The sequence below is a fragment of the Xenopus tropicalis genome, chromosome 6 (genome assembly GCF_000004195.4).
Source record: "Xenopus tropicalis strain Nigerian chromosome 6, UCB_Xtro_10.0, whole genome shotgun sequence".
Lineage (NCBI taxonomy): Eukaryota > Metazoa > Chordata > Amphibia > Anura > Pipidae > Xenopus > Xenopus tropicalis.
In genome coordinates this window covers 48,041,016-48,104,288 of record NC_030682.2, presented here as the reverse complement: position 1 = coordinate 48,104,288, position 63,273 = coordinate 48,041,016, and the positions used below count along the sequence as shown (strand labels likewise).

At 37.7% G+C, this 63,273-nt stretch overlaps 1 protein-coding gene across 2 annotated transcripts; it reads left to right on the top strand.

Moving 5' to 3' along the window:
• The first annotated feature begins 3,388 nt into the window (after window positions 1-3,388).
• nek10 (NIMA-related kinase 10) lies at window positions 3,389-59,585 on the top strand. Of its 2 annotated transcripts, XM_031904121.1 has the most exons (36): window positions 3,389-3,486; window positions 8,556-8,652; window positions 9,665-9,725; window positions 11,043-11,164; window positions 11,504-11,602; window positions 13,679-13,763; window positions 17,445-17,486; window positions 18,353-18,431; window positions 19,165-19,232; window positions 20,294-20,373; window positions 21,025-21,111; window positions 22,217-22,441; window positions 24,513-24,652; window positions 24,823-24,884; window positions 25,719-25,802; window positions 26,922-26,986; window positions 27,136-27,238; window positions 27,323-27,451; window positions 28,407-28,544; window positions 29,284-29,329; window positions 31,247-31,368; window positions 33,537-33,639; window positions 35,350-35,425; window positions 36,442-36,571; window positions 39,606-39,676; window positions 40,583-40,796; window positions 43,282-43,402; window positions 45,655-45,741; window positions 48,217-48,268; window positions 49,843-49,880; window positions 51,614-51,714; window positions 53,204-53,314; window positions 55,582-55,669; window positions 55,802-55,854; window positions 55,937-55,992; window positions 59,068-59,585. In XM_031904121.1, the coding sequence occupies exons 2-36, from the start codon at window positions 8,591-8,593 to the stop codon at window positions 59,117-59,119; spliced, it is 3,252 nt and encodes a 1,083-aa protein (XP_031759981.1). In that variant the 5' UTR covers window positions 3,389-3,486; window positions 8,556-8,590; the 3' UTR covers window positions 59,120-59,585. The 2 variants fall into 2 exon arrangements, with proteins under 2 accessions (XP_031759981.1, XP_031759980.1); XM_031904120.1 differs by having other exon boundaries at window positions 55,802-55,992.
• Window positions 59,586-63,273: the final 3,688 nt, after the last annotated feature.

Here is a 63,273-nt window from a genome sequence, read left to right as displayed (position 1 = left end):
GGATTTCCACCAAGTCAATAGGTAAAATCTGATTTTTGGGCCCACCCACTTTTGGGCATCCATCAATCATCATATTTTCATTCAGGCTTACCCCATGACTATGTGATTCAAGTTTGGGGAGTGTAGCCTCAAAGCTGTAAGATTGGCAGCAGTTTCAATTTCCCCATTAAAGTCAATAGGTGAAATTTGATTGGCTGTTGTCGGCCCCTCCCACTTTGCATTTTTTTTTTTTAAAAAAGACTTGAATGTGTAGTCACCTAGTGACTGACTGTGCAAAGTTTGGGAACCCTGGCATCAAACCAATAAAAATCAATAAGTGAAATTTGATTTGCTGTTGGTGACTCCGCCCACTTTTCAAAATTAAAACTGCAGTCCCCTAGTGACCAAGTGTAAAAAGTTTGGGGACCCTGGTGAGAATGGCAGCAGGTTGAATTTCCGCCAAATCAATAGGTAAAATCTGATTGGCTGTTCACAGCTCTGCCCACTTTTGGGCATCCAACAATCATCATATTTTCATTCAGACTGACCCCATGACTATGTGATTCAAGTTTGGGGAGTGTAGCCTCTAAGCTGTAAGATTGGCAGCAGTTTCAATTTCCCAATTAAAGGCAATGGGTGAAATTTGATTGGCTGTTGTTGGCCCCTCCGACTTTGGGGTCATCCAACAAATATTGCTGTTTCATTCAGGGTGACCCCATGATTATGTTATTCAAGTTTGGGGGGTGTAGTTTCAAAGCTGTAAGAGTTGCAGCAGTTTGAAAATCTTCCCTGTCAAAGTCAATGGGAAAATTGGGGGGTTCAGAGCGGCACCACAAAAAGACGGGGGGCGGGATCGCTTAGAAAAGCACAAGCAACCTGCTCCGCTATAGGGCGAAGATGTGTGGTGAGTTTGGGTGTTGTACCCCTAAAACTGTAGGAGGAGTAGCGTTTAGAAAATGGGGGGCGCTAAGAATAATAAGAAGCAGAAAAATAAGCTGAAGTTGAAGAACAGTATGTCGGGGTTTTCAACCCAACACAATAAAATTTAGAATATATTTTGAAAGCTGTTTAAATGTGATCTGATGCACAAATCAGAGCCCAAGGCAAGACTACTTAGCCCAGTGCCCCCACTCACTACCTTTAACATTTCATCCCACTGCCCCCCCCAGTCCCTGCCAGTCACTCTTTCTCAGCCACCTTGCTGGTCACTGTTTTCCAGCACCAGACCCGCCCCCCACTGCAAGCTGCTTGTGAAAGCTCCCACTGTTGTGATGGGAAAGTTCCAAGTCTAAACTAATTCTACCACCTCCCCCCACATGCACAGATAAAATATGATGCTGTTTAGGTCCATGCCTATGATCCTAGTACTTCCTCAATGTTGCACCAGAGGCATATACCTCTTCTGCTTACCCCTAGTACCCTGGCACAAATTGTGAAAAAGAAGAGAATGATGTTGTCATTACTCAAGTATGCCATTTGTTCCAAGTTGAATTCCTGTTCCCTTGGTCAGTGACACTGCAGTCCTCTTCTATACCACTGAAGGGCAAGGGAATCGGCATCATGCAGATCACAAGGCATCTCAATCCTCCACCTCATGCTTAGTTTCTTGCTAGGTACCTAGAGGGGACACTGCCAGCCTCTCTATAATAACAGCTTTGGTGGAGCTCAAAGGCCATCAGCTATATGTTATCTCCAGACTTGCCCACTTTGGAGGTTAATGTTTAAGTGGTGAGAGATGACTTTAAAGGAAGGAATTTTAATGGTTGAGGGACCTTGTTTTATGTTAGTTCTAGAGAAGGCTTAGGCTAGAAAGTAGATGCTAATGCAGTTATGATTAAGGTGCAAAGGAAAGAAAGATGATTGTAAGGCCTCATCTCTCCTACCTTCTGATTGCAAATTGACCATCTGACCTGCTTACCCTGAAAAACATATCACATTTTTAATTGGTATTCATATGTTTAAAAGCCCGGATCAGCAATCTGTGGATTCTTTCAAATGCCACAGGGGCTGCTGAAAGATGCTATAGACCAGGAGTCAACACAAATGTGAAAAAACTTTCTTGGGGCTGGGTGACCCAATGTCGACTTGCAGACTACAGGAGGCTCTGTTTGGCAGTACATGGTTGTTATGCCTCCAAAACTTGCATCCTATTCAAAAATTAGCACCTGTTTTGAGACTACTGGGAGCAACTGGTTGAGGACCACTGCCATAGATAGTCACTATTTAGTAGACTGGTGCCAGCCTAGGCAACCTGGCCAGCCACCCCACCCACCCCTCTACCCACGTGCTCATGTGCCAATTAGAACCCCCGGCTGCACTGATCAAGTAATGCAGTGGAGATGAGGGAGACATGGGCAGCGCCGGATTTCAAATCCAGGCGCCCCTAGGCCATCCCCCATTCGCGCCCCGCACCCTGGCGTATGCGCGAACAAACCCACCTCCCCCCCCCCGCCAACACAAGCGCGCATGAGCGGGCATTTAAACTCCTATACGGAGCAGTGGGGAGAAGTCCCTATTGCTCCGTATGGGAGCAAAATGTCAAAATTTTGTTGTGGCGTGGCGGCATGCCGCCCCTACATTTCTGCTGCCCTAGGCCAGGGCCTTTGTGGCCTTGCCACAAATCTGGGTCTGGACATGGGTGCTGTTTGGGTGCAAGGGCCCAGAGTAGGGGTAGGCAAAAGAGGTACCTGCCAACCATAGGCATGCGCCTCTTCTGCCTACCCCTAGTTCCAGCTCTGGCTAGTGGGGGGATGTTTGGGATTTTACTAGCCTGGCTGATAAAAATGATGGAATTACACAAGTCTTTTTCGGCGATTTCGGGAAATCGCGCCGCCGCTTGTGCCATCCCGCCAGCGACTTACATGTTCACCGGTGGGATGGCGAGTCATGGCAACTCGGGGAGATTAGTCGCCCGTGAACATGGAGTTTTGTCGCGGGCGACTAATTTCCCCGTGTGCCAGAGCCCTTAGCTCAATGTTATCAATAAAGAAAAAAGATAAATATATAGGAAGACCAGTATTTTTTTCCATAGAATGTGGTAACCCCATGTGTTATTAAAATGCCAAAGCCCATTTTTAATCCTACTCCGGCCTGTTTACATGTAGAACTATCACATTTTGACCCACTCTGCCTGAACTGCTGCCTGGATGCGCTCCATAGCGCTCCATCTCCTCTTGTTTGGGGGGTGGTCTGAGTTACAGTGCAGAACTGTCCAGAAACAGCCAAACCCCAGGAAACTGACTATATTCAGAGTTCTACATTAAATAACTGGCTGTTTATGACTAACTGGAAGGTTTCTATAAATATATATATATAAATATTGCACAGGGAACCATTCCTACACATCAATGTTTCATGAGCCCAGCAACATCAGCCCAAGCCCTTGTACGTAAGCGCGTCCTCACGGCCCGCCCCTTCTGTCGCCTAGCAACTACCTGCTCTTGCGACGCTTTAGTGTTTACACCGTTACCAGAGCGACTGTCGGACCCCCTGAGCGCAGCCAGACATGTGAGTCCCCACAGCGTGTGTGCGCATAGAGCCAGCTCATGTACTGAGGGTCTGCTTAAACTTTGTTTTCTTAGAGAAATTCTACCCAATAAATAGTGTGTTAGTGTGTAGGTATGCGCCTGTACATACATTCAATTGCTAATGTACTTATCAACTACAGTCTGAAGTGTCTATAGTTTATAGTTCTGTCAGTCATTTTGGTGACATGTGAGAGAGATTCCTTGTTGATCGCCAGAGGCGTGAGAGATAGGGCATTTGCCCCAAGCCTCCACCGTATTTTGTATCATCCCTTATATATATATATTCAAACATAAATATACATCGGAGCTTGTTAGTGAATTGTGTTAGTTGTAGTGATACAACAGCTGGAGCTTCTGTTTTATAGAACCTCTTTACTCCACAGAATGGGGTCCCAGCATTCCTTCATTGCCTGCCCTGTTGATCACAGTAATACCCTTGGTGGCAATGGCATAATGCTGGCTGGGGGGGGGGGGGGGGGGCAGGGGAGGAGGAGGATTTTATACATACAGGAATATATTGAATGTATAAAGGGGAAGTTCACCTTTACATTAAATTTAAGTATGTTATAGCGGGACCTGTTTTCAATTTTTACATTTAGCACAGTTTTAAATGACACATTAAAAAAAATCCATTTTGCCACTTTAAAACTATGCTGGATTTTTCTCTGTACTGTGGAATAAATGTTTATAGTGTTTGGCAGATTTCAGCAGCATTATGACATAGCTTTATACAGGTGACTAATACTGCAGTTGCACTTGGTTGATTATTATAGGAGCAGCAATACTGACATTTTGACAAAATACACTGCATTGTGGGGAAAAATGTGGCCACTTGTGCCATTTTTGTGACACTTTGCACACATCAGTAAGTGAGGCCCATCAGATGTGTAGAAATACTAATACTAATATTAATACTAATAGAAAATACTAATACTAATTACAGGTAGAATGCCCACACCTTAGAATTAAGTTGTACTATAAATTCCAACAGTATGTATGTATGTATATCTTTATTTATAAAGCGCTACTTATGTACGCAGCGCTGTACAGTAGAATTCATTAATACAAACAGGGGGTTAAAGATAATGGATAAATACAAAAGATAATGGATAAATACAAAGTACAACAATAAATACAATAAATACAAGGTGCAGTTGGAATAAGAGTCAGAAACACAAGATGAAGGAGGTCCCTGCCCCGTAGAGCTTACAATCTGTATGGGAGGGGTAACTAACAGACACAAATGGGCAAATGTAAGTGCTATAGGTCACAGTGGGTGACATTACAGTATAAGTGCCAGTTTCCAGATCAGGTGCTGGGTGAGTGCTCCACAACAGTTACATTTATGTAGGCTATAGCAGCCCTTCAAGCACCAGCCAAAATGTTCAAAATGTCTTCTTAATGTATGTTCTGCTCACCCATTAGAGTCATAGGGGAGGCTTTTAGTTCATATAGGAAAACTTTATATTTTTTTTCTTAGAACAGTCTAAGCTATCTTACTCTTTTGTGTAATTCCATAAATTCTAGACTTCTACTGAAAAAAAGACATAATATAGAAACAAATATCTGAAACACATTTTATATATATGAGTGAAAATAGAAGCCTTGTCTTCCAAACATTCAGTCTCAAATAAGTATAGTTTTCTGGAGCTTTCAAAAGCACCACTGATAATAAGCATACTTTCGATAACATGGGGAATATGCCACTAACAGTAAATTTACCCTGGAAAACCACATATTTTTGGAAAGTACATTTAGTGACACGTTCAATGTCTTTCTATTCCAAATAAGCAAATTGCTATGGTTTGCTAATTAGCGGTTTTTTTATGAAATTTGGACTCAAAAGGAAGATCCTAAAATCTTCCTTTTTTTAGCATATTGTCTCCCACGTATCCTTTGATAAAATATTTTAAATCTAAATGTCTGGGTTCTTCTAGCAGTTTCTTGCCCAATATGTTTGGACTTACCAAAGTATGTGGCATGAAGAATAGAAAATGCATACATTTTTTATGGCAGTTACTTCACCTACTGCAAAATTACCAGGTTTTTATATGTTTTAAGAAATACAAAAAGTAAGTTGCCAACAGGAAAAAAATATATATATATATTCAACATCTTAGTCCCAAACTAGGACCTACATCATATATATGAATGCCAGAATGCCAGGGGTCTCATATACAGTTTCATGCCCAACATGCATAGGACCACCAAAGTATGTGGCATGTAGAGACCAAAAATGAAAATAGTACTCTACATACAAATTGTCATGACTGACACTTTGAAAGCAGCAAAATAAGGACAGTGATAATAATGGGGGATTTTAATTACCCTGATATTGACTGGGGCAATAGTACTGCCAGGACAGTAAATGGGAACAAGTTTATAAACTTGCTGCACGACAACTTTATGTCACAGGTTGTTGAGGAGCCAACCAGGAACAATGCTATACTAGATCTAGTGATCTCTAATGACCCAGAACGTATAGCAAATGTGCAAGTGGTTGAACCCCTGGGTAATAGTGACCATAATGTTATTTCATTTGATGTTTGGTGCAGGAAACAAATTTACACGGGGGCAACAAAGACACTGAATTTTAGGAAGGCAAATTTTAGCTCCTTAAGGGCAGCGCTTCAGGGCATAGATTGGGGCATTATGTTTTCTGATAAAAATACAGAGCAGAAATGGTTGTCATTTAAAATGATATTAAATCATTACTGTTCTCAATTCATTCCATTAATAAGAAAAAGTAGAAGTGTTAAGAATCACCCTATGTGGCTTAACTCTGAGGTAAAGAAGTTAATAGGGAAAAAAAGGAAAGCTTTTAAGAAATATAAGTCAGAGGGGACAGTAGCTGCGTTTAATGAATATAAACACTATAACAAGTGTTGTAAAACAGCAATCTGGAAGGCAAAGATAGAAAATGAGGAGCGCATCGCGGCCGAGGCCAAGACTAACCCCAAAAAGTTTTTTAAGTATATTAATAGTAAAAAGATGCAGGTTGAGGGTGTGGCCCCATTGAGTTATAATAACAATATGGTTACAGCGGATACAGAAAAGGCAGATGTGCTTAACCAGTTCTTTTCTTCTGTGTATACAGTAGAGGAGCCAGTGGGCCAAGTCCCACCCAATAGCTTCCCTGTTGCCTCAGCTCCAACTACACAGTGGTTGGCACAGGATATGGTGCTTAAAGGGTTACACACGATAAATGTAAACAAGGCACCTGGGCCAGATGGAATACACCCTCGGGTACTGAGAGAGCTAGGGGCAGAATTGCAGTGGCCCTTGTTTCTGATATTCTCAGACTCGCTCTCATCAGGTATGGTACCTAGTGATTGGAAGAAGGCGAATGTCACTCCCATATTTAAAAAGGGAATAAGATCTCAGCCTGGCAATTATAGGCCTGTAAGTTTGACATCCGTGGTGGGCAAGTTATTTGAAGGCTTGTTAAGGGATCACATTCAAAATTATGTAGTGGAGAATGGCATTATGAGCAGTAATCAGCATGGCTTTATGAAGGACAGGTCATGTCAGACCAATTTAATTGCTTTTTATGATGAGGTAAGTAAGAAGCTGGACAGTGGGGATGCAGTAGATATAATCTATTTGGATTTTGCCAAAGCATTTGATACCGTTCCCCACAAACGACTGCTTTCTAAGCTAAGGTCTATTGGTCTTAGTGAAGTCGTTTGCACATGGATAGAAAACTGGCTACAGGATCGGGTACAGAGGGTGGTTGTTAATGGCACATTCTCTACTTGGAGTAAGGTTCTCAGTGGGGTCCCTCAGGGTTCTGTACTGGGTCCACTTTTGTTTAATTTGTTCATAAATGACTTAGGGGAGGGTATTATGAGTAATGTATCAGTGTTTGCAGATGACACAAAACTCTGCAGACCAGTCAATTCTATCCAGGATGTGACATCCCTGCAGCAGGATCTTGACCAACTGGCAATCTGGGCAGCTAAGTGGCAGATGAGATTTAATGTGGATAAATGTAAGGTCATGCACCTGGGATGTAAAAATATGCAAGCCCCGTATAACCTTAATGGGACTGCACTAGGCAAATCCATAATGGAGAAGGATCTTGGAGTCCTTGTAGATAATAAACTTGGCTGTAGCAAGCAATGCCAGGCAGCAGCTGCAAGGGCAAACAAGGTTCTGAGCTGTATTAAAAGGGGTATAGATTCACGGGAGGAGGGGGTTATTCTTCCCCTTTACAGAGCACTGGTAAGGCCCCATCTAGAATATGCTGTTCAGTTTTGGTCTCCAGTGCTCAAACGGGACATTATTGAGCTAGAGAGGGTCCAGAGAAGGGCAACTAAGCTGGTAAAGGGTATGGAAAGTCTCAGTTATGAAGAAAGACTGGCCAAGTTGGGTCTGTTTACACTGGAGAAGAGGCGCTTAAGAGGTGACATGATAACTATGTATAAATATATAAGGGGATCATATAATAACCTCTCTAATGTTTTATTTACCAGTAGGTCCTTCCAACGGACACGAGGGCACCCACTCCGGTTAGAAGAAGGGAGGTTCCATTTAAATATTCGGAAAGGATTTTTTACAGTGAGAGCTGTGAAGTTGTGGAATTCCCTCCCCGAATCAGTCGTACTGGCTGATACATTATATAGCTTTAAGAAGGGGCTGGATGGATTCTTAGCAAGTGAGGGAATACACGGTTATGGGAGATAGCTCTTAGTACAAGTTGATACAGGGACTGGTCCGATTGCCATCTTGGAGTCAGGAAGGAATTTTTTCCCCTCTGAGGCAAATTAGAGAGGCTTCAGATGGGGTTTTTTGCCTTCCTCTGGATCAACTTGTAGTTAGGCAGGTTAGGTATAGGCATTATGGTTGAACTTGATGGACGTATGTCTTTTTTCAACCCAACTTACTATGTTACTATGTTACTATGTTATGTATTTTATGTGTCCCTTTAAGTAAGCTGACTCCACCAAAAAATATATTTTTTGGAAATAGTTAAACCTCATTTTACTTCAAACTACAGTCTTAGTAAACCGAGGAGGCTTATTTTTAATACGTTTACCTCCCCTATAGGAATGAATAATTTAGTGAATGTCTAAGGTATTATAATGCCTAATCAAGATGAAAAAGGGAAGAAATCTGAAAAGAAGAACCAGGGAAACAGTGCAAGGTTTGTTCTCTCTGTATTAATGGGTAAAATCCACAGGTTCATATCAATATTTTCCATTATTTCTTAATAATTTGTTGGCTGTAAGGTTCCTGTTCCTGATCAAGTAATTTTATTAAAGTATGTACAGGTATAAGATCCCTTATATAAAAACGTATTATTTAGAAAGCTCTAAATTACGAGAAGGTAATCTCCCATAAAGTTAATTTTAGCAGATTATTCTAATTTTTTAAAAATGATGATATAGTTTTTCTCTGTAATAATAAATCAGTACCTTATACTTGATCCTAACTAAGATGTAATCAATCCTTATTGGAAGTAAAACAGTCCTATTTCAGTTTTAAATGATTTATTAGTCGACTGAAGTATGGAGATCCAAATTACAGAAAAGCCTTCTTGATCTCAGTAGTTTGTACCAGTGGTGTAACTATAATGGATGCATAGGAAGGGGGGTGGGGGCAGGCTGACCCAGACCACTGGGTCTGCTTCCTCTATAGTTAAGAAAATCCCCCTTCCCAGCCCCCTCTCTTACATCGACACAAGCGGCGGGGAGCTGGGTCGTGAGCAGGTGAGGACAAGGGAAACAGAGAAAGCTTCTAGGGACCTTTACTCAGTTATGATAAAGCTTTATGCAGAATAAATAGAATATTCTAGGTGGCACTAATGTGGCTAATCTATTGGCACTAAAATGCCTTCTCCTTTAAATCACTTTTAGCAGACTTATGGAATGGAGATCCAAATTTTGGAAAGATCCATTATCTAGAAAACCTGTGTTCCCAGGCATTCTGGATAATAGATCCTATACTTGTATCATATACCTGTATTTATAGTTTTTATTTTCTACTGTCCCGGCTAGTTATTTTAAAGCATCTAGATAAAACTGATTAGCATAAGGGGAATAATTTAGGTAACTATTTTGTGGGTTGGAACAATTTACTTTGAACTAAAGTCAATGCATATTTTATTTGTGTATGCTAATGACCTTATTTTTGGGTTTTTCCGACTTTTCTTTTAGGCAATGCTCAGATATTAAACGGCTTTGGTCTCTGTTAAATGTTCAGGCAAGCAAACAACAGGTAAAGTACAAAGTTTGCATATTTTAAATCACTAAGCAGATCTTGTGAAAATCTCAAAAGCTTTTTGATTTATACTCTCTATAATTTAGGGCTCAATGACTTAACACTAGGGGGCTGATTTACTTACCCACGAACGGGTCGAATGGAGTCCGATTGCGTTTTTTTCGTAATGATCGGTACTTTGCGATTTTTTCGTATGTTTTGCGATTTTTTTGGATTCTTTACGAATTTTTCGGATCCAATACGATTTTTGCGTAAAAACGCGAGTTTTCCTATCCATTACGAAAGTTGCGTAAAAAGTTGCGCATTTTGCGTAGCGTTAAAACTTACGCGAAAAATGCGCAACTTTTCGCGTAAGTTTTAACGCTACGAAAAATGCGCAACTTTTTACGCAACTTTCGTAATGGATACGAAAAACTCGCGTTTTTACGCAAAAATCGTATTGGTAACGAAAAATTCGTACAGAATCCGAAAAAATCGCAAAACATACGAAAAAGTCGCAAAATGTTCGTTTTCAAGTCGGAACTTTTCCAATTCGGGTCGGATTCGTGGGTTAGTAAATCAGCCCCTAGGCATATTTGTTGGTTGCAAAATTGTACCCATTAAAATGTTATTCATTTTGTGCTTGTGCCTACCTTCCTGCCTTGCCCTGTTCACTTAAATTAACTACTATTCATATAATATATATGCCTATGGGCTTTGGACAACCCGTCACTTTGTCTTTTAAGGAAAACTAAAGTTATAATACTGGGGGTGATTGGGAACACGGTCTGGGGTATTCAGAAATACAAAAATTGAAAGCAATGGCACTCAGAGCAGTTACAAGCGTGGCAAGCCCTTGCAAATTTTATTGCGGAGGTGCAAAATTTCAGGGCAAAACAACCCCTTTATCAAGCATGGGTGTGCAAGGAAGGTCTCCAAGTTGATCAGAAATACCCCAGGCCAGTGCAGATTTAAGTGAACAGAAGCACCGGCCCAGGGTATTAGGTAAGCATTGCTGGGCTAGGATGTGCTGGGCCAACTGGGTGCCACCATCTCAGGGCCCCACTACCCCAGTAGATGGGTCCCCTATCACCAAAACAGACCCCTTCTGCCCCTGACACACCTGTTGCCCCACCACGCCTGCCAAAAATGTATCCCCACACCCCAGTCCTGGGCATGATGCGGTCCTGGGCTTAGCCTGATGCTGCAGGTAAGCAAATATAATCAATGGGGGGATGCCTAAGATTTGCCAATCCCCCATTATACTTTCCTTCTGATTAAACCCTAAAAAAATTGTATATGTATACAACTACCTTTAAATATATTTTTGTTTAGCTTCCAGCTTTAAAAGTTGCCAGTCTTCCCAGACCTCAGCAAAAGTCTAGCAAGGCAAATGGATGCAAAAGTCAAAATCTAAGTCAAGAATCATCTGAAGCAGTTGAGCTTGAAACATTCAGGTAATCAAAAGTTTTTCTCGCTTTTATATTTACAGTAATTATTATGTTTCTTAAAATTGCAAAAAACAGGCACAAAGCATTGTGTTTTTGCAGTTTGTATGTTACCCACTTCTTGTGCACAGAAGTGCAGCCTTTTTGTTCCTTTAATGGAACAAAAGAGTTGCATCTCACCGTGCACGTTATTTAGACGTAAAGCTAGAGCACGTCGGGACTGTGGCGTTGGGGGCCATGAACTGCAATATTACCATAATAACAGCATTAACAGTGAATTAACATATTTTATCAGATTATTTATTTTATGTTTTCTGTTTACTTCTAATCTTATGTCTTTGCTTCTAGTGTCAATTACAAGAATGAAAGGAATTTCAGCCAATACCCTGAGCATCCTCTGTTTCTTGACATATTTACAGCACTCATAAAGAACAGGCTAGCTTGCAGGTAAAAAATAAAGTCATCAGTCGCAGAGATTTACTGTGCGACAAAGTGCCAAAATATCCAAATCCTATAATTTCCCACCTAAAACTTGTTGAGATCTTGTAGAAGTCAATGGCAGATGTGCCTTCCCTGGAGGATCCTTTGCTTCAAAATGTCAGAGTTTTTCAGATTTTGGACTCTGATGGATACAGAATTACCTGCATTCTGTAGCACTGTATTCATGATGGGTGTAACTTGCACATCTTTCAGTTCATCAGATAGGGAGTGGGAGGGAGTGCAGGGCACAATGGAGCCCTGTATTTACTGCCTGCCCTTTTGCTAGTGGGTCCAATGGCTGGGAATAGATAATCACTAGTTCTACAACTAGAAAACAGATAATAACCTTGTACACAGGTGCACTGAATGCTAATTGAAACAGGGAGGCTTTTGGCAGAGTGGCCAGATTACACAACACAGTCTTTTAATACAAATGTATCTAATAAAATAAGCAACAATTCAGTGGAAGGTACCTGTTCTCAGGCAAGGAGTGATGGGGCAGGGACTATAAGGAGCCTCCTTCCAAAGCTCATTGGAAAAGGCCATCAGGCAGTTAACCCCCTGTCCTACCTACAATATTACCTAATACTTTTGTCCTGGTTCTTTGTAAATTACCCCCTAATGTGTAACTCATAACCAACCGTTTTCTTTACTTTTCAAAACTGTAATTAAGGTGAGCCACCCCTTTAAATGCAGGTTACATTCAGCCTGTTAAAATTTATCTCCACAAAGTCATACTAAGAGCTAATGTATGAGGCCCCAATAAGCATCACATGCTGAAAAATAACAATTGTGGAGAGTTAAAATTGGAATCATTGCTTTTACATACTTGAGTAAGTAAAAGTATTTGATTTTAGCTTTAATCTTAGTAGGTTTTATTATCCTTGTTGGCTGTTTTCCCAGAATATCATTAATAACTGCTGTCTGTAAACAGTTTCACATCCCACGTAGCTATCGCACATGTTTAATTGCAGTTGAGAAGCTGGAAGTTCTTGTATCGCAAAGCTGAACAATCAAATGCCAGAAAAGAATTAATGTGGTTTATGTAAGCTACCATAACTGGAAGGTGCTTTTTATATATTTTGCATACATTTTTCAGAACTAAGAATAATTAGTAATGCTAAATGCACATAATGTGTGGCATATATAACTCATTTTAAACATTTGCATTGCTCATTTACTCTGTGATTCTGTAAAAAACCATAAACAAAGATACATTTTAAAGGGGAATGGCACACTCTTTCTTTTGATCATGACTAAAATGTGATCCAAACATCTGGAACTACCAGATACCGCTTCCTGTTGTGGCATGACACATGGAAGTGAATATCTAAAGGGAACATGGAAATCAGTGGTTTCCTGGTAATGCTTGCCCCATACACCATAGCCAGCTAAACGACTGTACATTAATATATTATGGAATGTAGAGAATTGCTACAGTACTTGAACCAACATATGCATGAAGTGGGGGAAAAGGAAGAGAATAGAGGAAATATAAAAAAATAAAACAAAGGTAGTAAAGTTTACAAAAAACACTTTGTGGTAATTGAAGCAAATAACATTGATGCTTTTCTGTTTGTTATGTATGTCTCAAAATGCTTCAGTTTTATCCTGTGCAGTTAGTGTTGGAATTCTATACCTTTCTCATGCCAGATCAGTCCTTCTCAATATGAGAAATTATTGTCTTCCTATAAAATACACAATTCAGCCATACCAAACAATACAAAAATAGTTTGCTATTCTTCAGTCTAAATATTGAGGTGGAAGCCAATATTAGTGCTTTCTATGAAATACTTAGATGACCCCAACATGTTTACCATGCCCTTTCTGAATTATAACATATTTTGGATAAAGTTTCCAGCTTTCAGTATTAACTGGTTCAAGGCACAACAAAATAATTAAAAATTGTTATTCTGTAAAAAAGAAGCACCCCCCCCCCAAATATATGCCACCCTAGACCCAGGGTTCTGTGTCCTTTCTACAGATGCAAACTTGTCCATTTGTGCAGAGACACCACATTTAATGCACAATCTTTTTCTACAGAGAGTGGGTTGAAAGGGCACAAGCTATTCACCTCCTGAGAGTGTTAATCTGCCTGAGGTTACTTATGCGTGATCCATTTTATCAGGTACATTTCAATTGTATTATCTCTTAGCCTTATTTTGCATCTCTTTAACTTCATCTCAATTTTAATCTTTTCTTGTACAAGGATTAATAATTATATATAAACTTATTGGAATGCAACTAATTCATAACTTTAGTATTGACCCAACTCTATATCCACTGTACAAGGTTTAGGGGAATCCTGAACTGAATCAAAACCCTAATTTGCATATGCACATGGACAGAAAGAGATGCTCAACTATGATTTCTTTTACATTTCTCTAACAGTATTCAATGGCATACCTACAGAGGAAGCAGAACCTGAGACTGTGGGGGGACCCAGAACTGCTTCCTCTGATGGGGGACCCATTGGTGATCTATGGTGCACGTGAATTCGCCTGTCATCAACAATTTTTTTTCCGGGTAGCTAGTGATGCACAATTTCGCTCGCACTGAGGGTCACCCATAATTTTGCCCAGGGAGGCGGTGGGGGCCCGGGGAAAAAACTTTGCTGGGGGCCCAGGCCATCATTTACACCATTGACAATGGTCACACTCTACAAGTATCCATTATCTGGCAACCAGTTATCCAGAAACTTTGAATTACGCAAAGGCCATCTCCTTTAGACTCCATTTTGATCAAAAGATTCACATTTTTAAAAATGTATTCCCTCTATAATAAAACAGTACCTTGTACTTGATCCCAACTGAGATATAATTTAATGATTTTAAAATAACCCGAAAGTGTGTTTATCCAAATTATGGGTATCTGTAAAACTCTAGGTACATTCTGGATAACAGGTTCCATACCTTTAATATGATACAAGTTCCAGTGTTAGGTAAATTAAAAACAAGGTTTCCTTTAGGTGGTCTATAAATCTTGTTTTCTCGTTGTGTCTTAGATCAAGAGAGTGGGTTATAGGAAAGTTTACTTTTATTGGTCAGTATATAAAAAATGGATTATTATATCAATTACTTTAATATTCTATATGCCTTACTATACCAAAACAACTATTTAGCTAAAACTTCTCTACAAAACCAATTCTAAAGAGAGGCAATTAAAAATACATTTGAGTAAAATATAAGAACCAGAGAAAATATGGTGAGGAATAAACTGTTTTATGTATTTTGAGGAGTCATATAATATATATATACAGGTCCTTTTCAAAAAATTAGCATATTGTGATAAAGTTCATTATTTTCTGTAATGTACTGATAAACATTAGACTTTCATATATTTTAGATTCATTACACACAACTGAAGTAGTTCAAGCCTTTTCTTGTTTTAATATTGATGATTGTGGCATACAGCTCATGAAAACCCAAAATTCCTATCTCAAAAAATTAGCATATCATGAAAAGGTTCTCTAAACGAGCTATTAACCTAATCATCTGAATCAACAAATTAACTTTAAAAACCTGCAAAAGATTCCTGAGGCTTTTAAAAACTCCCAGCCTGGTTCATTACTCAAAACCGCAATCATGGGTAAGACTGCCGACCTGACTGCTGTCCAGAAGGCCATCATTGACACCCTCAAGCAAGAGGGTAAGACACAAAAAGAAATTTCTGAACAAATAGGCTGTTCCCAGAGTGCTGTATCAAGGCACCTCAGTGGGAAGTCTGTGGGAAGGAAAAAGTGTGGCAGAAAACGCTGCACAACGAGAAGAGGTGACTGGGCCCTGAGGAAGATTGTGGAGAAGGACCGATTCCTGACCTTGGGGGACCTGCGGAAGCAGTGGACTGAGTCTGGAGTAGAAACATCCAGAGCCACCGTGTACAGGCGCGTGCAGGAAATGGGCTACAGGTGCTGCATTCCCCAGGTCAAGCCACTTTTGAACCAGAAACAGCGGCAGAAGCGCCTGACCTGGGCTACAGAGAAGCAGCACTGGACTGTTGCTCAGTGGTCCAAAGTATGTCATTCGGAAATCAAGGTGCCAGAGTCTGGAGGAAGACTGGGGAGAGGGAAATGCCAAAATGCCTGAAGTCCAGTGTCAAGTACCCACAGTCAGTGATGGTCTGGGGTGCCATGTCAGCTGCTGGTGTTGGTCCACTGTGTTTTATCAAGGGCAGGGTCAATGCAGCTAGCTATCAGGAGATTTTGGAGCACTTCATGCTTCCATCTGCTGAAAAGCTTTATGGAGATGAAGATTTCATTTTTCAGCATGACCTGGCACCTGCTCACAGTGCCAAAACCACTGGTAAATGGTTTACTGCCCATGGTATTACTGTGCTCAATTGGCCTGCCAACTCTCCTGACCTGAACCCCATAGAGAATCTGTGGGATATTGTGAAGAGAAAGTTGAGAGACACAAGACCCAACACTCTGGATGAGCTTAAGGCCGCTATTGAAGCATCCTGGGCCTCCATAACACCTGAGCAGTGCCACAGGCTGATTGCCTCCATGCCACGCCACATTGAAGCAGTCATTTCTGCAAAAGGATTCCCGACCAAGTATTGAGTGCATAACTGAACATAATTATTTGAAGGTTGACTTTTTTTGTATTAAAAACACTTTTCTTTTATTGGGCGGATGAAATATGCTAATTTTTTGAGATAGGAATTTTGGGTTTTCATGAGCTGTATGCCACAATCATCAATATTAAAACAAGAAAAGGCTTGAACTACTTCAGTTGTGTGTAATGAATCTAAAATATATGAAAGTCTAATGTTTATCAGTACATTACAGAAAATAATGAACTTTATCACAATATGCTAATTTTTTGAAAAGGACCTGTATATACTGTATATTTAAATTATTATTAGCACCCAGGCATTGATTTTTTAAGTGTAATTTAGACTCTAAATAAAATATTTTTGTCACATTATTAAAGGACATGTAAAGCATACATTTTCTTACAATGTATATAAGTTGGGCACCTCTCCTCAACCCAAACGGCATAATTTATACTGCATATATCCCCTACATTTTCCAGCACCTTCACATTTTCAATAGCAGCTTTCACCCAGCAACTATTTTCCTACTGAGACATCATCAGTTACATTTAAATCTGCAAACAGCACATGAGTACAAAGTACCTTATTCAGTGTAAATTCATCAAGAGTGCAGGCTCACACAGGCAGAACTTCCTTTAATAAAAAGTTCTACTGATCGAGAAAAAATAGGAGCAGACGGCTACAGCAGATTTTGTATTGGAACCAGCAATGCCATCTCTTCATTAGCTGCTAGACTGGGGGGCATGTTTAGTATTCTGAGCTGAGAAGAACTGAGCATGCCCAGGAGCCAACAGCCAAAGCAAATTCCCAAGGGAGGAGACCAAGTGAGTTACAGGAGGAGAAGGAAATCTAAGTGATTAAGGGGATGCTGCAGTCTTACTATTGGCCTTTGAACATCCAGAGAGGCAGGTATTGAAAGATTTCAAAGAGGCTTTTCACTGAATATTTTTTGTGTGTGGGATTTACATGTCCTTTAAGACCTGTTAAGTGCTATTACTTAACACCAGGGACCTAGTATACTGTATATATATATATATATATATATATATATATATATATATATATATATATATATATATATATATATGCACATATATTTCCAGCACTATTGCAGAACAATCCAGTAGCATTGCAATGTGACTAAACAACATTCTGCAGATGCCTAAACAGTGCTCAAGGTTAATGTCAGATTATGAAATATGAATGCGTACAAATTAAAATGTATGTGTTTTTTCTTTTTTATGTAACATAGGAGGTGCTGCATCAGATCAATGGTGTTGAAGTCCTTGCACAGGTGAAATATTTAATTGTGTGTCTGCACAGTTAGAATTGATTTTGTGTTTATCGTTGTACTTTGCTTCAAGAACTAGAGTCAAAGTAATTTCAAAATAAGGATGAAAATAGTTATTGCAAACTGAATGTGTTCAAAAAGACCCATTTATCAAGGCTACAATTATTAGGCCACTGAGCGTGATGGATGTATACATTTAATTTTATTCCATAAACAAATATTTTTTTTTGTTTCAATTGCAATGGCAGTTTGCTGGTTAGCTTGTGGATTGTAAATATGCAAATGATTTGATTTTGTTTCAGGCTGGTTTAACTATCAGTATCTCCATCAGATATAGTGGGAACAACCAACTAACTAACTAACTAACTAACTAACTAACTAACTACATCTGCACAAGTAAAGGAGCACCAGCAAATGCATGCTGCAAAAGAGTTTTGTACATGCCAGCTGCACTATAGCAGCTCATGCACCTATGGCAGGCAGTAAGGACAGGGCTGCCCTTTGCCCATTGGCTGTGCACCCTGCACCTTGCAGTGGATTTTTTTTAACCAGGGTGGGGTGCAGAGTGCTGAACTCCTACTGCCACTATTGAATGAACTGATTAAACACTGAATAAACATTTTTGTAGGAGGGGCAATAATAAGTGACTCCTAATGTGAGCTAGTTAATCTAATATTTGGATATTGTGATTATAGCTCAGAAAACACTACTATTATTTCTGTTGTTTTGTATCTGTTATTAAAAAAAATGAATATAAAATTGAATTGAATATTACCACTATTGACACTTCAGTTTTAAAGCTAGGTCACCATCTTGTGGATTTATTGAGGAACAACTAATTTTATTGTCTTTCTTTTTGTTTCTTGCAGTATATGGAAACAACATCTGATACATACCTTTTGTATGGAGAAGAACATTTAAATGTCGACAAATTGGTTAATATGACTTGTAAGAACTGTTTAGAATGTCTTAGCTGTTAATTGTTTGCTCCCACTTGAATTTATGTTTAGAAAAATAAGGTTTATTTTTAATTTGAATTTGAATTTTTAATTTGAATTTTATTTTCCTTTCCTTCAATTACCTACATTATCCAAGATTATTTTTCTAACTATGAACCAAACAAGTGTTAGCAAACCCTAACTGGTCATTTTACTTCCACTTTTTTTCAGCTATGTTTCTTGTATTATCCAGGATGTAGCCATGATGGAACAAAGGGTTTTTAAACTTTTTTTGAATTTATATGGTGCTGTTTACTATGTATATAGTAAGTGCTTAGATGTTTCAATACACAGTTGGGATGCGGTCCCTGCCCCAAAGAGCTTACAATCTGTATCAGAAAATGGCTTATAAATATTTTTGCTTGTACTGTGCTCATAGCTTTTTCAGGTCTGGAACTCATTTCAAGATGGAAAAGAATATTTAATTATTATTCTGCAACATTTTAGCCTTTATTGAATCCATTACCAAGGATTATAAGCATCGTTAGCTTCCAAATGTTTGTTTGCCAGCCAATGTTGTTTGGGTTAGTGAATTTGCACTTTGCTTTGCACTGCCCGCATACATGCAAATGTTTGTCTAATATTTGTTCTGCTTGATATCGTTATATATTTCATTGTTTTTGTGCGGAAGAGTATATCCATGGTGAAGGTAATACTTCATATAACCACAATTTGTTTTACAGATATTTTTCAAAAACTGGCAGCTGTTAAAGGTCAAAGAGATTGGGTGATATCCAGTGGTGCTCATAAGGTAACAATGAGGTTCTAAGTGATTCAAAGGTCAAACATTGAATTGTGTAAATGTACAAAAATGTCTTCCTCTGCATTTATGTGATTCAAGTGTTTTACCTTTGCCAATTTATGCTGAAGGCATTAAGTGCAGGTGACAAAACATCCCACGTGTTCTTAGCCTAATGCAATAGTTGTGTGATATTTATATTAGCTATTAAAAAGGTTATAAAACATTCGATAAAAACAAATGTATTGCATTGCTTAAATAGATTAATAATACTGGTACTGTTTTAATGCACAAAACAGCACAATAAACTAAACAGGAACTGTTTCACTGTCTCAAAAATAACAACTGTTGCATATAATACATAATGGTTAGCTAGCTCTGCCAAAATCTTCCAATACCAAGCCTGTCCTACGTTCTCATTTGCCAGACTGAGCTGTTAACATCAAATCTTATTATTCTTCAGTTCCGGATTCGTTTTGGGATTTGGTGAATCTTTAAGGCGATCTTAACATTATTGCTTAACCATACCTTCCTCAAATATTGCTGGATTACAAATTCCAGAATACATTAACATTTTATTAAGGGTTAGTGGATACTGGGATCTCTAGTCTAGCAACATCATTTTTGAATTGCATTATTAAAGTAATATTTCTCATTAAAAGTTTTCCCCAGCTTTTGCATTAAAAATAGTCTTCCAGTGAGAATCACTCCTAAGGGGTCATTTGTAAAGCACAATTGACACATGTAGATGTTCCCCTTCAGTCCCTTCTCATCAACTAACTTGTTCATTATTCAGACAAGCAAGTTAGGGAGCGGCAGAAGAAGGTGCAACAGGGCCCATGGTGTTACAGGTCCTTTAAATCATGTGACTCAAATGTTTCAAAACGTTTCAACTTTTTAACTGTATTTTCTCATGCCATTCTTTCCTTTTCTTCACCTTTGTTCCTATTCTCCTTCTCTTTTGACTTTGTGAAAATAGCATTAGATCCCTACTAGATTAAAGGTCATAATATTTGGGGAATTAAGTTGACAATGAAGACATCATTGTTTATTAAATTATGTTTCTCTTTCAGACTCTTGTAAAGCTGTTGGCTGCCAGTGACAGCAATGTGTTGTTGGGAGCTCTGCTTGCTCTTACAAGTTTAGCTGAAAGGTGAGTTCAGATAAAATGCATACAGTTTAATTTTATTGGGGAACTTTTTTTTATTGCACGAGTAAAAATAAAATAAAATGTATCAGTCAAAATTACTAGTAAATAATAGAAATGTTTCTTTATCAGAAATCAGTAAACAAGGCATTGTTGACAACAACTTGATTACCGTATGATAAAGGTTGGCATTTCCAGAACTATTTTATTCACCCTAGCAGTACCTTATCCATTATCATTAATAACCTCAAATCAATAGAACAAATTAAAGTAAAATTAATATATTTGTCAATAAAAAAAGCTTTTTGAGTTTTTATATATGAAGACAGGGATATAAATGATTATCTTAAAATGCAAAGGAAATCACTTCTTCCTAGTCTTTATTTATGGCTTAATTAGTTGTTTGAATGTTATAAGTGATTCTAATTCTATTCTAAAGTTTGCAACTGGCCACAATTATGCTGCAATCGTGGGGGAAAACACTATAAGGCTAATGCCACACGAAGTATATGGGGCGCATGCTTGGCAAGCATTTTTTAGCTTGCCAACAATACGCTCCGTGTGGCATTAGCTTATAGGTTAAACTTCAAATCACTAAGTTAATTACGTACACTACAGTGTAATTTGCTACTTGTGCCCAAATATTTATCATTACAGTCCAGAATGCAGGCAGAAGATTAGTGAGCTTAGCATTGTCGAAAGTCTTATGATGATACTGCGTGAATTTGATCTTCTCTCCAAAAGGTGGGTGAGTTTTAGTCTTTAAAGCTCTCTGCTGAAAAATTGGCTGGGCAGATCTTTTACTTTTCTAAGTGAACTTGTCAAAAAGGTAACATTTTGTTGTTATTGCTTATTGCCAAGAAACCACCTCAGTATCAACTTTGAAACTTTTTTTCTTTATTAATAAATGTGTTTTTGCATAACATGTTTGCAAGAAAAACATTTGTACTGAAAAAAATAACGTACAAAACAAGCAAAGTATCAGAGCTAGGCATGCTTTGACTTGTACAAAACTTGACCTATTCCCAGTTACAGTACAGCCACAAGTTTTTTGGCAGGTTAATGCAGCAGATTTATTGTGTGCTTTATTTTGCATTAACCTTTCAAAACCATTTAAGGTGCACTCTTTTTTATTTTTTTACTAATACCATCATTATCCTAATAGCATTTTGTAATATGTGACATTGTATCTGCTGTTCTTTGAAGCTAACTACTGTCTTTTTCAACAACGGCTATTCCAACATAACTGAACGCATTTTACTCTGCCCCTCTTTGCATACTCCATGTAGTGTTAAATATTGCATAGCTTGGTATTATTCTACAACAGTGGTTCTCAAAGACTGGGGCTGACCCCTAGGAGATGAGCTTAAAGCCGTGGTGGGGTGAAGGTACTGATCTTAATTACACCAATATTTTGTTATATTGGTCTACATGTTATGAACTAAGAGGGCAACTGACCAAAGGCTGGACATGGTTGGCCCTGGCTAAAGATGGATATCCAAGAATGGGCTTGAAAAATGTTTGCGCCCATGCATGTAGCATCTAATTATTATTATTATTAGTATTATTATTATTAATCTAAGCATCTTATTAGACTCATATTGTGTCTAATAAAGTTGATATGGCCCATTCTATAAGAGAAAGAAAATGCGGTAATGTATTTGAATCCTAACCTCTTATTTACCGTCAGAATTGTTTGTAATTCTATGATACTTTTTGTCCGTGTTCTTATAATTTTTTTTGTGCAGCCAGGCATATGTTTTTATTTTTTTATTATTTTGTGCATGCCAGTGTTTCAATAGAATATATATGTATATAAATAACATCTGCTTTTCTTTTTCTTTGATAGGCTTGCAGCAGATCTCTTACGCCTTCTTTGTTCAGAGACAGAAGTAAAAGAACAAGTGAAAATTTTTGATGGTGTCCCTACCTTACTTAGTCTGCTTCACTCTGACCATCTTAAGTTGCTTTGGAGTGTGGTCTGGATACTTGTCCAGATTTGTGAGGATCCTGAAATAAGTGTTGAAATCAGAACATGGGGTGGAATCAAGCAGCTTTTGCATATTTTAAAGGGGTATGTTCTGCAGCACAGAAATAGCGAAATCCTTAAAATAGCTGAATAAAGGGTATGTGGAACTGGTGTTCACCCGCTGAAAGCATGTATGTTGTAATACTTTTTCTCTTTTTTGCATATTCTAAGAATAACCTTTATCCAAATACCAAAGAAATATAAAAAATATAAAATATATGTTACATTTTGTTTGCCATCATTACTGGTATCAACTGGTTTTGCGTTTGGATGTATAGTGTATGTCTCTAGCTCCAGCCTAAAGACATACACTATAATACAAGCCAAGGATTATCATCCTGGCCCATTATGAATATTTATTGTAAAAATTATCTGTCACCAAATATCATATATATTTTTTTAGTAGAAAATAAGATCAGTTAAACAGTACAAGTAAACAGAAATGCTAGGACAACAGCAAAGTAGACTTGATTTTTTAGAAATGAAAATAGATTAGTTAGTAAATGTCAGTATCTCAAGCTGATTAACTCATCAATATAATGGCATGGGAACAGGACATTCACAATAAATTCTTGTAAAGGCAAAAGTGATATTCCAGGCCTGTCACAGTTTCCGAGGTTGCTGAGATTTTGTTAAACTAATCTTAATTTGTTCAGCAGAATAACACTACATAGTGTTATGTTGATGTAGTGTATGAAGGGTTCAGGCTTTGATATATTAGTAATACCAAATGCACCAAACATGTTCTCAAATTCTAACTAGGGAAGCCATAATAGCTCATGTAGCACTGCGAGTAAGCCCTTTCGGCTTCCATTGATCTGATCCATTTAGTTTTTGGGATGGGAACCTGTTAGATCGACAGGGAATCACTATTCCAGTTGGGTTTGGCTGTAGTTTGTACTTGCTTTAGGTGTACTCTTTATTATTTAGACCCCCAGAATCCTCTGTACAACTAAAGTCCTTATAAAAATTTAAGCAAAAACAATTTCATAAAAACATGCATGCAAAATCTGGCATTCCAGAATTTTTTGCAGCCATAATTGCTCCAATGTTCCATTGATTTTGTTGTTAAAATATAAAGGTAATTAAGGATTAATCTTTTTAAAAATCTTTTGAACAGTACTGTTGAGTTCAACAAATGATGTATAGTATAGTATAGTATAGTATAGTATAGTATTGGTAGGTTACCTTGTTATTGAGCACACATTTTAGTGAAAAAATACAAAATAAATTATTGCATACAACCCTTTTATATGACACATGATCTATCACAGAATCAATTAAATGAAGATCACCTTTGTGTAGTCAAGGTGTTTCAAGTAAGTGTAGTATAATTACATGTGTATCCAGTGGTCCAGTTTTTGGAGAGTCAGTATTGTGGAATAATCAATACCATGATGACAAAAGAACAATCTAAGTTACTGAGGGTTTAGCACAGTTGTAAATCTGCCAAAAACATGGCATCAACCAACATTGAGTCACTGTGCAAGAGGCAGTGAGGGAGGCCTGTGAAAACTTTATGAAAGACATCTGAAAAATGGTCCTGTGGCCTGATGACACCAAAACTGAGCTTTTTAGCCCTGTTTGGCATAAACCAGACTCATTATCATTAACATGCCATCCCCACAGTAAAGCGTGGTGGTTGTGGTGGCATCATGCTGTTGGCATTCTTCTCTGCAGCAGGCTTGTGAGGGAAGGTGGTGGAATTAATGCAGCAAATTAAAGTGAAATCCTGGGGAGAACCTTGATGCAGTCTGCAAGTATCTTGAGCCTTAGGAAAAGATTTGTACACAGAAAAATGGCCATGCCAGAGTCCATATCTCAATCCAATAGTGAATTTGTGGCTGAATTTGATGGCTGCTCACTCCCAGTAATCATGCAACCTGAAAGAGCTTGAGCAGTTTTGCAAAGAGGAACAGGGAAAATTTGCAGTGGCCACATGTGCTAAGCTAAGGCAGAGCTACACATAGAACATATTTACCTCCAAACGTGCATCTTCGTGTATATATATATTAGGTTGCTTGAAAGATTGGTTATACTAATTATACATTTTTATGGAATGTGGCCACTTTATTAAAAACATGCCAACATATGTTTTATTTCTGCTCTTCCAAAGAGAACAGTATCTAATCTCTGATCGTTCCTCTGTTGGGAGTCTATCAAGTGCAAATGCATCTGGACGTATTCGACATCTATATTTACATGAAGATTTGAGTCCAAGTGAAATACAGGAAAATAAACTTTCACTCCAGGCAGGTAATATGTTGTTAAAGTTTCTGCATTTCAGAAGTGTACAATCAGAATATTAGACAATGATCATTACTGCAGTCATATCACACCATTGCTTTGAAGTTGTATTGAGGCATAGTAGATTTGCCATCAACAATCCTGTTAAAAGCAGACTAAAATCTGTTCTTTTTTTCTAGCCTGCTGTGCAGCGCTCACAGAACTTGTGCTTAATGACACTAATGCTCATCAAATAGTACAGGTACGGTACACTTTTCCCCAAAAAGACATTTCTACACAGAGGCAGTGCTAGTCTTGCAAAGGGTAAATAATTCCTATAAACTAACTAAACCATAATAGTGCTATAATTATGCAGGTGCCATATCACAACTGTAGGCTAGCTATAAAGAAACCCACATGCCATCTGTTTGTTTTACTGTACAAAAGTGTGTTTTAGAATTGGATTGGATTGGTGTTGATTGTATATGGCATTTTTATTTTTAACTCTATATAGCTCTTGCTGGTCCCGCCGTGGAAGATTCCAATTCTATTCAGCCTGCAGTCAAACATCTAGCTCAGCTACAACTCACATGATCCGTCTACAACTTTGGCTTTCAGGGAGTGCAGTTTATCTATATCTTGAATGCTGCAGGCGAAAAATCTGTTTTATAAGACAACAGGACTTAATTACAGGCTCAGGCTTCAAGTGCAATTTCATATAGCCACAATACACCTTGAAACCCCTTGTTACTGCCTGTTGCTTAGAGAATTTTGGCTCTCTGTATGCTCAGCAATGAGTGGGCCTGACTGTGCTGGACACAAGAAGGACTGCACATGATCAGGACCTAGGCATCCCCAGCCATATGCCTTCCTTGCATGTGATTCTTGAACCAGTTCCTCTACCAGAACCCAAACCAGAATCACCTGACTGTATATTCCTTATAATAATTAAGTGTATATTCTTACCTTTTACAAATGTATCTTTTTTGATGCCAGAGAGAAGTCATATTAACATTTAGACTTAATATTAACCAACCCAATCATTATAATGAACTGTATTTATTGCAGTATTCTATTATGTGTATTTTCTGTGCAGGAAAACGGTGTTTACATAATTGGAAGGTTGATTTTACCGAATAAACAACATGAATCAATTCGAAATAAGGCTTCTATATTGCAGGTATCTAACAAAGGATAAAAACTGCTTGGTTTCAGACCTAATTATATATTGCAGAATCTAAAAAGCTTTACTGAGATACACTGCTCTGTGTGATTGCATATGTTTACATTTTTATGAACTGTCTTGCTGAGATTCTAGTAATTACTTTAAAGGGGTTCCAACACTAAAATAAAATTTTGCCTAATGAAGGAAAATGTATTTATTTAATATACATTTAAATTTTAAATGCTGTGGGGGTGGTAATATGCAATCCGTAGGGAATTAGAAGTTTTTACTTGGAATGGTTCCTTTTTTAGAAAACATGCTTCAGCCCAGGGAACTGGCAGCACTGTGCCCCTTTCGTACCTGTATTTCCCAGTGGACTTTCTTATACAGAGTTGCGCCATCTGTATTTTCCTGTATTTTGCATTTTTAACATTTTGGCACCACCCTGTAAATTTGGCTTTCCTTGTCCTTTCGTTTTGGTTATATTTACAAATACCTTTAAATTACAAATTGGAAGGTTGCTTAGAATTACTATTTTTTTCATTAGGCAAAATTTTATTTTTGGGTTTGCATCACCTTATCCTTCTTTTCTTGAACCTAAGTTGCTACATGGTGTCTCCAGTAGTATAGACAACAGACTAATATACACAATTGTTAAACATTTGGAAATAGACACCACTTCTAGCAACCAAGATGGGGGTTCACTTAAGATACGCCTTGCTATTACTTAGGCCCAGAGAAGAAAACCTAGTATTCTTCAGTATGTTAAGTTGGCTTCAAAAATTATACTTCTTCTGAGCCCCAATATATCTCATAGTATAAAACTTTTGGTGTTCATTAAAACTTTTTTTTTTCTCATTCACACTTCTTGTTCTGAGATGGAACTTTTGACATGTTGCATGTTAAATCACAAAGATTAGGATAGGCGTATAGTAGCTAATTTAGATTAGTGAACCTATCCTTGCATGGAACTGTTGCTAGATATAGAGATGCTCAGAAGCCTCTAGTTAGCATATGTTGCCAAATAGCAGTAAATCTGCCAACTGCACTGACACTTGCAGATATTAACAATGTATGAACTTGGGAAATGATGGCATAAATGGTGGCACTGATTTTTCTTTTTGTGTTTAACAGTGTTACGCTTTCCGAGCTTTAAGGTTTTTGTTTAGCATGGAAAGAAACAGGGATCTTTTTAAAAGGTAATTCATCTACCAAACATCACATATTTAAAGATGCTTGCACAAATTAGTGTTTGCTATAGTAAATCATTTAAACATTGCAGCCTGTGCATAATTCATCAAAGCAGGCTGAACCACTTAATTGAATTTTTTGAACATTTTTTGTTTAGATTTTTTCCACCAAATCTCTTTGAGGTGTTTATTGACATTGGGCATTATATTCGGGATATTAAGGCATATGAGGATCTTGTACTTAAATTAAACTCTGTAATGGTAAGTGTCCTATTTTGACATGATTTGAAAATAAAATGCTGCATGCATTGTAAAACTAAGTTTTATGTTTTATGCAATTTTCAGGAAGCAGAACTTAAGCAAATTGCTGATAGTATTGAAAGCATCAATCAGAACAAAACGCCTACAAAATTTATAGGAAACTATGCAATTTTAGACCATCTGGGAAGTGGAGCTTTTGGAAGTGTTTGTAAGGTATGTATTCACTATTAATATAATGGGGCTTATTAATTATTAATATAATAGGGTTTACTATACATTAAATAGACTTGTGTGTACTACACTAATTTGCTTAAGATATTACAATAGTTTGTATTCATAAATCATTAAAAGCCTCTGGGCACAGTGTGCTGGAACTTCTGCAACACAACTTGGCATTTTTCTGTTAGGCTCACTGCTCTGTGCCATACTGGGACAAATTGGATGTATGTAAGAGAAATGTTGCAGGGATACAATATTGTCTTCTAGAGGACTTTCACCCCCATTAGGGGGTCATATTTTGTCTGCTGCTAGTTATACGAGCCAAAGCAGGGAAACCTCAGCTTCTTTTTGATAATTTTTCAAATGAATCAATCATTGACTTAATGTAAAAAACAAAAGTTAAAAAGTGGCCAATTACTAACATTTGTATTTTCTCCCGCAATTCATGTTTTTTGCACTTAAAAAAACACAGTTTTTCACCATTTATTATGCGTCAAAACCACAAAAAAAACAAGTGTAAAAATGCAACATTTAAGTTCTCAAGGTCACGTAGAACTCAATGGGAGTTGTTCTTGGCAGATTTTAACAATCTTTACTTAATTTGTGGTTTTAGACATTTTCAGGGTTTTTTCGTTTGTCCGCAAACATTCTTAGGAAAACGTAAAAAATGTGAGATTTTTGTATTCTTTTCGTTTATGTTTCATATTTTAATTTGTTGGTTATTTTTCAATTCATATGTATTAATAAATGACTAGATATTTGTGGTTTTAGTAGAAATGAGTATACTTATGGTTTTATAAACCTCTAAAACCACAAAAATCAGAATGTTGACAAATCTGCCTTCACAACAAAGAATCCAGGCATGCATATAAAAACTATTGCTTAGTCTTGTATTCATGTCTACAGTATCTTCTTTTACTTTTATTTTCACCGTGAAATGATTGCATAGGTCAAAAAACGTAGCGGACAAAATCTATTTGCAATGAAAGAGATCAATTTGCACAATCCTGCCTTTGGAAAAGACAAGAAGGATCGTGATAACAGTGCAGAGAGCATTGTGTCTGAGCTCACCATAATCAGGGAACAGGTACATCTATTGCATTCTAATATTTACTTTCATATGTCAAATGAAAGTATCATATATGGGGTCATATGTTTTATAAAGGTGGCATGCAGACTAGATTCAATAGTTGAATAGATTTTACTGATCATCAAATGTGGCTCATTATTCAATAGTTGCAAAAAATAAAATTAACCATGAGAGTATGGATTCTTGTAGCAGGATTTTGTTGCATTCATTGAGCTACTGGTCCTAGAGAGTTAGCAAAAGTTTTACTGGACAGCACTGGTTCAAAATTTTATCCCTGATGTTGCTAGACTTCGGCTACTAGTATGATTTTACTCTTGATGTTAGAGCATTTTTGTGATTTCTTGTACATTCAACTCACTGAGGGAAAAAAAGCACAAGTTGCCCGCTTTGTCTGTGGATCTAAACAAGTTCTATAACCAGGGTGTTGTCAGTGAAGGCAATATATTCAATGTATTTGTTTGTGAAACACTCTATTTATGGTATGAATTTTAAACTAAGTAGATTACACTTTATTTCACTCTTTCTTTTTCTTGCAATAATATCCTGAGGATGCTTTTTTAATCAGCACGGCTTTTTTTTCCGCAAAACTGCAAAAGAGCCACTTTATTTTTTTTGCAAAAATCTTCTAATCTGCTTGGCATTATACACTTCCTCATAACTGAGAACAAGAGCAGGGATGAGTAGATCTTTGTTGATAGTTCAGTAGTGTGTACTAATTTTATATTTTGTCTTACAGCTTTGTCATCCAAATATTGTTCGGTATTATAAGACATTTTTAGAAAGTAAGTTTGGAATTATTGTGAATTCAAGCAGTAATGCTTTTTTGGGTATGCAGTTTCCTTTTGACTTTTAGTAATTATTTTTTAGGCTGTAAAACAGAGGACAATACACAATATATTTTATGTGCAATTAGGCCCAGCCTGCTGTATGTGCTGCTTAGGATTCCATAGCATGTCATGCATTGATCCTTCAGACTGATATCTATGTAGCTGTTACAAATATATGTGTATATTAATTTTATCTTGTTCAAGGATCTTGTTTTTTTTTGTTTGTGTGTTTTTAATCTTGCAGGTGTCTATATATATAGAGATCTATATATATGTTATTGAAAAGTATATTTTATGTAAATACTGCTTTCAACAATATTGAAAATTGCAGAAGAGAATCCTACCTATTACAATTTAGTGCTGCTTTTATACTGTGAATAATGCACACAGAGCAATAAGGTAATCTTGGGAGTGCTATAAACAACAGAGATGAGCTATGATATAAAATCATCTGTGTTGTACATAAAAAAGTTGTCTAAATTGAAATGGAATGTCATTTCCTTGTAGTTAACATCATTTTTATATTCTGGCAATGTGGATCCATCCATTACCTAAAGAGACAGGAGAAGCACCTATAAAGAGAAAGAAGAGCAAGAAAAAATTAGCCATGTGAAAGAAGAGTACAGTGCAGGAGGGACAGGGGGAAGTAGAATTAAGAAATAGAATAAATTTATGAGTTTTTAAAAATGTAAGAGTAGAGCCTTATGGGGCAAGGCAGATCAGAGAGAAAAAGGCAGAGCATAAGGAGAAAAGGAAAGCAGAATCAGAAGGTGGGACAGAAGGGTTTAGAGTGGGAGCAGAAAATGGAAGGGACTTAAATTCAGCAATATATAGTCCTCAACATACAAAAATGTGGACACCGTTACTGTGTACTGTTAGATTTGGTTACAGTCTAGGCCAGTGTCGGACTGGCCCACAGGTATACCAGGAAGACTCCCGGTGGGTCCAGGTGTCAGCGGGCGCTCCTACTTCTAACCATTTGGCCTAATTCATGGTCATTCCCTATTTCTCTATGGTAACAAATCTAATAAATATAAAGAAGAATAGATTATAGTACGTACAGATTAAAAACTAGGAAAATATAGAGGCTGAATGAGAAGTGGATGAAAAATAGTTTGGAGAGTGGGCCCATGGTCTAAGGTTTTCTGGTGGGCCCCTGGCATCCCAGTCCGACACTGGTCTAGGCTCTCTAGATTCTGTCATTTAAGCAAACTATATAGTCAAGCTTAATTGTGTTAATTATCTCATATGCAATATGGAATTGGTCATATAATTGGTGCTAAAACAGCCTTTACTCTCCTAGGAAGGTTTTTTTTTTCAAGATTTTTAGTATAGATAAAGATGTAGTGTGAAAATATGCCTGGCAAATTGAAGCAAACTTTGTTGAAGTTAGACTCATGGTCCACGGGTTTATCTTGGCTACCACGGGCAACTAATCTCCCCAAAATGCCTTTTCACCAGCAATAAGGAAGCAACACATATGTCCTCCAACTGGCAATTCACTTTGTTGTCAGTGGAAAGGCATTTCAGGGAGATTAGTTGCCTGCGGTAGCAGAGCTTTAACCGGGGTGACTAATCTCCCTGTGGGACATTACCCTAAAGCTGCACTCCACCCTTTTTTGATGTGGCCGCGGCTATTTTACCATGACCGTGCCTATTTTGCAGTGACCGTGCCCATTTTGCCGTGACCGCAACTTTTTTTTGACGTGCGACAAATTTTTCTCTGAAGTTTCGCAAAACAATTCACCAATGGCGAAATGCAGAAATTCGCTGCAAATCTATGCCTGGTGAAAAAATTCGGTATGCCTTTAAATTATAGCTGAGGCTGAAATAGGTATGCTTTTTGGTAAATTTTTTGCTTTGTTTCTGTAGGTGACAAATTATATATTTTGATGGAGCTCATTGAAGGAGCTCCTCTTGGAGAGCACTTTAAGTCACTTAAAGAGAAGAAGCAAATATTTTCTGAAGAGCGGATCTGGAATATATTTATACAGGTAAAAAAAAAAATTGAGGGTTTACTCTTTAACTTTGCTTCAGTACCCTAAACATATCTCATACCTTCTAGCTATCAAGTGCTCAAAGAAACATATCGTTGTGGATTTAAACCATCTGGTTTATAGCACTTCTCACCTGGATATAGTTCCCAGTAACTGTCTCCTAGCCTGAGAACCACAAACATCCAGACAGTGGTACTCTCTTCAGGCTTGTGGGTATACTGTATTCTGTGTCATTTATATGTTAAACTAAGCCTTTAAGCCTGCTTGGAGCTTTGTGTGGCATTTAGGTACTTAAAAAAACATAATAATAATAATAATGTGATTATGTAAAAAACATGCTCAGCTGCAATGTTCATCTGGTGATGACACCTGGTTTTGGTGCATTGTGCTCGAGTCTGAGCTTTCAGAAGGAGCCAGCGCCACACATTAGAACTGCTTTCAGGTAACCTATTGTTTCTCCTGCTCCAATATAACTGGAGGAGTCCCAAGCCTGACTTGGATCTCTTACTACTGAGTGCTGTTCTGATATCTACCACTGGTATCAGGTAGATGTTATCTTGCTACCTTCCCATTGCTCTGATTGGCTGCTGGGGGGGAAAGGGAGGGGGGGGGTGATACCACTTGCAGTGAAGTCACATGGCTGTAACACCCTTGGAAGAACATGGCTAGCCCCATGTGAAATTTAAAAATTAAATATAAAAAAATCAGTTTGCACTTTTAAAAAATAGATTTTTCCATGACAGTATTAATTTAAAATGAAAATTTCTTTTTTTACTTTATTTTTTTTCAATTAGTCATATTTTAGTTTCAGGATTGGAATTTAAGAATCTGGTTGCTAGGGCTTGATAGGGCTCGAAAAAGACAAGCAATACAAAAATAAGGATCTAGTGAATAATGTACACCCTGTTGTACAATATAAGGATATTATAAGTCACAGAGATGTTCCATGACCATATAAAGGCACAAGGCTGCAGGCTGAGTTATACAGTTTATAAAACTCCAAGTTAATTAAAGGTGAGTTTCTCCTTCATATAATAATCCATTCAGGTTGGACCTCTGTCAGGCCACCACCCCTTGCCCATCACATATAGTGCCATAAATCAGTGCAGGGGAACGCATACATTTGAAAGTTTCCCCTTAAGGGGTCATACTCACAAGCACAGGGTCGGACTGGGGGGTGAAGGGCCCACCGGGGGTCCCGCCCAGGGGGCCCTACAGGTGCCCCCGCGCCCCCATCCCCGCAGGGGCCCTCCTAACCCACACCCGACGTCCTCCCCCAAGCGCGTAAATTTTACGCGTCAGGGCAGGAGCGGTCGGGCAGGGGGAGCGTCGGAAAGGGTCGGGTCTGGGCCGCCGGGGCCCACCGGTGTCCCGGCAGCCCAGTCCAACCCTGCACAAGCATTTCTTCTTCTCCACTTCCCTGCAGTAGTATTCTCCTGTGTTCCAGCTGTGTTCAGCGTTTACATGCGCCTGTGTTAGTACAGTCCCATTAGTTTCTTCCTGTACTCCCCTGCATTAAAATTTAAAAAAATTAATACATTTTAATAAACTCATGTGCTTAAAGGCACTCAAACTTGTACAAAAAGAAAAGGCTAATGCCACACATGGAACTTGGAAAGAGTCAGGTGTCAAATAGGAGTCACAGTAGTAACTGGTCAGCAATTCTGTAACCATGTCACCTCAGGTAGAGTTCTGGGTGTCCTGCAGCAACTTATTCCAAAATGTGTGTGGCTTTAATGGTAATGTAAAATAGAAAATATCAAATCCAAAACCTTTATATTAGTATAAAATGAGTCACTGTAATGGTTACCAATGTTGCACAGTCGGTCATGGGTCTTGCACTGAGCTTACAATTCGGAATTCCAAGATGGTGGCCACAAATGTTAGAGTGTCCCTAACATAGAGTAACATTATAGCTGAGCAAGATAGCATGCTCGAAACTAGTGGTTCTGGCTGCATGGGGTACTTTGTGTGACCAAATAATAATAAATATTATGCTGGTGTATGCTGGGTGAGTGCTCCATGCTCTTGCATCCAACCTTTACACAAACATAGAATTAAACCTTGTGTAAAAGGCAGCTAAGTATAAGGCACAGGAATTACACTGGGGCTAGGTTTTTTCCATTGAAGGCACTCACTAATGAGACTCTTCTGTCTTGTTTCAGTTGTGTTTAGCACTCCGGTATTTACACAAGGAGAAAAGAATTGTCCACAGAGACTTGACACCAAACAATATAATGCTGGGAGAAAGAGATAAAGTTACAGTCAGTAAGTATTTTCTGTAGAAACTTTATGTAATGCTTGCCATTCAATTTGAAATAGACAGTCCTTAATGATTTAAAAAAAAAAAAAATTTGTAGTACAGATATGTGCATTACTGATATTCCACCATTACATGGCACTGTTGGCCTTCTAATAGCATGATCTTTTAACAATAACCTAGTTTTATATGAGTTTTTGGAAATGATGATAATTGCTATGCTCTTGCCTTAATCAAAATTTTATTTCTTCTGCCAAAATATCATTTATATATTGTTAGTTTTAATCAATACAATGAATCTAATAATGTAGGTACAGACATTAGTTTAATCCTTATGATTAAGTCAGTTTAATTTAGTCAGAGCTCTTCAGCTTAATTTACCTGTGGTAGACATACCGACTGTACATCCTGTGTAACAGTACTGGGGCATACTGCTGCAGTGCCATAACAATAGGGGAGCAGAGGGACCAAGAAGCCTTTTAAGAATGGAGAACATTAAGACCACTATTCTGCTGCTCCTGTGGCCACTCCAATGGACTTATAACTGCCTGGGGGGGGGGGCAACTGCTACAAAACCACAATTCAAACATTTATACATGTGTCCTATAGTACTGGGGTTCTCAGCATAGTATTCTCTTATGTCTGTTTAATTTAGTTTCAGTTACCTATTTTTCAGAGGTCAAGGGTGTCAGGGGTGTTGCTTGTCTCTTCAAAAGGTCTGAGACACAGCCCGCAAATGGTAAAAATGGTTTGGCTCTAAGTATAGTGATAATTTCCAGAAAAGTGTAAATAGAAAGTATAAATATTTATTTCAAGTAGCTAATGAGACCAGGGCACTACTTCACATTCTTAAGTGAGTGTTTGTAGTTGAGGGGGGCAAAGAACAAGCTCAAAATAGCTGTATATGCATGATTGTGGGTCACAGCTATACAGCAGAAAGTCAGTTTCTGTTTCAATTAAGTGGTGTTCATCGATCTTGGGGTGTCATGCTCTAGACCTCCCTCCATTTGCTTTGGGTTCATGCTCTTCATAACTCTTTCCCAAGACCCCAATCAGTATTGTGGCCTAAAGCACCATATTGGACCATGTCTTAAAGCTGATTGTTAGGTCATTAAATCTAAAAGTGCTTAAAGTACCAGTGCCAACATGGAACTGTTACCACAATACTTTGTGGTTCTTTGTCATTCTAATTGCCCCATACCATTCCTTTATATATCATTTGGCAGCAAAGGCCATGATCCTTTAAATATATTGCTCAGATTTACATCAGTGAACATTCTGGCGCCTATGGTCCTACCAATGATATTGAACTACAACGTTCATCATCCACCAACCATAATGAGCATTCCCAGCAGTGTTTTTAAATACTGGAAACTGGAGTTCAGCAACAGCTGCGAAGTCATGGGTTGCGCATATCCAAGCTAATAAAATCCAGAACTACTCCATGCAGGGTAATTATAGAAAACTAACAGCTTGTGTTAATGTACACAATGCTGCAAATAACTGCAGGTATCAATAGTATTTTAGTCATCCTAGTGTAGAAAATGTTAATTAAAACTCATAATTTAAGCAGTTGTAGGTCTAGAAGCTGATTGTATGTGAGCAGAGGTTCAAATTGAATAAAAACAGTGTCAAAGTATGAACTTACCCAAATAAGATGCATAAAATCAGGTTTTTTATGCTCATGATTTTAATATTCAATGCATCTGCATTTCTAGCTGACTTTGGTCTTGCTAAACAGAAGCAAGAAAATAGCAAACTTACATCGGTTGTGGGAACCATTTTATATTCTTGGTAAGTTTTCTATATCCCTTGTCATGCTTTTTGGGTGTAATTCTGATCCTCAGTGTTCACAAGAACCATGCAAGTTTTCTTATAACTTAACTAACATAATCGATTTAGCAAAATTAATTTGCTGAAAGAAAAATAATATAGATTCTTGCCTGTTAATTAAACATGAAAAGGGAAACGGGATCCCTCATTTTTAAAATAAAGGGCAGGATGCAATGTGCAAAAAACAGGCACAAACCACCATGTCATTTGTACTTTGCACCTTTCCGGCACTTAGTGCTGACTGGCACTCCACAAAGGAATCTAAAGACCTGAGCTTCACCCATTGGTACAGTGCTGCCTGTGCTTGGCAGCTCTTTCAACCCTGAGTATGCCCCTTAGCTTGCACATCTATCACCTACCTGGTTTAGAACACTTGGGCTGTCCAGTTCAAAGCTGGACACAAGCTGCGTGTAATAGCTAAAAACACACAACCTAACCCATATGTCATCATCCTGCCCCCAATGTCACCAGCACCTTTCCCCCCTCGTCTTGACTTTTAATGACACAAAGGTGGCAATCCTAGAAACTGAGCTCTAAGAGTACAGGTATGGGACCTGTTATCTACAATGTTTGGGACCTAGGAGCTCCATAGTCTATTAAAAAATAATTTAAACATTATTAATTAAACCCAATAGGATTGTTTTGTCACCAATAAGGATCAATTATATCTTCATGGGGACCAAATACAAGGTACTATTTTATTATTAAAGAGAAAAGAAAAATCATTTTTTTTAAATGAAATTATTTTATTAAAATTAAGCCTATGGGAGATGACCTTCCCGGAGCATTCTGGGTAACAGGTTTCCAGATAACATATCCAATACCTTGCATAAGAAACTCACAACTTTCCCCTGATTTTCCTTATAGTTTTTCTTTCAAACCCTCTATGACTAGTTCCAGTACTTCTCTTATACAATAATATGTAAATCTGAAAAACATAAATTTTATTCATTTTTTCCCTTTTCGTCTGTTTACAGCCCTGAAGTTGTTAAAAGTGAACCATATGGGGAAAAAGCTGACGTATGGGCTGCTGGATGTATTCTTTATGAGATGGCAGCACTCATTCCACCCTTTCACAGTACAAACATGCTGTCTTTAGCTAGCAAAGTACGCAGGTTTGCACTTTTTCTAACATTTCCCTGGTGACTTCTATGGATTTGACTTTAATAACATCTGGGATAGCAGTTTGAATGAATCATTTTCCACTCTTATTCAAACCATTGCTTGGTCGCCAGGGTAAATTGGACCCTAGTACCCAGACAGCTACTGAAATTCCAAACTGGCGAGCTGCTGAACAAAAAGCTAAATTATTTTAAAAATAGAAAAAATGAAGACTAATTGCAAATTGCCTCAGATCATCACTGTCTGCATCATACTAAGTTCATTTGAAGGTGAACTACTCCTTTGATTGGAGGGCTGGTACAACTGCATGCTGACTGAGCATTCAACACACAGAGGTTCATTAAAGGTTGGGTAGTTACGTTATTAATGCTGAAGTTGCAATTCCTTCTACATATACATTTAAAGTCCTATACAACGGAACATTTAATGATGTTACACTGTAGATAGAGGGATTGATATATGAAAATAGGTACTAAACCTCACAAGTGCCATTTTCCGTAGGAACCATTCAGGTGTTTGTTTTTATTTTCTAACCTGTAGTAGACTGTTCAAAACAAATGTCTAGCTTCTAGCTTTCACAATCTTTTCCCATAATACATTATTTACTATTTACTTACTGTATCGCAGGCCTTTAGGTAGATAACCACAATGACAACAATTTTCTTTAAAAAATGTGAGTTATGCCATCTTGCTAATCTCTGAATGGTCTTTGAAGCACAGCAGGGCATGTGCTGATTGATATATTTACAGAACAGCCTGGTTCAGTTTGATCTTATTTTTTTAAGCAAAGCAGCATCCCTGGGAAGAAGTGGCACATTTTGTGTTAGATCCTTCAACAGAATCTATAGTCTAAAGAGAAGCCAACCGGCCAGGGCATATGCATTGACAGCCAGTTTTTTTATTTGCTTAAGAAAGTAATTTTTATTGCAAAATGAAAAGCCAGAGAAGGGATGGTGGATTTACTGTAGTTTTAAGATAAAGTAGGCACAAACTCTGAACAAATATCAATAGGTTTTTATATGCATACCAATCTTGCTATGAAAACGTGTCACAGTTTGCATCTAATTTCTCCAATTTCATGGCATTCATTTGACTTGCTGATCCATAACAAGTTTGCACAGCAAATGCAACCAGATAATAAATATTAATTAACTAGTCTCACTCTTGCTAGACCTATATAAAATAGCATTAAATCCTGCTATTAAACAGCCAATTAAGTATTCTCACAATTCAACATAGGGAGCGCACAAAATGAGACAAAGCATTGGCACTGCTGTATGGAAAGATATTTTTGGTGAGATTTCATTCAGTGAGAAAAGTTTAGTTCATGGTTTATTATGTGAAAACTCTATTACAAATCTATGTCAAAATCTGCAGTTGAATTAGCAGATATGTTACCTAGTAAATATGATCAAAGTCCATCAAGTACACCCCCTCCAAATTCATAAATTCATTCCAGTGCACTAGTGATGCGCGGGTCAAGAAAAACCCACACCTGACCCTAACCCGAACCCTACCTGACCCAGCTTCTACCCTCTACTTATAGATTCCGAATTTATAGATGTGTACCCCGCCCCATTTGTGATATCATCGGGGAGCAGACATGCATCTCTAAAACCGGAGGCCAGCAGTGAAAGGTTCCACAAAGTAACCCGCAAATGGTGTCCCAAGGTCGGCCTGCCCCCGGGTCACATGGGTATTGGGCCAACCTGCATATCACTTCAATGCATTTATGTACACACATTCTTATCTACCTATCTATATACTCACATATATAAACTACATATTCCAATATCTTTACTAATTGTAGAGTTTAGTATCACAATATCCTTGGATATTATACTTTTCAAAAAAAATCCTCCAAGCACCTCTTAAAGACATTAACAGAATCTGCCATTACCACATCACTAGAAAGGGCATTCCACAACCTCACTGCCCTCACTGTGAAAAACCACTTACACTGCTTCAAATGAAAGTTTTGTTCTTCTAATCTAAATGGGTGGCCTCTGGTGTGTTTATCATTTTTATGGGGAAAAAGATCCCCCGCTATATGTCTATAATCCACTCTAATGTATAGAGTAACCATGCCCCCTCGCAAGCACATTTTTCCAGAGAAACAACCCCAACCTTGACAGTCTACCCTCATAGTTACTTTAATTGATTTGAATTAGTTTCAATTCATTACTGAACTTATTATAAATATCTATTTACGTGCATCTTAGGGCATACGCTGATAAATAAACATTCAAACATCTAATCAGTAAACACAGCTTCATAATTTGTATGTTACAATACAATAGAGCAATTTTCCATAAATAAATAATTCTTCTACCTTTAAAGAAGAAGGAAAGTCAACACTCAATGGGGATGGGGGTGTGCTCGCTACAAAGAACTCTGGGCCTGTGCAGTTTTTTGCCAACAGGAGCACCAGCCCTGGGTATCAGGTAAGTGAATACAATCACTGAGGGTGCCTAACATTTGGCACCTCCAAGTGATTGTGACTTTCCTTCATCTTTAACATGTTCTGAATATCTCTCTGCCTCCCTGGACTAATAATAAATGAAACTGATGGTATTTAGAAGCTGCTATATTAAAATTAAAATTGGTAGGCATCTTCTGCAATAACAAAAAAATATGCTTTAATGTTCACAATGTGGTATATAGACAGTAGCTTTTGGTGTAGAGTTTATTTTGCTAGCTATATCTAGCTGTTGTGTCATAGCACTGGGGAGACAACCCCCTGTTCAGCACTCTTGGACTGAATGACAGACTGTTGTATCTACCTTTATAATAACAGATCCCCTAGATAATGAATTGTTTTTATTAGAATGAAACCAAATCTATGAATGAAAAACTGCCTGCTGCTGAGGTGTACTCATCTCAGCGGTCTGCAAACTAACTTCAGCCTGATATAGTAAACGGAGGTCACAAACCGCTAGTAAAGAGGCAAACTCAAAGATAAAAAAAACATTTTTGCAAAAAAAATACAAAAAATGTTTTTGGACTTTTTGTCTTTTAGATAGTAGAAGCTGTATATGAACCAGTCCCTGAAGGAATCTACTCAGAGAAAGTTAAACATGTCATTACAAGGTAATGCTGCTATTTCAGTCATTATATTAACTGAAGCTATTTCATCAGCTTAAGGGCACTGTCATAAAAGGTTGATTCTTGGCCTGTGGATAAAAGCGAGGATCTGCCCTACGCTCTAAAAATCTTACTGATGTGCCTGCACCTGGAGCCAATGTGTCAGCCCGAGTGCACACGCACATAGTGAACTTCAGCATGAAACTGCTTGAGCATGCCGTTTCACTCTGAAATCTGATCCTTACACCTGCACCTGACAGGGACAATGTTAGGGGACAGTAGTTTTGCCAGGAAAGAGGGTACATCTCTGGTTTAGAAGGACAGCTATTAATCTAAAAATGGTCCTAAATCTTTAGAGGGTTTAAAGTTATTTGTAATTGCAGTCGAAAGCAATGATTGTTTATCCTTTCAGTTTTGTGGGTCCGACTCTCATTTAACAGGCGTCAGCTTTCCTCTGGGTCATTTAATCAGCTTTTTCAGTAGACTTGCATTTTCCTGCACGAGTCAGTTACATTTACAAACAACTATAAAACAACTGGAATGAATGTACTGTATATTGGAAAGTTGCTTACATTTTATTTCACTGCACAAAAAAGTAGTTTTTCGGTGGAGGACCTCTTTAATATGCTATTGCACAGAAAGCAGACGTTTGTTTACCACTGAGATAATAGCGATTTCCTTAGAAGTGGATATAAAAACAACTGTGTAACTACAAAAAGAATGGATAATGCTTCACTGTACCAAGCACTTGTTGTAGCGTTGGGTGCAAGAGCTGATCCTACTGCCAAGGGTCAATTATAACTTATGATGAACACGCTGCAGCACTCCAATTCTTGTGAAAAGTGTTTATTGTGCCAACAAACTAGGCTATGTAATAACAACTGTGTAACATTATGTATGATTCTCAATTAGGTGTTTGACATCAGATGCAGAGCTTCGTCCTGATATAGTGGAAGTATGTAGTCTCATATCGGATGTTATGATGAAATATGTGGATGGATTATCTTCTTGCCAACTGACCATGGAGAGAAAACTGGAGCGAGAGAGAAAGCGTGCCCAAAAATATTTAATGGAGACAAATAAAAATGCTGCCACATGTCGCCATCAGTTACTCATGCTTCCTCATGTGAGTACACTTTTTCTAGGAACATTGTTGCTTTTAGTAAGAACCAAAGTGGAATGTTATACTTGGTGTTAATCAGTATTTAAGTGAAACTCACAGTTTTTATACTATTGTTCCGGAGATCTTTTGACCAAAACCAAACCAAAGTCAAATTATACAAAAATGTAAGTGCTGTTGTCCTAAATTATCAACACTTACCTGCCAATATCCTAATTTCAAGTATCTGGAGTTACTTTAGTTGCCAGTAAAGTCACATGCAGATACGAATATTGATTCAGCTGGGCATAGAACAAAGTATTGTGAAAAACTATAAACCATAACACAGAATTATATAGGGACTTGGTGTCTATATATCTTGTACTTCATTCTCATTTTTTCCTGCCTTAAATCTAACTCTTACATATTCACAACCTTATTTTACCTTTCAGCAAATCTGCAAGGATTTGATAGTCTGGCAGGCAGGGCTGTTGTTTCTAGGTTTGCTTCCCTCTTGTCTTACTTGTCCTTGAGTTTAGTCATATTATTACAACTTGAGGTTGCCAGACTACAAGTATACTCTAAGGACACCAATGATATGTTTAGAGTTATAAATGGTATCACTTAGAGTCCAGAATGTATAATGGGGTCATTTATAAGGTACATGTATTTTTATGAAAAAAGCTGATTGAAACGACATGCTGCTTGATATGAAATTGGCCTATCTGGGTCTGTGAATGTTCATTTACACTATACTTGTTCAAAGGTGCAGAGATCACTGGAATCATTACAAGGGCTTTCTTTAAGTTCACTGTGAACACATTTTTTAACTTGGTTGACATAAATTTAATACAATTTACAATACTTTGTTTTTTTGATTTGTTTGTTAAAACTCCCCAAAGCTGCAGTCCTGGAGAATTAAAACCTCTATTGTATGTTACTTACACAGAGGTCAGTTTATTATAAAGTATTTAGCATGTTAAATGCCTCTGTTTGCCAAATTTTTCATAACTTCTTGATCCCTAGACCACACACAGATTCCAGGTCTTGAGAAACACTGATATGATAAGATACTTCAATCTAACACAAAAATAAAACCCATACTTCAAAATAATGACATCTGTGCGCTCTCTTCTCTTTCCTGCAACACCTACTGTACATAGCTCTATTACATAATAATATGCACATAGTATCTGTGTGTGCATACTTACATGCATATATATTTACAGGCCCGGATTTGTGGAAAGGCCACAAAGGCCCCGGGCCTAGGGCGGCATGCCGCCCCGCCGCAACAGAATTTTTAAATTTGTCTCCCATACGGAGCAGTCGGGACCTCTCCCCACTGCTCCGTACGGGAGTTTAAATGCGCGAATGCGCATGCGCATGCGCACTCAGGGGGAGAGGGCGCCGCGCGAATGCGCACTCGCGGGGGCGGCCTCGGGGCGCCCGCCAACTGAAATCCGGCCCTGTATATTTATGTGCAGTGATTTCATCTTCTATTGCTGAAGGCTGAGCCAAAATAATCTAGATAATTATTTGCACATTTTTTTCTTATTACAAAGTATCTATATTGAAAGGTGAAATGGGTGATACCTATATTGGTTAAGATAATAATCATAGCAAACTTAAGTGCTGAACAATGCAATGTTCGAAATGTTTGCTATCACCTGTAATTTTTTTCTGATCTTCATTTTAAAAGTTTTATACTGTAACATTTTGATTGCTTATCACATTTTTACTTCACTAAAAGGGGACATCAAACTATATAATGCCTCCTGTCTCTCCAAAGTAGGCTTCCAGACCTAATTTCAAATGCAGCAGGGTGACACAGTGGGAACCATCCCTACTAGCATTATGTCATCTCATTGGTATCTAATATGATTAAATTACTATGCAATTTTTGATTCCCAATCGCATTTTATAATATTTAGTTGTTTAGAGTTAGTTTGTTTTATGCCTCCAACAATGATTATATACTACCAACAAGATAGTAAACAGAGCATGCAATATTCTCACTGGACAATTTGTTACCATCATCTGAGCCCCTGCCCATGGAAGATATGGAAAAAGTTTATTGTGAAGTCTTTAAAAATTAATTTCTATTGTTGCTGGAATAGAAATCCCATGAAGCTTTTCCCCTTTGTTTATATTCATGTCTGGGAGTCCAGCAATATATTGGTGGAGCAAAACTGTACAAAGATGTCTCCTATAAAACTGTGAAAAATAATAGGATACCTTGGTATCCATCTGATTGAAGGATGGCTCTTCTTTCTTCCTAAAGTTCTGTGTCACTCATCTTTGACTTTGTCTAGAACAAAAATATGTACTGCTGCTATACATTACTGCCTCATTATGCTCCCAGCAGCACCTCTAATTTTTTTTTTCTTTTTTTTAAATAGGCCTTTACATTTTCCATTCCCTGTTCTAAGAATAATACAAGTACAAGGTCAAGTGCAAGAACTAATTGGTTATTATTATTTTATTTGTAAATCCTCTTCTTATTCTATGTTAGGATAACCTTGATGAATCAAGCATCAGCAGCAGTAGCAGCAGCAGCGGAGTAGCAAGCTACAAGAGTGATTTTTCAGAGAGCAGCATTATGACCCCAGGCTTTATACAAGCTGACAATCAAGGTATGGGACACCATGTATCATTTCCACTTGACAGCTGTTGCATAAACAACTCTGAAAATAGTAATTGAAATGCATTGAATTGTAAAATTTAATTTGTATATGTAAACGGGCAAATGTGCTCAGATCAGGCATGTAGAGGCATATGGTGAAAGCGGCAATTTGGGAATCGCAGCACGTGTGGCACTCGGGAACTTGTCTTGAAGCACAACTGTTTGCATATTCAGTAAACAAAGCAGCCTGTCTTAAATGTAGTGACTCTCATTATTCTCATTACACGTTGCAATTTCTGGCACTTTGTTAATATAACTTCTTTCAAACCAGATGTGCGACAGAACACTACATGTGTTATTAGTTTTAACATTTATACATGTACTTGCCAGTACTCTGATGAGCATGATAGCATAATAATATTCAAATAATATCTCTGCAGAACATTTAGGGGGTTAGTGAGCTTTTGGCCAGTGCCAAACAATTATCTAAGGGGTACATTTATCAATGTACGAATTAGTACGATTACAAAAAATTTGTCTTTTTTCTGATTTATAGAACTGTGCATATTTTCTACGATTTTTTCATTAATTTACGCAACTTTTTCGCACTCTGCATCAATTTGTGTGACAAATACGATCGTATTTGTCGCAATGAATACATAAGTTTCATTATTCATTCAAGCTTCGGTATCTTGACTTTCCTTTGGCCAGGTTGGAGCTGCATAGTGTCATTGAGTCCTATGGGAGGCTTCCAAAATCTTGCACTGAAGGTTTAAAGTCAGAAAGTTTTTCGTGCCATTTACAATCGTTCGGATACGAAAATTTGTAACTTTAGGATCGTACCACAATATTTTTGTACAACCACGATGCGATTTTTTGGGCAATTAAGCCACATCAGAAATTTTCGTCTTTAATCAGAATTTTTTGCACTAGTACTTTTTAGTTAATGATCTGAAATTCGGACTTTGATGGATCTGGCCCTAAGTGTAAACTCTTCCTGTAGCATTTACTAGTGAGTGTCTCACTAGTGTCTGTAGTCAGAGGGCTGCATTTTTCGAGCCCTAGCATAAATCTAAAAACAATACCTATAGTGCTTACATTTGTTTTTAAAAAAACTTTTTTTTTAGCTAATTTTAACTTTACAGAATGTAAAAAAAAAGCATTTTAAGAAACTGTTTCCAACTTTATCAAAGAGTCTTTGTACAGAGCACGCCATTTCCCTTGTTTGGTGAATCACTACTCAGTAGTAATGCATCAGTACTTTAAAGGGCTTATTTTTAAACACAATGTACAATGTACACTGCACAAATACAACCACAAATTTGCATGTTTGTTGAACAAAATGCAGTGTTATTTAGTAACGTAATGAGCTTTTAAATAAGGCTATACATAAACCTTTAAATTTGTAACAAAACTTGTAAAAAGTTCTGAGACACTGAAGTAAAACTTGCATTATGAGGATAAAAACCAGAAAGGTAATTTATGAATGTAGTATAGTTGGCACAGTGTAGCTTTAGATGCAAACTGACGTACAGTAGTTCTTACCCAAAAGGCAGTCTTCTTTCCCACAATTCTATTGTGATTGTGGCCGCACAGGGAGCTGCGCCTTCCTTTGTCACCCAATGTGTAAAAAGGGACAAATTTTACTTTTTTTGCAAATTGGGTGAAAGTTGTAGATAGCTTTTTCAGAATAAAAATCCATTTACTTTCAGAGCTCAGCATTAGAATCTTGGTAGCGTGTGCTTCTTTTGGCGAATGTCTGCTGCACCTATTGAGACAACCCACTGTGGGAATATAAAATTACTGGTGGGGTTTGCTTCAAATGAAGGGCCTTTGCCAGGAAAGCTACTAAAGCACTTTAGAAATATATTATGAATCTATCATTATGATAGAATGATACAAAATGTGCAAAGGAAACAAACTTGTATAATGAGAACTAAAATCTGGAATTTGGAGAACAGGAAAAAAGTTCTATGATTGATCAGCCTTCTTTTAGTCATTTTCTTTCAAACGAAAAAAAACCTTTAATCTGTCGTGCCTATGCCCAGATCTTTGTGACAGTATGCAGCCCTTTAAGGACTTAATGTTTTTTTATTGCTTTCTCAATTATTTATATGCAAATATTAAGTATGCCAATGATTTATGTTTACTTTTCTCTACCCTAATTGCTTTTTAAATTGTATAATACATTTCTTTGCTTCATATGACTGACAACTATTAATGTCTCATAGGGTTTTTTTTTATATTTGATCTATTTTGCAGACATCTTCATTGCACTAGATGATGAATTGGATCCATCTGATAACTTTAGTTGTGCAAGCTCCAGTTATTTTAAAGAATGCACCACTGGTAGGACTATTTTTGTGATTTACGGGTTTCTAAAATCCAAAAAATGTTTTTGCTGCTGCGTAACTTTGAGTTATATATTTCAATACAGGACATAATGAGACGTTTCTCTGCTGTGTGCAGCGTTAACATTGAAAGCAACTGATCACATACTATAACAGAAAACTTTGGCAACACAAAGGGCAAATAATGCCACAGTGCTACAATATGTAATGTGCAGTATATTTACAGTGCTTGAAAGTTTGTGAACCATTTTGAATTTTCAATATTTCTGCATATATGCTCCAAAGCATTATCTGCTATTCATGCAAGTCCTAAAACAAAAAACATTATACTTGTTCATTTTTTATTGAGGTAAATGATTCAGACTTACATATTTGTGTGTGGCAAGAACCTTTGAGATTCTCAGTTCATTTGAAGGGGGAATTAGGTGACAATCAGGTGTGATCCTAGGAGACCCTGCCTTATTTAAAGAAAAGGCTGCAGTATCATGGTTTGGCCATGTTTCGCTGCCTCTAGACTAGGTTAGCTTTCTGTTAAAAGAATTCTGAATTGTATCATCAAATTCTGGAGGAAAATTATCAGTGTATCATCTGTGAACAGAAGCTCAAGCGAAAGTGAATTTTAAACCTATAGAAATGTTGAAAGGCCTGAAGTGAGCAGTTCATGTGAAGAAGTCTACCAACATCACTGAAGCTGTGGGCTAAAATTCCTCCAAGCCGATATGCAGAACTACTCTGCAGTTCCTGGAAATTGTTAGTTGCAGTTATTGCTGGCCAAAGGGGACATGCCAGCAACTGAAAGGTTCACATACTTTTGCCACACACAAATATGCAACTTTAAATTATTACAAACATGTACAACATGTACAAACATATTTTTGGCTCATTTGTTTAAATGGATTCTCATTTTGTCACTGTGACATATGCATTTATGGCCATCACCATTTTTTTCCCACCCACTGCACTAACTATATTGCTGGTATACTATATTGCTGGTATGATCAGAGCCCTGTCTTGAGTGATTTTTACTGCTGATTAAAAGACAACGAGACCAAGGAAGGGCACCCCATATTTACCCCAGTAATTTTATCTTAATTCTGTCTTTTATGTAAAACACGCGCTGGTACTGCTTTTTTAAAGATTTAGTTAGTGTTCATCACAGCACTTTTGCTTGGTGCTCTACTATCGGCTCAGTTTCTTAAAGTGTCTGTGCACTGAAGCAGTAATGTAATTTGGCAGCACCACCAATAGTTTATTGACCCTTTCTTGTCTGTTAACAGAATGCTATGCGTAGAGACTAGTAGAGAAATTTCCACCATTTCTTTAGAAGTGGAGATTTCACCATGCAGTGTTAAAATATGTAGTGAAACAGCAGATAGTAGAAATTATAACTTCCACTATAGTACACTTTATACTACGTTGGCATGCAGTAGATGGAAACTATCTTCAGAGAAATTAACATAAAATACTTAATAGTGGCTTCAACAAAGTATTAAGCACCTTACTCTCATAAAATGTGTTTATATAACAACAGACCAATTATTTCAGGGATCCCCAACCTTTATTTATTAGTGAGCCACACTCAGATGTTAAAAGTGTTGGTGAGCCACACAAGCATGAAAAAGTTTTTGGGGATGCCAAATAAGGTCTGTGATTGGCGGTTTAGTAGCCCCATGTGGACTGCTGGCCTGCAAGAGGCTCTGCTTGGAGAAAAACTGTGTCTCTGTGATTACAAAACTTGCCTCCAAGTCAGAAATTTAAAAAATGGGCACTTACATTGAGGTCACTGGGGCAATATCAAAGGGGGTGATGAGCAACATGTTGCTCATGAGCCACTGGTTGGGGATCACTAGAATACACACAGCTTTTAATTTTAGACTGTAAACTCTTTAGGATGGGGCCCTTTTGTATTGTGAGTTTAGAGCTTAATACATTTTTAGAAGTGTTTTTTTATCAAATGGTGAGTTCTAACTTTCACCCATTGATAAATATGCTTCTAAAAATCCTAAATGAATGAATAGAATGTGGGTGAGTTTTTATGTATTAAGCTCTAAACTCACATTTTGATAAATCTGCCCCTAGCTAGAGTGTATTTAACAGGCCAGCCATATAGAGATTTTTATATAATTTACATTTTATTTAGACTTAATTGTATTAACATTTTGTGTGAGCAACTCTGATGAAGTTATGCCAAAGGCCAAAACAGAAAACTAGGCCAAGCAATATACTGATTCAGTATGTGGATGTTCGTTTGCATCCTTATTGATAAATAAGAGCTAAAGTTGCAGCATGAGCAACAAAACTGAAATTATAGTGAATGTATTGCCAGTAAAAAAATATGTCAATTTCTGTCCATTTTTACACTTTGGTCTTGCGGTTAACAATCCCTGCTGTGTATAATTTGGATCATAATGGTTTAATATTATTTAAAAATGAAGCTGTTATGAGCAACAGTAATGCCAATTTCTTTTGACAGGGTTGTTGAAACGAAGTATCAGTGCTTCTGCTGGAGAAAGACACGAGACCAGGTTTGTATAATTATATGGTATCTTACTGATAAAGAATTTTGTTTAGCAATGTCTAATAGAGAAAATGTATATGGAAAAATACAACATATTCTGTGGCATTAGAAGCTATTTCACAATTATGATTGCAAATGTCTATGTTAACTACAGACAAAATTGTCCAGAAACAAAAGGACTAAAGGCCAAAAGCGTATTGCCTATTATTAGTTTTATTATATAGAGATGATGTACAGGGTTCCACGTAAGCGAAAAATGTGTCATTTTGATTTTAAAATACTGGATAGGATGTTGTGGCAATTAGGTTTCCTCTCCATGCAAACCTTACCTTGCAAACATATTGTGCTTTCAGGGTGTAGTAACTGGGCATCTGCTGTATCCCATAATGAACGCAGAGGACCAATAACTGCTAAATGCAAGTGTTCACTTCATTAGGACATCTGCTTTAATGAACTGAAAGCTTTTATGCCTGTCTCTGTCATCAAAGAAAGATCAAACAAGAAAGACCTTGTAGACTGATTTACATGTTTTTTTGTTATTTTGCCATGCTACAGTATAGACAGCTTTAGTCTACTCCTTCATACACTTGTCTACTTTATATACAGTAGATATATGCATTTAGAGAATGTATGATCATTGATCTTATTAAAGGGGTTCTTCACCTTCCAAACATTTTTTTCACAACTCTGTAAACTGTTCTAAGTTGATACTTTTGGTAATACATTACTTATCTTTGGCCATGCATTGGGGTAATGGCACATGGTAAGATTTGTCACCCAAGGTTAATTTCCAAAATTTCCATCCCCTTTCCTAAAATGCAAAGGAAGTCATTAAGCCGAATCACCATGAGTAATGTAATTTACTTGCGGTGAATCTAATGTTAGGAAAGGAGATGTTGTTTTTTGGGAGATTTGTCACCCAAGGTAGTGCAGATTTAACTGTGGGTGACAAATCTTACGGTGTGCCATCACCCTTAGGTGATGAATTAGTTATCTTGCTGAGGATAATCCCTGAGTTTTAGTAAAGCCATTTGATATAATTGATACAATAGTTGCTAACATTCCATAGATGCTGCTGGGAAATGTATCAACTAATGTAGCAAACTGGAACAGTTCAGAGATATTGAAATATTGAAGTTGTTGATGGAAGAGGATGTCATACCCACAGCCCTCCATCTTAAAGTCTCTAAAAATGTAATTGAATGCAGTATAGCCCCTTGCAATGCTGGTTCTGACTATTAAAAGTAGTGTGGAATAAGCCATATGCTTAACAAAGCTGTAAAGAAGCATGCAGTGCATTGTGGGAAACAGACTTGGCTGTAGGAAAGCTGGTTTCTGCTGTTTTAGTTTAACAATCAGAACAAGTACAATTACTGTATTAATGGAAAGTTGCTTAAAATTCTATTTTCTTTAATTTAGCAAAATGTTCCTTTTGGGTTTACGTCCCCTGTAGCATCATTTTCAAGCCTTGCTGTGAACTCTTTCATCAGGCATATTGAAAAAGAGCAGTACATTTGAAAAGAGATTGAAACACGTGAATTTGAACATTATGAATATTTTATTTTTAATTATATTTTACAGAGACCGTAGTGGAAGCGCCAGTTCTAAGTCAAGACCAGGTATTTTTGGCTTTTATTTCAGCTTTTGGAAATATAACTTTTTTTAAAGGGGTTGTTCAAATAGATATATTATATGTAATATGTATAGCTATAATATGATTTATAATATATATGTATAAGAAATATTATATGCAACTTTTAAACTGGTCTTTAACATTTATTTTGTATGCTGACCCAAGGAACCAAAATATAAACTGACTGACTTCAATTTGACTTTTTTTTTTTTAATTATTGCATGTATTTCATTTCAGTTTTCCTACTATTCGTCTTCTATTTCTATTAAAAAAACAGCTCCCTGATTGCTAGGATAGTTAACCCATAGCACCCAAATAGCAGTCCAAATACCAAGCCTCAAAGCAGCAAAACAAAAAAGTGAATACTAAAAAAACACAAAAAGAACTGCAATTTGTCTATTTGGCTGTATAACCCTCCCCCTTCATGTTCCCTTTGCCACATCATTGATTTGCATTTCATCAGTTTCTTGAATGAGTGTGTGTTCTAGTTCTACTTTATTAGTTTCTGTAATCATGCTACATCTTGGTTCTTTTCTTATGTATCTACAGATACCATGCCAATTCAGCAGTTCTGTCCCCTTTCATCTAGTATATCAACACTTTATGGTCACACTATTGCCACAATCATGTCCTTTTTTCCTCGAGAAACGAATATAGCACACATACATGCCCTTATATGTTCCTGGATGTCTACCCTGTTCCTCACAAAACATTTGCTGTTTCACATCACTGACTTCCTCTGCCATCCCCTGTCTTTAACCTTTTTCTCTAGCTGCTCCTTAGCTCTGAAATTCCAGCCCTTAAAGGAGAAGGAAAGGCAGTTTGGCATGTTAGCCACATTAGTGCAAGTTAGAATGCTACTGTATATTTATTCTGCAGAAAGCTTACTATACCTGAGTAAACAGCATTCGAAGCTTCCTCTGTTTGTTTAAGTTAGCAGCTGCCATTTTAGCTTGGTCTCACTAGCATACAAGCTGCTGGTAGCTCAGGTTACACAACACAGTTGGGAGGGGGAGCAAATTCTGATAGGAGGGTGAGTGAATTCTGATGGGAGGGGGAGTAGGAGAAGGGAGAGGGAGAGAGGGGCAAACTGAGCAGACTTGTGCCTGTGCCCTGAAGAATTTTTCTGAGAGAAGGAAGTCTGACACTGAAGAACATGTGTACACAAAAGAAGAAAAGAAATCCAGTGTTTCTTTTGATAGAGGATTCAGTGCAGAATGTCCAAGTGCTTATGGCTGTATTTACATAGACCTTTCTGATAAAGCTTACTTAGTTTTTACCTTTACTTCTCTTTTAAAGCCATGCTTTTCTCTCCCTTAAATTTAAAGCTAAATTTAAATCCCACCTGTACTTTAAAGACCCACATCTGTTACCCTTCCATTTCAGTCTGTAAATTATTTGCTAAGACTGTATGGGCATGGGCTGATTTCCTCCAGTGTCTTTTATAAATAATACACAGTTAAATGTCCTTTTCTTTGGCAAAAACACACCTACCATAAAATATGTTTCTGATTTTTTAACAAAGCTGTACTGGGCATTAATGTGCTCCCTTTTGTGTGCTGGTCCACCCTAGTCCATGCCATGAAGTGACTAAGAAACAGGCAGCACATTTTTAAAGAGGTTGTTCTTAAAAAGCAGAGTTATCTTTCAAATGGAATTTCAGCCATTTTAAAATTGATTAAACAAATTAAATGAAGGTCTTTCTCTTGCATATTTTAGCATCTGCCGGTATTGCTGTATCTCAGAGAAAAGTCCGTCAGATAAGTGATCCCATTCAACAGATTTTAATCCAGTTACATAAAATCATATATATCACACAGGTATGTATCAGCTCCATATTAATAGAGAGTAAACTTCTTTTTAAAACACGTTGTGTTAAAGGGATTCTGTCATGATATTTATGGTATTATAGTTTCTATTACTATACACTGTTCACATTGCCAATAATTGCTTCTACCATTTAAAATGTTATTCTTGAACCACTAAATGTATTTTTTTTTAACTGTAATACTGGCGTGTAGGCAGCCATCTTAAGGAATTGTGCCTGATTTTGAGCTTTCAGAAGGAGCCAGCACTGCATATTAGAACTGCTTTCAGATAAGCTATTGTTTCTCCTACTTATTGTAATTGAAGTAATCATGACTTGGCTGAGCTGGACTTGGATGTTTATTATTGAGTGTTATTCTGATATCTACCACTAGGGACACAGGGGCATGGGAGCATTTTTAGAAACACAGGTGTCAGGGAGCCACTATCTTGCTACCTTCCCATTGTTCTGTTGATCAACTGCTGGGGGGGAAATGAAGGGGGGTAATATCACTCTAATTTGCAGCGCAGCAGTAAAGAGTGACCTGGGAAACTAAGAACATGTTTCATTCCTGTATGTTGTGCTGTGTTTATTGTTATTGTGTTTCCGCATGGTATATTTTCCTTTTAAATATATACTATAGAAAACATAACACAAACAATAAGTATAGGATTCAGAACATTTTAAAAACCTCTTTCCACTCTGAGACTAAATAAGCTCTTCTTAGCATCAGTATGCCCTACCTTAACCCATGTGAGGACTCATTTTCATGGGCACTGGGCACCTTGCACTTTTCTCTGCAGTTAGCTGCAGTTGAAACCACTTTTATTAAAGGTACTTGTGTCAGTATGTGCTCTTTGATCCCATTCTGAATCGGAAGCTGCTGCACCACTTGAGCAAAAGCTTGAGGGTTCCCTCAGCGCATTGCATCAATAGGCACAGCACACTTGTACCGAAAGTATAAGGCCCACACATCACTCTCCAAACACTGAAAATGATGATGCCAGACAGACGTAGAAAGGATTCAATGCAACAACGCCCTATTTGTGACAATGCACATTTGTATCCATTTTTGGGCCTCAGATGCATTGCAGTAGGTGCAGTGCAAATGTATGAGAATCATCTATTTGCATTGCAATGATGGAATTCTGGGAAAAACGGTGCATTTTGGGAAAAAACACAGCGATTGCGCTCAAAATTTCACTTTGCACCCTGCATATAGCTAAGAGAATGTGCCCTTTTGTGTTGTTGCGTGTTAGTTTCCTGGGCATAGTTTCATATTCAGTGTGAGAGCTCAGTGCTGCCACCCTGTGACTGAAAAAAACATTTGTACATATTCTTTAAAAAAGGCTATAAAATATATAAATAAAGTGACAGTAAAAGGCAGCCCCAAAGAAAACTAGCTCAGATAGTTTGGACTGTAATAATGTATTTAATGCTGTAACTGATGCATCATGCTACAATTGTCCTGCAAATCTCAGAGTTCTTTCTTTATTGTATAGCTGCCTCCAGCTTTGCATGGAAATTTGAAAAGGAGGATTATTGAACGATACAAAAAATCTCTTTTCAGTCTTCAAAGTAACCCATGTAGTCTGAAAGCAGAAATCAAAAAGGTATGATTTTTTTAATAACAATGTACAGGCAAAGGATCCGTAACCTCCCCCCCCCCCGATAAGCTCTGTTTTCATCAAATTATTCTAGATTTAACATGATTTCCTTTTTCTCTCTAATAATAGAACAGTACCTGTTACTTGATCCTAACTAAGCTGCATGAATCCATATGCCTGTTGGGTTTATTTCAAGTTTAAATTATTTTTTAGTAGACAAAGTATGGCGATCCAAATTCCAGAAAGACCCATTACCCAGAAAGACTCAGGTCCCAAGCATTCTGGATACCAGCTCCCATACCCATACAAGGTTCCCATCATGTGTTTCTACAATATTCAGCTTATTTAAACATTATAAAGTAGCTCTGTATGACTAATATCTTGACTTAATAATAGTTTTTATGGTGCCAAAAATGCTATAAATGTTGAAAGAATATAGAATTTTTTCTTGGCTAATATGGCTTATCTGCTGTAAAGGTCTCCAAAATGATAGCCTTGTACCTTTGGGAATACCGATAACTACTTCATTATCCTTCACTATGGCAAATATGTTCACTTCAATAAACTACTTGAACATAGTGAAATCACATTCTACTCTTCTTTTTCAACGAGTCTTAAGTTTGAATTAATCTTGAAAACACAAATTGAAAATTAGCTTAAAATTTGTGAATACAACTCCCCCTCGACTTCTACATGAACTCACCCGTTTTTTAAGTTTTTTTGTACTTAATAAATTACAAAAATTCAAGTCTTGAAAATGTAAATATGTGTTTTTGCCACAAAATAAACTGTCACTTAGACTCACTTATGTTCTTTCTGTGTATTATGATTGTGGGCAAACAGAATTTCTGTCTTGCAAGTCATCTACACAAAAAGGCTAACATTTCCAATAAAGGAAGCCAATACAGTGCCTGGTTTCACAATATACAAAGCAATACAATGGAGTTGTGTCATATATGAAATAGATAAATAAGGACTAAAACTAAAGGAAGCAGAAGCACCTAATTCACAGACTAGATAGTCCAACAGATTGTTTCATGCTTTGTTTCCATGTAAGAAAAATACCATCATTATTGAGAATGTTTCACTGTACAAAACTAAGAAATCACTCAGCAGAGAATGTCTTGAGTTTCTTAATTAATAATATACAAATTATCAAATAATTCAAAAGTTATATCTTAAAATATTAGGTCACATTTTAAAGTAATGTGAGCGTGTTCATTAATAACTAATTCAGGGTTTATGTTAAGGAAAGTGGGTATGTGGCCACCCAGGAAAGGATTTTGGAAGGGATCTAAAGAGACCCTATTTTTCTGGCCATACACCTGGTTGGGAAGATATGGTGAAAAATTTGTGATCTTTATTGTCTCCCCACCCCTAAACCCAGGATAGGTAAGGTCCAGTAGCCTGTAGGTTTTTGATCCCCTTACCCTCAAGCTGGGGTGGTGTCTTAAAAATAACCCCACACTTACCTATACAACCACCCGCTTAACGCTTTAATAATAAAAAAGTGACCCTGAAGGATGACTAATAAATCAAGATTTTAAATGATAATGGTGTGGATTGTGTAAGGCAGGATATGATTTATGTCTTTTAGTTTTACCAGTACTATTGTTCCATGTTGAGGAAATGCCCCTTCCCCAAAACCAAATATTTCTCCACACTGTTAAATGCAATGGCAACAATATCAACAATATAGTGTGATATTGGGAGTGAGCCATCAGATCAGGTACTGCTTCGGGTGTGCCTTGCAATGTTACATTCAGCAGCTTTATGGAGAATCTTAGACTGAATCTAAACTAATGTTGGTTTTAGAAAGTGGGTTCTCTTAGTAACGGAAGGGGGGGATCACCCATATTTAACGAGGATTTCCCATGATCAGTGATAACAACTAGCTTCAGAAGATAAACCACATTATAAAGATTTACAATAATCTGTACTTACTCTCTAGTAGGAGGTGGCTTTATATGGCACATATTTAGGATTCACTGTTACCAAACACTTTATAAATAATATTGATATTCTTCCAGGATATGTCCTTCTGCAGCCAATCGTTTTGCTTTGGATATTCCCTTACAGTTACTAGCTTCTATTTTCTTTATAGTTAATGTCACATGTCCTTACAGGTTCTTAGGCTGAACTAAGTATGTCTTCTGGTATCCTTTAAAATGCAGAGAAAATGACAGATCACACTAGGCAATGAAGCCACAGTGACAATGTTCTGCTGCAACAATTTAAAAACAATATTTACTAATTTTTGTGCTTGTGATTAGGTTTTGCAGGGATCACCTGAAATAATTGAGCCCAGTTTTTTTACTGCCGACTGCCATGGACTGCTTCAGTCACTGGGGGAGAAATCAGGTTAGTAACCCAGTAACAGAAACATTAAAAAGTGACTATATATATATTATTTTTTATACTATATATTAATATGTCATGTCAAGTTTCTATATTTCTATTTGCCATTGCAAACAATAGGTATTTGTTTTACAGGTAATCCTAATTGCTTTGATTTTGAGGGAGGAATAACATATGAGCAAATGCAGGTAAGGCACTCATTTGATTTTGCACAGTATTTACAGTCAGTTTTCTATTTGTATTTATTTCATGCTCTCTTTTTATGTCCAGACTATAATAGAGGATGTCCTGGAAGACAGTGGCTATTACAGTATTAATTCCAACAGGTATGAAAAATTACGTACATATTTGCTTACCTTTCTTAAGCTTTTATTTATCGTAGTTGCGCAAAAATGTACACATGGCAAACAATTCACCAATGAGAATTCTACGTATTATAGATGCAAGAGATATCACCAATGAAAATACAAATTACCAGCACTATGTCAGGAAACTTGCTGTTATCTCACACATGGTGATTATTATACTATTTTGGCTTTCTTACACTGGAAGCAGACGTAAAGATGAAGGACATAGTTGTTTAGTTTAGCCAGGAACATTGCTTTGCAGCCAATATGGATTTATGCAAATTAGTTAGGATCAAGTACAAGGTACTGTTTTATAATTACAGAGAAAAAAAAAGAAAATAATTTTTAATAATTGGAATTATTTGCTTATAATGGGATCTATGGAACATGGCCTTCTCATAATTAGGTGCTTTCTAGATAATGGGTTTTTCAGATAAGGTATCCCAAACCTGTATCCCTTACTTACATTCTGTTATAGGCAGGATAATCTCTTTCAGATGATGAGTATCTTGGACATAAACCAACACATGGGTGCCCCCGCTGTGAAATGTAAGAGAAGGGCAGTGTAGCTGGGCATTAGAAAGTATAGAACAAAGCTCCTACATCACATTCTTTTAAGAAGTTTGAAAATCTTTGGCCTTGAGTGGTTCTTTAAACCAAAAAAGTCTGGATCAGAGAAAGCTATACCTTCAAGCTCAAAGCCCAGAGGAACCTAGATCAGCAATAGATTTTGATGTCTACCTGATTACAGGGAGAAGAGACACATTGCTGCCCACTACCTATCAAACCTTGTCTATGAAAGACTTACATATTAGAGCTAAGGATAGTTGAAACGCATTATAACATGACAAGCTGCACCAAATCAGACATTAGATCATAAACTGGGCTTTCAGCATGAAGAAGACTTTTAACTTTCTATGTTATGTTATGTAGATTTTTGTTATTAAACAGTGCACACAAAACACATATTTTTATGCTAAAAAGTAATTAAAGTGTAATGGAAAAACAGGGTCTTTTGAGTTTTGTAAACAATTATTTCTGGGTAAAGTTAATTTCAGGTATCACCTCAAAATATGCAAAAGTGAGGTAGAATATCTGCTGGTGGAGAAGCAACTGAAACATCTTGTGCCTGTCATTGAGTTTAATGCAATCAACCTCTGCTACAGGATGCTTTCAGCCTAAAAATGCTCAAATGTGCATTTTTTTGGGTTAGAGGCTCCCAGTGTTTTTTTCCTGGTCAGTAATGTGTAACTGATGGGGAACTGAACCAACTGTTTTTCAGATAATTCATGGAGTTTAGGAATTTTATATTATTATGTATTTAGGTAAGACTGGAAATGTCTAATTTTTTGAAAGCCATGAGCGATCTAGAAAGGTCATTGTCACGAATGCCACCACAGACGTACGTGACCAGGCGGGCAGCTGTAAGGGTTAACACATCAACTACACAGTTTTCCGCTAACTCATGCAATCAAACCCCAAACAGCCCCAACCCGCCTAAACTTAACAAACTGCCACCACCGCGTTTAAAGGCCACAAGCACCCAAGTCTAAAGGTTCTATTGCACACTGACACTTCACAAAGGCAAATCACTCCAGACTCCTAGCTAAGCACTCTCGCAGACAATGCAAGTTAGTCTACAGACACCACACAACTTTCCCACCAGCAAACAAAAGGTTAAGCAGACACACTTTCCTTATAACTAGCAAGGGGTTAAAACACATTTACATACACACTCTTCTTAAGGCATAAAGGTTCAATAAAGCACAAAGAAAAACTTATTAAATTTTATATTTAATAATCCAAAGTGGACAGTGCATTTGTTATATAAAAACAGTGAATGTTACAAAAAGACATACATGTTGCAAAACAGCTAAAAAATAAAAGGGATAAAAATGCAGAAACCTACATACATCACCAACTGAATGATCCTAAGTAATTCCTGTTTCCGGGGGGATGGAGAAATAGCAACATATACCTCCCGAGCAGCTCGGTCCCCAAAGGCATATTTCTTCCCAGTTGTCTGGGCCATTGATATACAGTTCACAAGGTTCACACCCCCAGTTTACAAAGTTCACGCCCCCATCCAATGAGAAAGGTGAGGGCAAGTCAAGATTTGGTTACTGGCTGTCCTGCTGACATTTTTATTTTCCAGATATCCTTAAATACTTATGGGTATTCACCAGAATTATAGAACCATGTGCATTATGTGGGAAATGGAATTCCCTTTTCATAGACACCCAACACACCCGGCCTAACCCATATTATTCTGGTTTTATCAGAATATGAGATAATCCCACAATGGATCATCATAACACGGGAGTGTTTGGAGTCTGTGGGAAGCTCTAGCTACAAGCTAATGACTGGGCGCCATGATTTTTATCTTTAGTAAAAGGTATTTATTTTATGGGCCCAGAGAAATATTAGCTAAGAATCTGCTAAGAAGAGACAGACCTGGTATGATAATTTGGTTACCCTTGTTGATTAATTTTGGCTCTTCACACCTCGCCAGCCAGCCCGACTTAAGTGGCATTTAGGGGGTATTTGTGAATTAACCCCTACTGTGAGGGGTTTCCTTCAATTGTGGATTCCAAGCAGACTTCTAAATAGAAAACTTAACCCTTTACTGCTGGGCCTAACATGACAGTCATGTTATTAAAGTATATTTAGATATAATAGCATGCTCCGTTGTTATTAATTACACAAAATGCATAATATAGTATTGATTATTCAGAGCTAGCTAAAAACTACGGATGCACTGAATCCTGGATTTAGTTCTTATCCAAGCTTTTTAGCAGTATTTGGATTTGCCTGAATCCAAACCCTGTATAAAGCAACAAATTTGCTGTGCACATTGGCTATTTTTGCCTGTGCTGGCAATTTCTGGCAGTGCAGAGGGTTTGGATTCAGTTTGGTATTTGGTCGAATACAAAATAGTTGGGTTCGATGCATTCTTACTAAAAACCTCACTCTGCCATAGGAATACTAATGTTAAATATAATTTGGTATGTTGCGGTTCTTAAGATGAATAACATCATCACTTTCTCTTTCTAGATACTATTCTTATCCATGGGGAGTCAGAAATCCATCAACAGGAAAAAGATAGCCTTTATTCTTATTGGTCTAGAGTTGTTATTTTTATTTTTTTATTAAAACTGAAGGGATTTATTCGGTTGACTAAAGCTGCTTACCATATACACAAGAGGACAACCTTAGTTGTTAGGGCTGCTCTTGGAGACACTTTAAAGCATTGGAATATTATTGTACTATTTGTCCGGTGCATATAACATTTTGCAGAAGCAATATTAAGGATTACTAGATCATAATATATTCTAAACACATGTATATACCTTTTCTGTTTCTGGATAATTGCCTGTTTTTTGTATAGGAGTGTATATAAAGCGCATAAAGTTGCACAACTGTTTGCTGTATGGGAGAAAATGCAATCTGTACAGTAAGGTTTTATGGGGTTGCAAATAAAACTCGCTGCACTTTTTTAACTGCATGACTTTTAACTCAATATAAAGAATTGGATGATAAAGAAGAATGTTAATAAAATATATTAATAGTGATTATTCTTTCTGGTGGATGTTTTCTTACAAAAGGGACCAGGGATATGTAATGCTTTTAGCCTTAGCTTTATTTTGTTTTCACCAACCTGTTCCTTTTGTCCATGTACCCCTGATGTTTGATTACAGTGTAACACAGAGAAAGCAAAATTGCCAAGTAATAGTCTAAGTTTGATAACAGCAATTGCACTTCTAAAGGGGATTTCCATTCAACAGCTCTAGAGTTCCATGTGAGGCTATTTTTATTAAATTATATTTTTATATAGCTGACATTCATGTCCACTCCTGCTCCAGTGAAGCTTACAGTCTAAAGTCCCTACCACGATCGCACTCACAGTCGTGTCAGTTTTATCAGGAGCCAATTACCTGCCTGGATGTTTGGGAGGAAACCAGAATACCAAAGGGAAACCCACACAGACATGGCGAGAACTTACTGTATAAACTCTATGCAGATTGTGCCTCAGCTGGAATCAAGATCAGGACCCCAGCATAGCAAGGCAGAAGTGCTACCCATTCTGCCACAATGCTGTGATACTGAGATTTTACATACTCCACAAAGGAGAAAAACCTGCAGTTGATGGACAAAGCCATAGTTTTAAAGCAGATAGACCTGTGGCCACTGTTATGAATACAGTGCTGTAGAAACATATTCATGTAGGATGGGAAGCATATGTGTTACCTCTCCCATCCCTTCCCATCCCCACACTTGCGTGTCATTCAAATCCACAGGTTAGGGAGCGGCAGTGAACACGCATCCACCAACGTTGCACCAGATTTTTTTAATTTGATGTGAAGCACAGAGCGCAGGCAGTACCTGGGGGCTACATCAAGAAAAGCCTTTAACTTTTTTTTAAATAAAATTTTCATTTATTTATGCCAACTTTAACATAGGACAGCATTAAGTGTACAGATACATTGGTTGTCCATGTGCAAGGAGTCATTTTGTCTCATGGTTCCTGGGGACAAGGAGCAACCAACAGTTGATCAAACATGATCAAGGTATAGAGTAAAGTATAAAAGAGAAGGGAAGAGGGCTGGATATGGTTAAATATAAGCGTACAGGCATATTATACCATGTTAGATAAATTCATCCGTCCATGGGCCCTACATTTTCTCAAATTTTTCTGTATGCCCTCTGCTAAGGTAGGTCAGCTTATGGAGAAGGAGGGCCTTGTTTATTAAAGATCTCCAGTGTTTTAAAGTGGGTGCTGTAGGAAGTTTCCTAAATACGAGAATTGTTTTCCTAGTGTAGGGACCCATAGGGTTTAGCTTCCCTATGGCTTTAATCCCCTACTTCTTTCTCATATTACTGTTACTGGGCAGAGTCCCATGTATCTAGTTTGCACTATGCCTTATACCTTATTGGTTAGTTTGGTTGTCCACACCCCTTGCAGCCTCATATAGTGTCTGGCAAGGAGGTGTGACTTCCTCTTTGGCTGTCTCTGTCTCTCAGTGCAAAGGTCCACTGAGCCTGGGAGCAGAAACAGGCCCCAGTAAAGCAATTTTCCCCCGAGTGACACCATCCACTCTGGTGAAGCCGGGGACAGGGCCCCGTGAACGAGGATTAGCTAGATAGTTACTCTTGTTCAGCACTCTCTAGGAGAGTGAGGTGGAGAGGGAAGGAAGGGCAGTTTTCTAGCCCCATCCAGGAAAGTAGCAGGAAGTGTTTAGAATAAACCCTGATCCCTACTCACTCGGTTGATTCTCAAGCTAGGGGTTATCAACCTGAGGATTGAGGTATCTATCCTGACTGCTTCCAAAGAGGTGCCAAGCTGACAGGTGCATTTACCCTGCCCAGACTCCCAAAAGGAAGTGGGATAAACCGGTGTGCATCCTCTCTTGTTGTCCTCACAGTACTACTATCATTTAACATCTGTAACTGCATTTGTGAGTATAACCCTGCATCATCATTTGTCTCTGACAATAAACTGTACTATAGTTCAACTGCAAGAACCTTTCTGGCGTCCATCTTTACTAAATATGCATTACACAGCTACAGTGAGTTGTAGTTCCACTGCACCCTTGCGCCGCATGGTCTCTTCCACATAGCAAAGGCCCATCCTATTTAAGAAAGTCACATGTACCCCATGCTCTGAACCATACTAGCCTGGGATTTAACTATTTCATAGCCAAATAGGGGTTACACTAGCATAAAAATAGAGTAGCATCCCAAGGATACACTGGTACCTGTCAGAACTATGTTCTCAATCAATCCCAAAAGGCATGCCTCTGGGAACTGTACATTTTGCATGTTTAGACCCTGTACTAGAAAGTTTCCCACTTTTTCTCCAAAACCTAGCTATCAGCAGGTAGGTTCAAAATTGTATGTAAGAATGTACCAGGGCCAATTTTGGAGCTTGCAACTTGCCTCCTTTGGCTTTTAAAGGGACCCGCATGCGCAGTGCTTTGTGCAGTTACTGTTTAGCATTCCCAGAGGAGTCTTCTAGCTTGATTCAGTTGACCCTCGGCTCTGAACTTCCTCAAACTCTTTGGATCTTAGCTCGCAGTTTCCCCCTCTTGTACTCCGCTGGTGTGGATGGACTTCAAGGCTTGACTCAGTACGCTCCTGGACTGCGAATTCTGCTCTCTCCTTGGCTTAATTTCCTGAACTGCGCCTCGGACAACTACCTGATTTTCCTTCTGCCAATCTTGTAAATTAATTCTGTTCTGACTGAATATTATTTGTCTGCCTGCTTGTTCATGTAAACAGAAGTTTTTAAATGCTGGTTGTTTCTCCTACTAAGTATTGTAGTTGTTAACCCTTGCTGGCTGTGCTCGCTTCCTCTGCAAAACTCAGTACAAGAACTGTAGCTGTTAACCCTTGCTGGCTGTTATTATTCTCTCTGCAAAACTCAGTATTAGATTATTGCTGCTGGACAGCATTAAAATTCCAAAGAATACAGTGTTTTTCTTCCTTTGCTGGTCAATCAATCCTTAATTGAGTTTTTTGTTATTCCTGCACTAGCCATTATTATACTTGCCTCTTGAAATATACTGCTGCATTGGTACCTGTAAAGACAGGTGATCATTAATACCATATTTTCTGCTAAGGACTATTTTCTTGCTGACAGTTTCACTTTCCTGCATATTCCTGCCATCTTCTCCATTCCTGTCAGTACATTTCCACTGCCTTTTTGGGTGTCTAGAAAATAGAGACTAGGTTACCATTAAGGTCTCATTAATTTCTCATTCCCTATTGCTGATTCACCACCATTCATCACATAAACATAAATTATCCATCAGAATCTATCAGATTTCAGACCCATAGCATGCAGTCTTGTTGGTGTAAGAGAAGTTCTTTGTACTGTAATGTAAGGTATTGTATAAGAACATTGTAACAGCAATCAGAGAAGGTAAGTAGGAGTTAAAGGAACAGTAACACCAAAAAATGAAAGAGTAATAAAAATATAATGCACTGTTGCCCTGCACTGGTAAAACTGGTGTGTTTGCTACAGTAACACTACTATGATTTATATAATAAGCTGCTGTGTAGCCACGGGGGAGCCATTCAAGCTGGAAAATAGGAGAAAAGGCACAGGTTACATAGCAGATAACAGATAAGCTCTGTAGAATACAATAGTGTTTTATCTGTTATCTGCTATGTGCCTGTGCCTTTTCTCCTTTGAATGGCTGCCCCCATGGCTACATAGCAGCTTATTTATATAAATTATAGTAGACTTTCTAAAGTAAA

What these genes read in the sequence shown, in the direction of transcription:
- nek10 (XM_031904120.1), top strand. Translation starts at nt 8,591, where the DNA reads ATGCCTAATCAAGATGAAAAAGGGAAGAAATCTGAAAAGAAGAACCAG. An exon ending in GTGTTGAAGTCCTTGCACAG is followed by an intron (nt 17,487 to 18,352) that starts GTGAAATATTTA and finishes TGTTTCTTGCAG; the next exon opens with TATATGGAAACAACATCTGA. An exon ending in CTTTTGCATATTTTAAAGGG is followed by an intron (nt 22,442 to 24,512) that starts GTATGTTCTGCA and finishes GCTCTTCCAAAG; the next exon opens with AGAACAGTATCTAATCTCTG.